A 72,089-nucleotide genomic window follows, 5' to 3' on the forward strand; every position below is an offset into this window, starting at 1 on the left:
ATCAAAAGAGCTTGATAGCACTAGAAAGAACATAGGTTTTCCTCCTTACTTATTGGTTAAATTTTTCCCATTTAGTTATCCCAAACGTATATTTTAGCATTTTCAGTTTAGTAAATTGCATTTTATAACTCAGTGAATCCTAGCCTATTTTATCCTTAATTTTGCTATCTTTTTGCATTAATGTCGCTGCACCTAACAGTTGTCCGGATAAGAACTAAAAATGCATGGGTTGTCCCTTCTAGTATAACCAACCTGTACGTACAAGGATACAATACTTCTGAGGAAAGGACACATGTACTGTTGGAGGAGGACATAAATGGTTGACGTGAGAAGAAAAATAAATGGGGGAGAGATTTTTCTTGACCATAATCTTCTTCATCCTACCTTGAAGCTTGCGGCTATGGCAGCTTAAGCCTCTCACGGGTGAGCCAACGTGAAAATTGATGCAGATTAGCTTCTGACAAGGAGACCTAAGTGCGAGACAAAAGGGAATAAAGAGATTCAGTTGAGTTGTCTAGGAATAGTATTCTCCATTCGATTTTTTCTTATTTCTTTCTAAATACTGGTGATTACTCTTTGTTTTCCATTTGTATCGAAGTACACATGAATTCTTGGTTAAATGTTATCTTATTCAATCTTGCTTTTATTGTTTAATCTTGGGGGTTGAATGTTTCTTAACACGAAAGTGTTATTGCAGTCACTGACATTGGAAAGTGTAGTGACAGTTCGAGCCAACAAGCATTTCAATTGGAGTTGAGTGAGGATTAGAGCAATTTAGTCCACTTGTTCTTAATAATGCCATGTTCCAATCATCGGAAGGTGGGGTTAATGTGCATGTTTAAGTCTCAAATTAAATAGAGGAGTGACGGTTGGTAAGGTATATATTGAAATTTCTTGCCTCGACAATCACCTATCCTTTTATAACTTGTGAGCACTTAGTATTCTGTTGAAGATTCATGTTGGGGATCCCAGTTTATCATTATCATATTTTATTTTATTATTTTCAAGTTGTTGCTCCGGCAACTATCCTCACAATTTATCTCGTTTCTATCTAGTTATTGCATCAGCATTAATAGAAAAAGGACAACCATCCCTGTGGGATCGATATCCGATAGACTCATATATGTCTACTATACTTGTATCGACAATATACGCTTGCACATTATTGATGTGACGTTAAACAGCCGATCAGAGCTCAAGCTGGTTGGGTATTTAGACAATGACTACGATGGTTTAGCTAATGATACGAATAGCACTTCAGAGCATTTTTTTCACTCTAGGCTCAAGAGTTTTTTGTTGGACCTCAAAGAAGCAACAAACAGTGGCACAACCAACAGCTAAAGTAGAGAACATTATAGCTGCTGCAGTTGTTAATCAATCCATTTGGCTAAAAAACTTTTGAGTGATTTGAATTTGACTCAAAGGGAAGCAACATATATCAAGGTTGATAATCATTCTGCTATTGCAATAGCAAAGAATCCGGTGTTTCATGGTAAAACAAAGCATTTCAAGATTAAATTTCACTTTGTAAGGGAAACTGAGCATGAAAGGAAGTCAATCTGATTTATTGCAGTTCAAAAGATCAGTTTACTGATATTTTAACTAAGCCCTTAGAACTACTAGGTTTGAGAGTTTGAGAAAGAACATTGGTGTCTACCGCATAGAGGCCAAGGAGGAGTGTTGAATGTTGGCCAGCATTACAGCGGCAAAGTCCTTTGGTGCACAACCATGCAGTTGAAACTTTTGTTAAAACAAACTAGTCTAGTTCAATTGCAATTTGTTTTGTTGATGTAAAAAAGGCTAGTTAGATGATTTGTTTATGTTTAGGTATGTATTTGGCTAATAAGTCAGCATGTTTATGTGTACAAGTAATGTTTTGTAAGTTTCAATGTTGTTAGTGGGATTTGTTATGTATTTGGTAATGTTTGTAACTTAAAATTTACAATTTCCTTTGAAATGGATGATAAGAAAAATATTTTCAGCTTCTTGTTTTTTCAGTCTCTCATTTTTCTTTGTTCTTTGTCTTTTATTGTTGATAACCTCAACAAATGCTCTTTTAAATCAATTCATTATTATTTAAATCGATTGTTTATTATTTGAATCAATTCATTGTGGTTTAAATCGATTCTTTTTGGATAAACTCGATTAAAAACCCAACACATAAGCTTAAGTAATTGTAGGTAAGTTAAAAATTACAATAGTGAAGTATTTAGAAAGTGATGTTTAGAGATGGAACTAAATGCAATCTATAATACCATGAGAAATTGAATGAAGAAGCTAGGATACATGTACGTAGTTAATAATTTGACGTGATAAGTGTAAAGGCAAGTATTAGTATAAATCTAACCGTGAGTAAGTAGAATAAGAGCATAAAGTAATCCTAAAGTAGACTAGGATTTAAAGACATAAATAAGCAACATACAAATAAATGTGATAATAATGGGAAGTATATGGATTGTGTTGTGGTAAATGAGAAAAGTGAGATAATTTTGGCAATAGTGGAAATGTTAAATATGTGGAATTATGATGGTGGCGTAACGAGCATGGAAATCTTATAGTGTTGAACTAAAGTATGACTAGTGGAGTTAAACTTGATGCTAGACTGGATCTGACCTTAGAGAATGCAAGTGGGATTGATACTCAATAGTAGAATCGATAAATTGAATTCAAGTGAAAGTGAAGCAAATACATGACATTGGATGTAAAGTTATGTGGTAAAACCGAGTAAGTAGAATGGATATGAACCTCGATCATGAATAGTTCCAAGGAACAAATAACATATATGTTTATAAATTAAAGATTGATGCCTAAGTATTTTTTATATACAGATATTATAATGAAATGAATTTTGTGATGCGTGTATAATAATCTAATATCTTGATGAGTTATTCAATTGAGATTAGGTATGTAAGTAGATACATCAAGGAGAAGAACATTATCATACAGTAGTATTTGAAGATTTGATAGAGAACAAAAAGGTATTATTAAGCTTCCAAATTACGTTATTAGTTTAGAGGACATGGTAGTGCACAATTTTAAAAGGTAAATGGAAAAGATGGGACAATATGAAAGGGATAGAGTAATAACCTCATTATAACGATGAATAAAATGAATTTAAGTGATGGCTATGATCAAATTAATTTTCTTAAATTGGAACAGAAACACAATATTGACAAAATCAAGTCGCATTAGGAGCCTGAAAAGTATCAAGGAATGAAGGTAGTAGGAGTAAACACCATTGTGTATTGGATGTAATAAGGAAGTCACCTTGGATTCAGAAGAAATTATGTGTAATCAATACCCTTATATGTTTTCAGGTAAATTTTGCGGATAGATTTTCTTAAAAGAGGGAAGAAATGTAATGATCCGATTTTTAAAGAGTGTCAGAAACTTCAATTTCAAGACCATGTTTCCTAAAACCGAGAGTGTTCAGATATTGAATTGAGATAAGTATGTGTAGCACCCATATCCCAACTTCGTCGCCAGATAGGGATACGGAACATTACCATACAGAACAAAACATTTAAATTTCAAAACAGAATCAATTATGCAACTTAATGTTAACATTTAATAACTTAATCTAATCATAGCAACAATACACCTGTGGGCCTTAAATCGAGCATAAGAGGCCCTAAAAATAACTTGTAAACAATCAGGGGTCAATTTGAAATAAAACAGAAAAAGTTGTAAAAATTTGAAAACAGGGGTCACAGCCGTGTGACCTAGTCAAAACCATGTGGAGATTCAAAGTTTGGACACACAGCCATGTACCAACCCGTGTCTCCGCCCATGTGGGTATTCGAAATAAGGCAACACAGTCGTACCGTGGACTATGTGCCAAACTATGTGTGCGTTCGATGATGGGTCACATGGCCATGTCGTAGGCCATGTGCCAAACCGTTACACACTGAGTTGAGACACACGGCTATGTCACGGACCATGTGAAACTTGCACCTAAAATCAATAATGGCACACAACTGTGTGACAGCCTATGTCCCAGGCCGTATGCAGCATAAGTTGCCCCTAAAACAAGCCATTTCAAAACCAAATCTTGCACACCAATACTACCAACATTAACATGTTTAAAACACACTTCAAAACATCACAAACATGCCAAATATCCACTCATCCTATACCTAACAAATATGCCATCAAAAGGCACCTCAAATCAGACATCAATTCAATTTATTCAAAACCACATTATACCCTAAACATACATCACCACACTCACACATCATTGAGCCATTTCAATCACATATGAATAAGTCATAATCCATATATTTACAATGCACTTAAAAGTGATTAAAAGACATAAACTTGCCTATGCATTTACAAGTCAAAGAAAAACATAAACACAAAAGGCACAACCATTTCAAGTTGTTCAAAACTCCTATTACATATAAGTCCTATACATGCCATTTATAACCATAGTCAAAATAATCAAAACTACCAAAGTGGTTGACGGATAGTGTGAGAGGGATTCGATAAGATTCCAACTGATCGAGCTTCCGATGATTTACAAAACAGAGAAAATAACTACATAAGCAACTAATTCTTAGTAAGTTCGTATAATAAGCTCAAACTTACCGAAACATAAAACTATAAATCATTCAACCATGCTTATTAATTCATGTAGACATTTTACTTTCCTATTCACAACAATCCACATAGTTAGTAGATAACTTAAAAATATAACATATATGAAACATAGCATATATTATGAACTGAATTTCATACATCTATCTTTCATCACTTGTTTAATTGGTTTCCTTTTCAATCCATTTGTACATACCAAAATTTTCATTTCATATGATCATTAACATAAATAATTTCATATGCATGTCTTTCCATTAAACTTTACTTACCCGTTGAAACATATAGAACAGAATCAAATACTTGAGAATGCTCACATAGAGTGTGTCTTTTCATGTAATTGTAACCTTTTCAATAGTGCTCACACGAACTATGGGTTGGGATGTTAGCTACACGATGCTGCTCACACAAGCTATACAGAATCCATAACAACTGTAGGATCTCAGTCGTCGTAGGACATCTTGGACCAGCACCTGAAACCATATAATCCCTAATGACATGTCATTTGTATCCTATGTATTCTCAAGGTTCAAACAGGACTATTAAACCATCAAATATCCAAAGCATCATAATATTACCAACTTAAATTATATCTAACATAACATTAAATAACATACAATCCAAACAATAATTAATAAGTTTATGAATCGTACGAACTTACCTCAATAACAATGTTTGTTATAGCAAAGTCGAAAACTAATCCGAAACTTTTGCTTTCCCTCAATTCAAGTCCTGTTGATCCTTTTCTTGATCTAAATAATAATTTCATTAAATTTAATAATTCAAGTAGCTTAACATCATTAATTCTAGCTTATAACCCATTTGAATGTAAAATTATGAAATTACCCCTAACATTTTAACTTTTATGTAATTTAGTCCCTAAACCCGAAACTTGCAATTTCATCATTTTAAATAAAATCCTATTAACCAAGTTTCCTAGAATATCATAATAGCCTAAAATTTCCATCATTTCACAATTTTACCATTGATTTTCACTATTTTCTCAAATAAGTTCTTAATTACAAAATCATCAAAATTACTTAACAAAATATGTCTATTTAACAATCAAGCTTAATAATCTATCTATTAAATTCACAAACAGTATAAAATCATTCATGGCAAGTCCCTAAATTTTTAACAACTTTACAAATTGACCTCCGGGTTAGCTAGATTAAGCTAAAACAAGTTCAAAAACATAAAAATTACTAAAAACGAATAGAAAAACCACTTACATGCAAGGTTATTGTGCTAGCCAAAACTTAAAGCTCAAAAATTGTTTTTTTCCTTCACAATTTCGGTGATGAATCAAAGAAAGAAGAAGATGACAGTAATTATTTTGTTTATGTTTATTTATTTGCTCATTTACACAATTACCCTTAAAACAAAAGCTTAAAAATTAACAAAACAATATCCTTAACTGTCCATTAGCTAACTATTTGGTATATTTATCAATTAAACCTATTAATTTAAGATTACTTATCCATGTGACCCTTTTAGCTAATAGAATTTCACTTTTGCATCTTTTACTATTTAATCCTTTTCACCTAATTTAACTATTTAAACGTTATAATTTCTTAACACAAATTTAATACAACCCTATACTAACTCGATTAACATTAATTAAATAATAAAAACTAACCCACTTATCGAATCATGGCCTCAAAACCACTATTTACGACACCACTAAAAATGAGTTGTTACAAGATGATATTATTGTTGATTATAAAATAGAATTATATATTAAATAATTTATTAAAAATAGTAAAATGACAAAATTTCAAGGTGTTTAAACTAGTGGAATTTGATTTAAGAATTGAGCAGGGCCTTAAGTAGTAATTGAGACAATGACATAATAGAAAATTAGCCATAAATAAAGTTGGATAAGTGGCCTAGCTTCATCTTAGTTAGTTTATTAGGATTAAACCATGGCCTTTCATCCTTTCTTTCTCAAGCCGCAGCTATGAAAGAAGAAGAAGAAATGGAGTTTCTCTCTTTCATGACCAAAATGTTTTCGGTAAGTAAGCTTTCCATTCAAAGTTTTATGAATTTTTAATCTAGAAAGCATGATATATCTAGCCCAAGTGTTAGCTTTTGCAATTGTGAAAGTTAGCTTAATTGACCATGGTAGAAAACTTAAAAGAATTGATGCATAAATTCTTGAAAATGTTATGGTTAAGCTTAGGCTAAGTGAAAACATGTTAGAAACTAGTGGGTAATATTAAAATTGAGTTTGATTAAGTGTTATCTATGGAAGTTATTGTTAAGTTATTAAAGACCTAATTGTAAGAGATGAGAACTTTGGGATTTCATAATATAAAATGATAGTTTGAGGTCCATAGAGAATAGTTACAAAGTCAGATTTTGATCCGATCAGGAGAATTGAAAGATACAAAAATTTTAGAACATTGAGAAAAGAGCACACAAGTGTTATAAGTGTAAGTTTTATAGTTATTAATGAGGAATTGACATTGTTTTATATCAAAATGGTTGAACATAGCTTACAATGGGATTGGAACAATGAGAGGCAAAGGCGAAAATGGGCGACAAGTAGCTAACTCTATTTGTTCTAACTTAATATGTTCTTATTTTATGACTTTAATTTATGTTCATTTCATTAATTTAATGGTAATATGAATACCAGTATAAGTTATCTCATATGTTTTTTGAATTTCAAATGATAGTATAAAAGTTAGGTGGTAACCTCAAGGCTTGATAAGAGAACAAGGTAAGTAACAATGCTTTATGCTTTGTTGAAATTAAGATGATTACTAAGTTGCTATATTTGGTCTAATGAAATGATACAAAGCAATTATATGAACTACAATGATGTTGAGATAAGCTTAATGACTTTGATAATATTCGATGAGATGATATGCATTTGTGGTTGTATATATATGAGATAGATATAAAGAATCAAACTTGAATTACAATGTTATGATGTTAGAAATTGAATTAAGCCATATATTTGTGTGAATTGAAATGTCCACTAATGGTAATTGATATTGAAAACTGTCCTATTAATGATATCGAATAGAGTTCGAGTATATTTGACATGCCATATGGTCTGTTATGTAGGTGGGAGACTTAGCGTTGAGCGCGTACTATTATTTGATAGTTCCCTCATACCTTAGGGTTGAGAATCTATTGCTAGTTCAAATACCCTGGGCGTACGAGCATATTTTGGTGTGTTGGTGGGTTGATTTGTGTATCCATTCTTGAGTTCAAATTGGTTCATATGGGATTAAATGTGAAAATAAAATGTGAATTATTTACATTTATGATATGTAAATAAAAGATTATATTGAGTATTGATTGGGATATATGAAACAAAATGCTTATTTTTATAATAGTATTATGTTTGAATTCAAATTATGCTAGCACCACTGAGCTTGGTACAGATGTGTTTGTCTTGTGTAGGTCCCCAAACAAGCTCTTGAGTAGATTCGAGGATTTGTGAAGCATCCAACTCAGCAACTTAGCTTGAACTATGTTTGTGCTTTTTGTTTATAAATTGTCAATCACATGTACCTAGATTGAGTCTTATATTTAGGTGACATTTTGGAACCTCTTGGTATACCTTAGTATATTTATTGGACCTATAAGTGTCTTAAAGTTAACCTTTAATGCTTAATTTTGATAGTTAGATGCATGTTTTAACCTGTTTGATGAGTTACTAAATCGTGCTAAGGTATGAAGTATTGGATGTTATGTTTTAAAGTTGTTTCAATGTGTTTTAGTATGTTAATTGTGTGTACATTGGTGTGGTATGGTATTGGTGTAAGTTAGGTGACATTTGGGAATAAATTTCATGCTTGGAAGGTTGTATTATAGGTAAATTGGTATTTTGGTCTCGAGACATTAGATCATGTCTTAAGACCCTAACAACGACACTAACCATTTTATGCATTTTTTAGTAATGGTCTTGAGACATGTTGAACATTTCTCGAGACGAGTGCTTCTTTTTCTTGAGACATTTAAACAACAAAACTAAGGATACAAAACAGGGGAGCTAGGTCTTAAAACCTAAGGACCAATGTCTCAAGACAAAGACCTTATTGTCTCAAGATAAGTAAACGCCGAAGCTAGGGGTTTGAAATAGGGGAAGCATGTCTCAAGATGTCTAGAGACACTATTGAATTTTGATAAATTGAGTTCAAATTCAATCTTACCTCTGTGTTTGACCCTATTTAATCCCAAAACACGTTAAATGAGATCATTTGACATTCATTAAATGTGTTTATGTATATAACGGAAGATTTATTGGATTTATTAGGTTTGAATGCTAAGTTATTTAGTGAAATAAATTGAGATAGTTTGAGTTGCTCCGACAATAAAATGTGACCTCTCACATTCAGGTCCGGAAACTAGGTTGAATTTGAAGTCTCACATGTTATGTTTTTACCACATGATTTTTCCAGTAATATCAACAATTTAATCACATCATTATATCAAAACAACTTAGTTCCATCATTAAACACATTTTAATAGTCAAGTCAACCAATCAAACATAATAAGCTATCATATACATAAATAATATCAAATTGAAGTTCCAATTATCCTTATCAATCATCATTAAGCAATTTAACTAACAAAATTAACAAATCGGTCTCTAAGCAATTATTTAAAAATTACAATATATTTAAAAATTAGAGAGCATAAACCAAAATCCAACTATTCCTCCATCACCTTAGCCTTCCCAACTTTTTATCACTTCTTTCACTTAAAAAACACAATCAAAACAACAAATCCAATTATATTAGTAAAATTAAACATCAAAGGTCCTAAAACAATTTATATGGATGCATTCGTTATAGTGAAAACACTTATCTTTTCTAAGAGCTCAACTAAAATCTTCCGATAATCTAATCTAATCTTAATAAATCTGATTTCTATTGATTTAATGCCTATCTATAATTAAATAAAATCTAATTCCTCACCATAATCTATCAAGAAGATACTAAAAAAAAGCCCTAATCTCCCCCCCCCACAAACTAATGAGATTGACATAAAAAAACAAGAAAAAAAAAAAGAAAAAGAGTGATCGAAATCTTGATTATGAAAATAACTAACTCCCCTTTATTTCAATTAATGGGCATTTAGCTTAAATGCCCTTGGAAAAAATTACAACATAAGCCTCTTTCACAATTCTAATTCTAAAATTTACTCTTAAGACATTAGATCACCTAATTTGACCTTTTTCATAAAAATAGTCCATAACACAAAATTCAAATTCTTTAATACCAATTTAATGAAATCTATTAATGGAAACTTACCAAATTATATACATTACATTATATTTGTTCTCAAAAAACATCTTCATTTGAATTCCTGCAACAACACAAATTTTGAATATTAAAATTTCGAGGTGCTACAACCAAAACCCAAGTGTCTCATATAGATGTATTGGAGTATTCAAGAGCAAAGCACAATAATTTGTATATTTTAGACACATAAAGAAGGATAGGTGATGAGGGGATTGACTCGTTCGGGAGAAGTCTCCAAAGTGTCGTTCGTCAGGTAGTCGACTAGGCCCTCAGCAATCATAGGTATTGTCCCGAGCCCGGGATGGTCTGGGTTTTGTCTCCTGACTCTACGGAGTGGGAGCACCTCAGTTGGTGGAGAGAATACATACATGAAAGACATGTAGATAGTTAATAGATGAAGTCGCGCAAGATGTGGATCGAACCACCAACCAAGGCATAACTAATTTCTTCAAGGAGACATGATACCACTTAAGGGCATCATCCGATGCAACTTGTAAAAGAGAAAGTTAATAAATCATAGTGTCTAGAGGAAGGCCACCTTATAACCCTCATCTCAACTCAAAGAGGAGGATATTATTATACCTCCATCCGCATCAAGACACTTGATAAGACAAAAGGACGCTTGAGTAGTAAGCCTGGCATCAACAAGCCAGGAGGTCACCTGTGAACTCACCCTTCTGGGATGACCACTCGGGTAACAGGTGGTCTAATATTCATTGGGAACATGAAGTTGGTCACCAAACGTCACGTGGGCTCGACTTCTTTATCCTATCAAGTCAAAATGGATGACAAAATCTGTCTTGTCACGGACATCCTCATCCGATCGAAGACATCACCCTACCCGCTCCATAATGATGGCTAGATAGTTAGTCCAATATGTTTATACCATCTTGCACGACACTTTCACCTATAAATACCTCTACGAATGATGAAGAAATGATCGAATCTTCAAGAGTATTAAGCCTACACTCTATCAACACCCCTTTAGCTTTCAACCTTTATACTCCATTCACCTTCATTCTCCCTAACTTCCAACTCTCCACCTTGACTAGGTGAATTGGCCTCCGTAGCAACCACCATTACCTCCTTTGTTGATACGGCCACGCCCCGAGCACACTCTTGGACTAGCTCACCAAGTGTGGTTTGTAATCCCTTGCAAGCTGACCTAGCTCGATTCTAGCTCAAGGGAGCTCGATTTAGCTCGACTCTAGCTCATTGAGCTCGTTTCTATCTTTTTAATTTATTCATTTTAGTTGTTGGAATAATTTCATGCTTTAATTAAGTTAGTTAATTTAGTTTCAGCTCATGAATATGTTTTAATTTGAACTTATTAATTTTGTGATTAATGTGTTTTATTTTAATACATGCTTTTATTATGTCTTAAGCTGAACATTTTAAATGCGGGTTTTAAATAGGTCTTAGTATAGTACATATTAAATAGGCGTTTAATTGTGTCTTAGTTTTAGACATCTTTAATACATGTTTTAATTCAGACCAATTAAATATGTCTAAGTTGTGTTTAATTTGTCTTGTAAGATTGTGTATGGACGGCACTAAAGGTGTTCACATTGGCTGCTGCTAGGGAGCTTCTTTTGGTTGTTCATATGGCACAATTATGAGCTGAACACAACCTCCCAAGAGTCATTTCGGGTTTAGCAAGGCATTAAGTGTTTTCACACTTGTTCCTCAGCTGAATAATCATGTTCACACCTTTATGGCCATCTAATTTCGTAAGTTCACATCATGGGAGCTATTCAAATTCGTTTGTTCACATTTGGAGGTTGATGGAGTTCAAGTGTTCACACATGGGGCTATTCGTGCGCCACAACTTCCTTAAAAATGGTTGCTGCATTTTTCGGCTTCCCAAGAAAGGAATAAACACATTCACATTACTGGAAGATTCCTTTTACCTTAGATGACCATTCGAGTTTGACCATTCACACTTAAGGGGCTGCTCATATTCAGTTTCACACCTAATGTCCATTGAAGCACTCAAGACATCATTTAACACCTTCAAAACCATTCTGCTGATCAAAGCAACTCATTAAAAGGCTGTTCACACCTTTGGACGAATTTATTCAACTTGTTCCAACTCCACATTTACTTCAATTTACTAAGTTGACTTGGGAAACATCATTGGACGTTTCGGGAAGCTTTAAGGAAACTTCAGCTCAATTAAGTTGATTAAAGCTGTCCATTTAGTTCCCTAAGTGTCTATTCGGCTAGACAAGTTATTTAGCTATAAATAGTTGCTTTGTAAACATTTTCGGGTTACACAATTTAGACCTTTTTATGAATGTTTATAACATTTGTGAGTTATTCAACTCTCTTATTTCGTTAAGACTCAAGCTGACTTATCTAGCATAGCTAGTGGCGTCTACCTTGTTTCTTTGAACTTATCACTCAACCCAAGTGTGGCGTTCACCCCATTGATACCTTTGGTTCCTATCTTCCTAGATAGCGGGTCAAGTTCCTATTTTAATCACCTATCCACCTTTAAGTGCCCTATAAGTCTCAGGTCAATACTCACCATAGTATTGGTTCATTCTTGACTCTTAAACTTTATTTCCATTCCACCATCAACTATCCACTTAATTATCTTGTTACTTGTCCACCGAAACTTCATCATCCATTTCCTTAACCATTTTCATTGTTTGTCGAATTCCATACTTAAACCTATTCTCTCCATCCAACTTACCCTCCTTTAAAATCACTTGTTTGTTTGTTAGACTGAAATTTATAACTTTCACCCTTTATACCTATTCGAAACCTTTGTTTAAAGCCTATTCTTAACCAATTTCAGCTTACTTCAATTGCAACGGAACTTCTCCATTTTACGATCAGGCACATCTACGACTCGAATCACATCTTCGAGGCGAGATCGTATCATTTGTACTCCTTCTTTGTCGTAACACGGTATCAATAGTAGGTAACCTTTAAGATTATACTTTATTAATTATGTGTTATTTCTTGCCTATCTAAGTTGGTTGTATTCGAAGCATAAATTTGGTTTGATTAATTGACTTTGATGAAATCATGTTTAGAGATATTCTTAGGGGGTTTGCATTTATGACACATTTCTTGTATGTAGGTCCTTGTCACGGGGCTTGACCTTTCGTCTCGCAAACCGTGCGGCCTTAGGCGATCTGTTTGCTCCAAACTTGCCTAAGTCAGCCTTTACGCCCAAAAGTGAGGATTCCTTTGAACTCCTCCAAGGCACCAATTTATATAGCGGAAGCGATTGTGCCAAAAGAAGCTACAAGAGAACAACAGAAAGCCAAAGAAAGAATGCACACAAAGTGTTTGAGTAAAAGCTCAAGAATTCTATTACTCTTAAGAATTCAAGTTACAATAGATGAATACAAATGAGGGGAGGCTCTCTATTTATAGTTGAGCTCCCCCAAAACCGACGGTCAAGATACATTTACATTGACGGACGAGATTCACTATATCCCTTGATTTTAGGGATTTACAAGATTTTCCATATCAAATCAAATCTAATCTTTACAAGATATGATTCACTCTATCTTCTAAGATTAGTTACCAAAATTAGCCTAAGGTTCCATATCTTTATCATCGGGCCAACCAGGCTTCAATCTGACAGGCTTCTTCAATAGTTCTCTGAATCGGGCCAGTTCTTGTGGGCTAAATGTTCCCCATCTAATCGATAGACCTCTATGGGGCGCTTCTTGTGCCATGGTCACGGGCTTTGCACTTTGGCCCGTGACACTTAGGAGGTACGTAGAAAGTTTAACAAATTTTATGATTTAAATTTATATTTGAAAATATTTTCTTTTTGCAAATAAAGATTTCTTAAAAATTCATTTGAGCAAGTAAATTATGACTTTGAGATTTCAATTTTAATTTTGCTTAGACAAAGAAATTTAATAAACTTGCACAGTTTTGAGTTTTCAATGTCTTTAAAAGTAAGTTTGTAAGACTTTAAGAGCTTAAATAACTTTTTATCTTGAGAAATTATGGACATTGAAGCCATTGAAACACACTTAAAATATGACATAAAACTTTAAAATGATAACATATTTTCTCATTGTGAGTCTAAAATTAAGGAAATTTAAGTTTTCAAAATTCAATTTTAAGATTTCTTTGTTACTAAAGTCATTTGATTACTTCAATAAGTTTAATTCATTATTTGAAAGTTGTAAAAACTGTCATGTTAGTTAAAATTATTTTTAAAATTTTTACCCACTTAACGGTTATTTTCAAAACAAAAATAATTTTAAAGATTTAAAGTTAATCCATGTGAATAGTAAACATTGTAGTGAAATTTAGGATTTTAAATAGTTCTAGGTTTGTATATAGGTGCACTATAATAATTTATTATAACTTAGTTAATTGTATTTCATTCTTACAATTTATATAATAAATGAAATCTAAATTTTCAAATTCATTTTGCCACCCATAACATTTATAATTTAGATTATTTATTTAAATATTACAAAGAAAGTAATCATATTCTCTAAAAAAGTATAGTTGTAATATACGATACAAACATCTTAAATTTCATTTTTAAATAAAATTTAATAATAAGTTACCAAATATAATAACAGGTTATAAAAATAAGTTGTTTTCTTTTTCTGATCAGATATGTTTTCTTTGGTGTACCCATGTGATTTAACATATTCATTTGGTAATTTTTCAGTTCCTTTTCAAATTAAGTATTTTTTTACATAGCTTTTTTTTCGTTTATTAGTTAATTTTGTAGTTGGGAAATTTTCTAAAAACCCATTTTTAAGAAAAAAAAATTGTAAATCTGTGATCGTAGACACTATTAGCTGCTGGTACCGTACTGTTGAAGGATGTGGATGACAAAGGAATTACATTTATCTCTCCCTATCATGCTTGCCGGTTACCTACCTCACCAAATTTCGCATTTATAAATCTACCTTAATGGCATATCAGTACCTTTGCTTGTGCCACGTCAGTTGGCAGGCACCATATCATTTTCATTTTCATTTTCAAGTTTCAACACTCAGGGGAAAGAAGATTACACTACCTGCTCCATTGATCCTAAACTAACTACAGCCTTTTCCTATTTACTCCACTCATCTTCAGTATTTGCACTGGGAAGGAAGCTCCTGTTTTTCAAACTCAAACTTTCTACTTCCATGCCAGTCTGGTAAAATAAAATTAATTAAACCTGCCATGGTCTACGCAAGAGCATAACTTCCTCCTCACCAATCAAAAGTTAACAAGCATAACTGGAAAATTTCAAGGTTCCTCCCTGCTTATGTGCAGAAAGCTAATACTAATTCTGATATATAAATGCACAAGGAGCTACTTAAGTACTTCTTGATTCCATCCTCTATGGATCATCAAATGATATTTGAGAGGCTTTACCTTGTAGCAGCTCGTGCACTCATGGACGAATGGTATGAGGTGCTCCTCTGTTTTCTGTAAGAAGTATAAACATCATCATATTGACTTGCCTCATTGGGATTAGCTGTTGCTCCGAGTCCTAACCTTCCCGAGCCACAGGATCCTGGTTTCTGTTCTGCGCTTCCGGTAGCATATGTTCCTGAATCTTGGTCTACCTGGAGATTTGGGGGAGGAGGGATGCAAGCTCCTCCCTTACGAATGGGAGGTTCTATCTCATACTCATTATCTTCATCTCTTGAATTAGATTTCAAGGACCCTTCAGAAGGGTTAACCTCTCCAATCTCTTTGAAAAACTTTGATACTCTCTCAAGAATTTCTGATGGTGATACATTGGATGGAGGTATAACTGTTGGTATATCCAAAGGACTCAAGGGAGAGTAAGGCACCCCACTCCCAATTTGCATTTTTCTAACCATTCCAGGAATAAGACCGGGTGGGAAAAGAGGGTAGGGGGACAACTTCTCACCAGTATTTGCAGATTGTTGGCTAGATGACTGAAGATTAGAATTTAACGGCACAGAGCCCGGAAAAGCCACAGTAGGGACTGAATTTGGAAGAAATTGCTGGTTTGCTAGCGCTGGTAGCAGGGTATGGGCCCCTTGTTTATCAGGGATCTCTTGGTCAAGCACAGTTGGAATAGAACTTTGTTTGTCAGGCTGCCACATAGAGACATTATTGTGTGTCGTCTCCTGCAATATTCCTGCACGGTAAAATTTTAGGAAACAAAAAATGAAAGAGGAATTGGAAACACATTAAATGACACATAACGTAAAGCCCAAGTCCTTTATTTAGATAGAAGAGGCAACCTGCAGGTGTTGAGGACTCCACTGAATCAAGAGATAACTCTTTTGGAGGCCCAGGAAAAGAATTAGCTGGTGGTACACTAATCATCTCATTCTCAAGTGCATATATGTCATCTTGATTGTAAACTTCCTTGGACGCCCAAAACTGCAAAATTTTCTGTAAACGTGACCGGTTTTCCTCGTTTTGAGGATTGTGGTATATTCTTGCTAGCATTGAACCTAGAACAGGTTTAAATGCAAGGGCTTCATTATCGAGGTCACGAGGGTTAACCCTTCTCTGCAAACTGCAAATATTGAAGAGAAATGTCAGAAGGATCTGAAGGAACAATCAAAGAATCAAGACCACAGCAACAACAAAAAGAGCAATCATGCGATGCTAGGGCCTAGGAAGCAACTATTACTTTAGGAGATAATACACTCCAGGTCCTGAAGTGATTGACAGATACAATAGAAGAATGTAAGCCTAGGTTCTAAAAAGGAAGGCTGATCTAAGTTGATTTCTTACAAAGTTGTATAGTATGTGACCTAGAATATCATGCAAGTCAAAAAATTATCAAACACTATATAGATGCATGTCTTAGATATCAAAAAGTGTATGTATGCATGTATGCATGTATGCATGTATGCATGTATGTATATTTTATTCATCGATTACAAAATTGATATTGATAGGGAGGATGATGTATGATTTTGAACCTTCTGAGTGCTGACTCAATCAATCTAATGCGATTGGATAACTAAAACACAACAAAATGTCTAATAAAATGAGAAGACAAATGCCCAATGTCTGAGAGGTAAGTACCACAAGGTCAGATAATCAAGTTTCAGGATCTATAGAGTAGTAATCTAGATCTAGAAGAATATCACAGTTCAACTATAATTCTTTTAATTCAATATCATATTAATACAAGTCAACATTTGAAAGGTACAAGAAAAAATAAAAGAAAAAGAATCTAATGCAATAACAAGAAAAGGAAGAAAGAGATAAACGGTACCAAGAGCATATGAGCAAAGGAAAAAAGAAGGAATAGTTGATAAAGCATAAATCACTTGCAAAATAGCCATTACATAATCTAAGAATCCATTGCAAACTAAACAGCAGCCATATGCCAAAGAGAAGTACCTGTCAAAAAGGATATCATTGGCAAGATAAATCACGTGCAATTGCCTCTCTGAATCATCCAAAGCAAATACCCTATCTCTAAGTGCCTCAGCCAAAGCCGGTGCAAATGGAGACCTCTGCATGAACCATATCTTGGCACTTTTGATTGACTCTTTGGTACCATTTAGATTGTTAAGAACATTAGTAAGCTCCATTGCAACATCAGAGGGCAGGGGACCAGAAAGGCCTTTGAAGGACTGACCATAATCTGGCCGGCCAAGACCAACAAAAGGCTGAGGATGCTGATAGTGATGCTGTTGATCATAAAATGGAGGAAAAGCAGGTTGGTGCATTTGAGGAGGAGCAGCAGCAGAAGCAGTGGTGCCCATTGGAGGCGCGTTCAGAGACGAAGGATTCATGACAGGATTAGGAGGAGGATGCATCATAGGTATGGAAGATGGTGGAAAGGAAGGGTAGGGTCCACTTTGGGGATGTGTAGATAGCCAAAGCTTGTACCTGTAGTAACCATTCCCCTCTCCACCAAAGAGAAAATTGTAATCAGGATTATCTTGCTGCTTTTCACGGATCATGGCTTCAAATTCAGGACCATTCTTAGTTGCATATTCCACAAGCTTGTCAATACGCTTTTGGAGATCAGGATCAGATGGGGGAGCAGCAAGGGGCGGAGGAGAATCATAAAGACCATGGAAAGGTGAAGAAACGAGATGAGGAGGCAAATGTGAAGGGAATGTAGGGGATGGTTGCTGTTGCTGCTGAAGATGAAGAAGTTGAGGGTGGAGTTGGGGTTGGTGTTGTACTTGCATATGGGGATGGTAAGGGAATTGAGAAGGATGTGGTGCTAGGAAAGGAGGAGCATGCACTGTTGCAGAGAACTGTTGATGTTGTGGAGGATACCCGAACTGCTGTTGAATATTGGCTGATTGTCGCTGCTGTTGGGAGTAAGCCATGGCATTGGCAGATGCAGCTGCATAATTGTGGGGTGGTCGATCCATAAGGTGGTTGTTGGAGGACAATGCAAATGGCTGTCACAGAAAAGAAGATATTTTTGGGCTTTAGAAATCCTGCTACAAGAAAAGGAAACTGGTTCCATGCATCATTATTTAGACGCATTTTGATTTTGGATTTTCTTTTAATATACAGCAGTTAACAAATTCCCCGCAGGAAAAAATGAAAGAAATGTCAATGGAAAAAAGAAACCGATTGCATAGATCTAATCAATATTACTTCTTGGAAGAAAGATATAAAATGACTATCAGAAACAAACAAACAGGGCAATCAGATAAACAAACAAAACACAATTTATATTTGGACAAATAAACAAAACCCATAGCTTAGAATTCAAGAATTACAACTGGAAATAAATATCAGAAACTTGGAAAGAAAAGGAAACGAACCTTTGAGATCTGAAAAGGGCGAGAGAGAGCTTAACTTAAGGGAAGCAAAGTGATATGCAAGAAAAAAACTGGGCTTTTTAATTCGGCTTTTGGTATGTATAGGAGAAACTCGAGCAATGAACTTCAAACAAGGCACCTGTTAGATTAGCACAAATTAGAATGAATGGTTTGGAGTTACAGGGAATAAAATAAAAAGGGAAGCGGAGTGAAAATAAAGTTTAACAGCCTTTCACACTTTTAACCCTCCCTAGATTTTTGTTTCTTTGTTCCACTAAATAACTACAACAGAATCATATAACAGATACAACTATAAGATAAAGGGATAAGAAAACTAGTAGTCGATTGAATTGCAATTCGCGAGTACCAAATACGAATCTGAAACAAAAACCCTAGTGGGCTTAAGAATTTTTCTACCCCAGCAGTCGGCAGTCCGTATTATTTGCTAAACCGGAACTCGAAAAGCAATCTTGTATGCTCAATACAACAATAATATTAACAATTGCAATAATTCAATGACGAACGACAGAAATAAGTTAAAATAGTTTACCTAGTTCTCGGTGGATAGAGTTGAGAGGCAGAGTACAGACTTAGATTCGAATTTCCAGTTGAGTCGATTCTCAGACCCTTTTTCCCCCTTAACTTTTAAAAAACAAGGTTTCTTACCTTAGAAAAAAACCTTTCGGAAAGAAAGGAAGTGGCAATGGCCGTTCCGTAATATCCATGGGCTCTTATGTTCCATATCCAACTGACCCGATCCACATCTCATATCCGTGTTTTTTAATTTGATTTGTCAAGAAAATAAATTAATACTAAATTATGTCACTTGAATCTTTACTTTATTGATATGAATATTATTATTATTATAGGATTAATATGGATATTATTATTAATGTAGGAGCACGTAGATTTAAGTGTGCTAAAACACATCGTAACGCATCACAACTCTAACAATCTCCACATTGACACGAATTCTCAACGAATAAGTTTTTCACCTCTTCTATAAATCCCCTTAAGGGTTAAACTTTAACAATGAACACCAACCAAGTCTAAGCACTACTCAAACTTGGTTATAGGAAGTGACTTAGTCATCATATCTGCAGGATTTTCATGAGTATTAATTTTACTCACAACAATATCACCACGAGCAATAATATCACGAACAAAATGACATCAAAAATCAATGTGTTTTGTTCTCTCATGAAACATTTAATCTTTTGTAAGGAAGATGGCACTCTGACTGTCACAAAATATTGTATTGATTTGAAGATCTTCATTGAGTTCACTAAATAGTCCCTTCAACCAAATAGCTTATTTACAAGCCTCAGTAATCGTCATGTACTCAGCTTTAGTGGTAGACAAAACGACTGTAGTTTGCAAATTGACTTTCTAACTAATTGCACAACCTCCAATTGTAAAGACATAACCTGTGAGAGATCTTCTTCTATCAAGGTCTTTAGTAAAATCAACATCAACATACCCAATGACTCCATCTCTAGTTCTTCCAAACTGTAAACAAACATCAGTAGTACCTCGTAAGCATCTTTAAATCCACTGAACTGCTTTTCAATGTTCTTTATCGGGATTCGCCATGTATCTACTAACTGCACTGACTGCATATGATGAATCTAGACGTGAACAAACCATAACATACATGAGAGATCTCACTGCACTAAAGTATGGAACATGTGACATGTACTCAATCTCATCATCTAATTGTGAAGACAAAGCCGATGAAAGTCTGAAATGGGCTACTAAAGGAGTACTAACAGGCTTAGCACTCTGCATATTAAACCTGCAAAAAACTTTCTCAATGTACCCCTTCTGACTTAAATACATCTCTGAGAATCTCCATACCAAGTATCTTCTTTGCTGGTCCCAAATCTTGCATCTCAAATTCTTCACTTAGTTGGGTTTTGACCTTTCTTATCTCTCATTTATCTTTTGCTGCTATCAACATGTCATCAACATAAATGAGTAGATACACAAAAGAATCATCATTGTTTTTCTTAAAGTAAACACAACGGTTAAAACTACTTTTTTTGAAATCATGAGAAGTCATAAATGAATCAAATCTCTTGTACCACTGTCTTGGTGCAAACATAGTCCTCTTTTTTTGAGACTATAAAACCCTCTAGTCGTTGCATATAAATATCCTCCTCAAGTTCTCCATGTAAAAAATATTATTTTTTACATCTAACTGCTCAAGCTCCAAATCATGCATGGCCACAATATCAAGTAAAGCTCGAATCGAACTATGTTTCACAACTGGGGGAACACATCTGTGAAGTCCACTCCTGAAATTTGATTATAACCCTTTGCAACAAGCCGTGTTTTATATCTAAGTTCTTCAACTCTTGGAGTCCCTTCTTTTTTTTTAAACACCAATTTACAACGAACAACATTTTTACCTTTAGGAAGTTTCATAAGATCTCAGTTTTGTTTTTGTAGAGTGATTCCATCTCCTCTTGCATAGCAAACATCCACTTTTCTGAGTCTTCACAGCTAACCACCTCAGAATAATTAGATGGCTCTTGGTTTGCATCTATATCTTCAACCACATTTAAAGCATAAGCAACTAGATCAGTCTCGGCATACTTCTTTGGAGGTTTAATTTCTCTTCTAGTTCTATTTTTGGCGATAGAGTATTGTGGTAAAGAAGCAACTCTATTCTAAATTTTTGTACTGGTTTGAGGAGTCGACTCTGTTGTATATTCTAGATTAATCTGATGCTCCACCTGCTTTTGATTTTCTTTATTGAAAGATTCTTTAAAAGATAAGTTAGGTAGCATAGCAATTTCATCAAAAACAACATCTCCACTAATCATAACTTTTCTATTTTTAGGACACCATAACTTATACCCTTTTACACCAGCTTTATAAACAAGAAAAACACATTTAATGGATCTCGATTCCAATTTTTCATTATCAAAATGAGCATACGCAGGACACACAAAGATCTTTAAATCAGAATAGTCAGCAGGATTACCAGACCATACCTTTTGTGGTGTCTTTTTCTCAATGGTAATGGATGGAGATCGGTTGATCAAAAAACATGCAGTAGAGGCTGCTTCGGCCCAAAACGACTTTGGTAAGTTGGCATTTGACAACATATATCGAACTTTCTCCATGATCATTCTATTCATTCGTTCTGCAATACTGTTTTTGCTGTGGAGTATGACGAACTGTCAAGTGTCTTATGATCCATTCTGACTTCACAGTTTATTAAACTTATCAGAATAGAACTCTAAGCCATTATCTGTGCAGAGGTATTTTATTTGTTTTCCCGTCTATTTTCCAATCATAGTTTTCCAAGACTTAAATGCGAAAAACACATCTCTTTTTTGAAAAAATCATCAATAAAAGTTAGCATATAATTAGCTCTACCTCTAGAAGGCACTCTGGATGGCCCCTACAGATCAGAATGAATATGCTCCAACGTTCCCTTTGTGTTATGGATTTCTCTGGTGAATCGAACTCTCTTTTGCTTCCTAAAACCGCAATGATCAAAAAACTTTAGTTTGCAAATTCCTTACCCATCAAGAAGTCATCTTTTGCTCAATTCTGTCATGCCATTCTCACTCATATGCTAGAGGCACATATGCCAAAGTTTAGTAATATCATCATCTGATAAGGAAGAGGAAGTGACAACTGCATCACCAGTAACAGTAAAACCCTACAGACATATAACTTGGTAGTTTTTCTCTGCCCTTTCATCACAACGAGGGAACCTTTGGAAATATTCAAAACCCCACTTTCAGTTGTGTATTTGTACCCTTTTGAATCAAAAGTACTCAACAAAATTAAATTTATCTTTAATTCTGGAACATGTCGTGCATCACTAAGTGTCTGACAACTCCATCAAACATCTTAACTTTAATTGTTCCAACACCTGCGATTTTACACGAAACATTATTTCCCATCAAAACAACACATTCATACACTGTTTCGTAAGTTGTAAACCAATCCCGATTGGGACTTATGTGGAAGGTGCAGCGCAAATCAAAAAACCATTCCTCGCTCACTTTAGAATTGTTGACAGAAGCGACTAGAAGTTCACCATCGCTGTAGTATTCTACAACATCAACTTTACCAGAATTTTTTGGTTGTTTTCCCTTTTGATTCGCAGCCTCTCTTTTGATCTTGTTCTGTAGCTTATAACACTCAGATTTAATGTGTCATTTCTTCTTACAGAAGTTACAAGTTTTACCTATGTTTGAAGACTTCGACCTGACCTTAGATTTACCGCGAGAATTCCGTTCCTGTGTTCTTCCACAATCATCATCAGCATTTTGATCTTGTCTCCCACGAACAATGAGACCATCTCCTTTAGAGTCGGGTTTAACCACAAGATGCTTCATCTTATCATACCAGGTCAAAGAATCATAAACCTCATCAATTGTGAGAGACTCGCGACTATATAAAATCGTGTCTTTAAAGGTTGAATAAGACGGGGGCAACGAACAAAGTAGAATCAACCCTAGATCTTCCTTATCATACTGAACCTCCATGACCTCCAAGTTTGAGAGAATTTCTTTAAACATTGTTAAGTGTTCGTGCACAAACGCACCTTCCTCCAAACGATGAGCATAAAGACGCTACTTCATATGTAACTTACTGGCTAGAGTTTTTGACATACATATTTGTTCCAGCCTCTTCCATTATGCAGCGGCGGTTTTCCCTTCATCACATCCTATAAAATTTCATTAGACAAATGCAGATGTAATTGTGTTAATGGCTTTCGATCCTTACACTTCTTCTCTTCATCCGTTAATGTCAAAAGCATCTTATCTATCCCTAGCAGGGCATCCTCTAGATCCATCTGCGCAAGAACTGCTTGCATTTTAATTTGCCACAACGCAAATTTGGTGTTGCGATCCAACAACGAAATTTTATACTTCAAAGACGCCATTACCATGATTGAGATGAACAACCCGGAAGCTCGGATACCAATTTGTAAAAAATAGAACACCAGTAATGAAAATATATCGCAAAGAAAAGAGAAATAAAATTAAAGAACACAGATTTTTACGTGGAAACCCTTTCAAGAAAAAAAACCACGGGCAAAGGAGAAGAAAATTCACTATGTCGTATTCAAATGATTACAAGAGGAGTTTCGACTACATCTATTTATAGGTTGAAAAAACCTAATTCTAATAAAATTAAAATATATTATGTTAATAAATGCTAAATTTATTATACTCATAAATACTAAATCTTCTAGAAATAAGATATATTTTGTTTGACTTGACTTGTAAACAATCTATTAAAAATTGGGTCACATAACTCTAGCAACATGATTATCGATGATTTTTTTAATTTCAAAATGTTACACCAATAAAATTAATAGAAATTTAATAGTGACAATAATTGGACTTTATTTTTAAATAAAAATAGATAGTTTAAAATTTTAAAATAAAGTAAGATTATAATATATTTTAATTTTAAATTTGTACTCCCTAATTTAACAAAAAAATCATATTAGTTTTTATAAAGAGAAGGTCATAAACTATTTTATATCACATGCCTTATTCCTTAATATTTTGCCCAATAAAAAGTAAAATTCTAATATTGATCTCTCTACATCATTAAAATTTAGGATTTAGTCCATATTAATTAATTTAACAAATATATATTACAAATTTAGTATACATTTAATAAATAATTAATAATTAACAATTTGTGTTATGTAATAAATACGTTTACAGGAAGTTGATATAAATAACAAAATTATAAATGATGGAAAAGGGTTTAAAATTTATTTTTTATAAAAAATAAATTGTGATAACTGATTCATATAATGTCAAATTATGATAAAGAAATAAAATACACTGGTTCGTACCTTATACTAGAAAACCTATCTCTAAACCCTTTCTTTCTTTTTTATCAGAGCCTCTAAACCCTTTCAGGCTTTCTGTTTGGTTCTCGTCCTATCCAGAACCCAATATTAATTTGCGTCAAAGGGTTCAAAGGGAAATGCAGAGGTGCTTGTTGTCTTCTCCTCCTACTAGTAATTGTGCAGCACTGCGTCTTCACCCGTCGTTGATGCCAAAGGTTCTTTTTCTATCTCTCATTCATTCTTTTTTCTTTTTCTGGATTACTGAAAATTGGGTCTTTCCTTTTCTTGTGTCTTAGTTTTTACCATATCATGCTCTTTTTTATCAGCAATAATATTTATGTGCTCTTAGCTGTTTGATTGTATTAACTGATTGTGCATTGGTGTTTCAGTTTCAGCTCAAGGTTGTTAAACTTATTTCTTCAATACCATCTCAACCTAGATTTAAGAAACTCAGACCCCCTTCAAGCCTCATGCCTAGCTATCCGAATTTCGCAACTCTTCATAGTGCCTCTACATTTGCTTTGCCGCCCAACCACATAACTTATACACTACCTCGGAATAGAAATGTAATCTCTACATGTGTGACTCCCCAGGCTATGCGATCAACCTCAGCTTTTGTGCCTCTTTCCAAAATGTTTTTTTCTCACTCCCCTCCAGTGGCAACTAAGAACGATGGTATGAGTGTTAGAGATGGAAAGAGCAGTGGCTTCAGCTTCAGACGGTTTCATAGGCATTGGAAGAAGCTAAAGGGAGTGGCTGCTCTCAACGGGGACAAGGCTGCACCTTTTGAGTCTCCTGCTTCAACTTCACTGCTTAACAGTGCTAAACTGGACTCTACTTCATATTCACCGGTTAACACTGCTAATCCAGACTCTACTTCTACTTCACTGGTTATCAATGCTAAGCCAGAATCTAAAGCTAGTCTGATAAAGAAAAAGCAGTCGAGAAGCAAGAACAAAAAGGAACAGGTTTCTAGCACTGTTGTTTCAGAGGAAACACCAGTGGCGAAAAGCTCTAAAACTTCTTCTCTAGTAGGGACTTCAAATATTAGCAAAAAAAATGGTCAGCGTCAGAAACAGACTTCAGAGGTTAGCAGTGATTAAATGCTAAATAGAATTTGGATATTTTGGGCTTTCAATATGCATACAAATTGTATACGCAGACGCGCATATATGCACTATTTTCATCTGCGTGTCTGTGCATGGTTTCAGATCTTGTAAACATTTTGCTAACAATGCATTCTTCCAGAAAGTTTCAACTGGCAACTTAATTGCCGAAGCTCCTGATGCTTCTGCTTCAACCAAGAAGCAATCCAAAAAGAATAGTACAGGCTCAGGCAGAAAAAGGCAGCCAGTGGCAGACGTTAATGAGCCAGTTCAGAAACAGGTGCAGAAAAATATATCTCAACGAGAAAAGCCGCTGAAGCAGCTATATCCTCCCGCTGCGAAGTCTGTTATGGTGGTTGAATCTGTCACAAAGGCGAAGGTTATACAGGGCTACCTTGGTGATATGTTTGAAGTCTTGCCTAGCTACGGTCATGTTAGGGACCTAGCTGCTCGGTCGGGATCTGTGCGACCTGATGATGACTTTAGCATGGTATGGGAGGTCCCTAGTGCTGCATGGACGCATCTTAAGAGCATCAAGGTTGCACTGAGTGGGTATGTAATCATGTCCCTTCCAAGCTTTTATAGTGAAAATTGTGAGTTTTTTTGGTCAGATGTCTTATGGTCTAATTTACAGATGTCCCACTAAATGAAAATACTTTCATGTTCCTCTCTATCACTTGCAATAAATTCTTTGAGATCATATGTTAAGTTTTATGACATACGTTTACCTATCCAGATGCATGATGTTGTTGAAAGAAGGTATTTGTTGTATTCCTTTCTATCGCTTTTAATGAATTCTTCAGATCAATCTTTTAATGAGAAATCTTATGATATTGTTTAAGTGATACAGACTTATGTTGTAATGTTATCATCCATGATTGTTACCAATTTGTTCAGTTGTATTTGTCAGTATATTTTTCAGTTTCTCATCTTCCTTTCCTTACTCAGAGCAGAAAATCTTGTTCTCGCATCAGACCCAGACCGCGAAGGAGAGGCTATTGCTTGGCACATCATAGAGATGTTGCAGCAGCAGGATGCTTTAGGTGAAAATGTTAGTGTAGCAAGAGTTGTCTTTCATGAGATAACTGAGGCATCCATCAAAAGTGCTCTGCAAATGCCACGGGAAATTGATGTAAACTTGGTACATGCTTATCTTGCTAGACGTGCTCTTGATTATCTGATAGGGTTTAACATTTCACCACTATTATGGAGGAAACTACCGGGTTGCCAGTCTGCTGGACGGGTGCAATCAGCTGCTTTGTCTCTTATTTGTGATAGAGAAACAGAGATTGATGAGTTTAAACCACTGGAGTATTGGACTATTGAGGTTCGCTTTGAAGAACCAAATTCTTTCCCTGCACTCTTAACTCATTTTAATTCCAAGAAGTTAGGTCAATTCTCAATCAGTTCAGATACAGAGGCAAAGGATGTTCAGCAGAAGATTAATATAGAAAATTTTAAGGTGATCAACTCTAAAAGAAATACAATGCGAAGAAACCCTCCTGCACCCTACATAACATCAACACTTCAGCAGGATGCTGCAAACAAATTAAACTTTCCTGCAACATATACAATGAAGGTTTGTAAGTTGTTGATTTTCTTTTTAGTTGTATAAAACCTGTGGAATTTTAGTTATCTTTATCATCTGCTCCCTTTGTGATTAAACTTGGTTTCATAGTCTTGGCCATTTGAAAGTGTCTCTAATTTTATACTTAATCTATTTTCCAATTTTTCCTCTTTTTATTGAAAACCTTTGCCTGAGTGGCAATGATATTTTCTTCTTTAAATACTGATTTGCTATTTTGGTTGGTGTTACTCTATATATAGTTGCTTGGAACTTTTTAGTAAACTATATGGTTGATTGAACTTTTATAAGTTGACATACTTTATTTGCTTTCTTTTTTACATGCTAAATAATATGTATGGCTTTTTACATCCTTTTCACTCTTAACTGTTTGCTTCTTCATCAAGCGCCTCAACATATAACTATCTGGTAGGCTTTTCAATATTTTTACTAGTTCTATTTTCACATAAACAATGCAGCTTGCTCAGAAGCTTTATGAAGGGATTCAATTGTCAGATGGTAAGGCAACTGGGTTGATAACATACAGCAGAACAGATGGGCTACATGTGAGTACATCTTTGGTCTCTATATTTCTTGCTCCAGTTATGCATTGCCTTTCATTTTTTTCCTTAAGTAAAATGGTCTTGAGTGTGCACATACCCTGCACTAGAGGTCTTCATGTGTCTTCCTCTTGCTTTGTAATGTCTTCGAGGAATCTTTTATTTTAATAAATAGTAATAGCAAATTAGAGGTTGATTGAGCTAGGCCGAGGAAGAGGAGATACCTGGTGTAAATTTAATTTGGACTCTTGGGAAGACCATAGTTAGAGATTTCTTGTCCTAAAAGGTCAGGAAAGATGGAAAACATTCTAGGTGTCTGAAAAAACACTCAAAGGAAAAAAAATTCTGTTATTTTTCTACTGCTTTAGTTTACAAATTTATATAGAGAGAAATAATCATTTTAAAGGAAATAAATCTTAATTCCTAAGAATCAGTAATTGATATCCTAATTTCCTAAGAATCGAATTGAGATTAGTTTCTATTTACAAGGGATTATAATGATTTCTATCCTTAATTATAGGGATTCCAATACCATCGATTTCTATCCTTATTCCAACACTCCCCTCAAGTCGGAGTGTAGATGTTAATCAAACCTAGCTTGCCACTAAGTTCTTCAAACATGTTTTTGTTCAAACTTTTAGTTAACATGTCCGCAACTTATTGTCTAGTAGGTAGGTAGGTGATGCATACTTCTCCGAGTGTACTTTTTCTTTTATAAAGTGACGATCTATTTCCACATGTTTGGTCCGATCATGATGCATAGGATTATGTGCTATCTTGACAATGACACTGTTGTCACAAAGACATCTTCATAGGTCCGGTATAAGGCACTTTTAGTTCTCCCATAAGTCTTTGTATCCAAACTCCTTAGCATATACCATGAGATAGTGCTCGATACTCGCCTCTGACTGCTGCTGCGTGCTACCACAGTTTTTTGCTCCTCCACGTGACGAGATTACCCCAAACATAACTACAATAGCCGCTTGTAGGCGTCTATCATTAATGTAACTCGCCTAGTTCAGATCGATGTAGACTTCACGCTTCTGTTGATGATCTTCTTGAAGTATGTGCCTTTACCAGAGTTCCTTTTAGATATCTTAGTATTCTATATGCGCTTCGGTGCTTCTCCTCGGGCATGCATATCTTGGCTAATAACACTCACATCAAGGCTATGTCTGGACGGGTGTGAGATAGGTAGATGAGCCTTCCTACTAGACGTTGATATCTCCCCCTGTCGATTTCTTCTCCATCTTCATTAGTTCCCAATTTGAGTTTAAACTCCATAGGAGTTTCGGCTGGTTTGCTGCCCATCAAACCAACTTCCGACAGTAGATCAAGAACATATTTCCTTTGGGAAATGAAGATACCTTTTTTCAACCTTGCTACCTCCATACCAAGAAATATTTAAGACAGTTCAAACTCTGTACCAAGGAATTCTTTCAATCTCAAAATTTCGCTCGAGTCATTTCCTGTTAATATTATATTGTCAACATAAACGATAAGGATGCAGCATTTACCCTCTTCCGAGTGCTTGTAGAACATGGTGTGGTTTGCCTGTCCTTGAATGTAATTTCTGCTAGTCATAGCTTTTGCAAATCGGCTGAACCACGCTCGTGGAGATTGTTTCAGCCCATACAAGGACTTCTTCAACTTACACACTTGATCCTTGTTTTCTTCAAACCCGTGGGAAATCCATGTACACCTCCTCATTTAATTCCCGTTGAGAAAATCATTTTTACATCCATTGAGTCAAGTGCCAATCAAGGTTGGCGAAAGAGATAGCAGGACCCGAACGGTGTTTAGCTTGGCAATCGTGCAAACGTCTCGTTGTAGTCGAGACCATAAGTTTGGGTGAATCCCTTAGCCACAAGTCGAGCTTTGTATCGGTCAATACGACCATCGGGTTTAAATTTCGTAGTGAAAATCCATTTGCACCCTACGGTTTTTTTCCTTTAGGCGATCCGAGACTTCCCATGTTTCATTGTTTTGAGAGCCTTCATTTCTTCCATCACGGCTTGTCTCCACTCGGTGATTCAAGAGCCTCTTCTATATTTTTGGAATTTTACAGAATCAACATTAGTCACAAAAGCTTTGTAAGACTTAGATAAATTTCCATAGGATACAAACCGAGAAATAGGATGTTGAGTGCAGCTCCTTGTACCCTTCGAATCGCAATTGGAAGATAGATGGATGGTGACGGAGGTGGGACTTCTTTGAACAGTCCTCGGTTGGAGATGTAATTGGCATCTTCAGACGGTTTCAGGAGAACGATTCCGTCGGGAGTAAACCTGTATTTGCTGTTTTCCTTGATCAAGTGGCTGTTGTACTTCGATGGAGGTATTGTCATTGGGAAGGACGGTGTTAAATTCTTGCTGCATAGGGGAAACAACTAAATCTGGGATAGGTTTGTTTGTGATAGTAGTAGTAGGATCAGGCGGTATAATGAGGAGAGTATTAAGGGTCTCATCTTCATTAAAAATCTCACCCTGAAGATGAGATGCTGCAAAGTATGGTTCATTTTCAAAGAAGGTAACATCCCGAGAGACAAACATTCGGCGCAATATTGGTGAGTAACACTTATAGCCTTTTTGTGTAGGGGAATATCCAATGAAGATGCAGGTGTGGGCTCGAGGATCAAGTTTGGATTGATTTGGTTGATGGTTATGGACAAAAGCTTTACAAATTAATATTTTGGTGGAAGATTAGGCACATGAAATAGAGGAAGGCCTTTAAAAGAGTATTTAGAGGTGTTTGAAAATTGAGGATCTTTGATGGCATTCGGTTTATGAGATAACAGCGGTGGAGGACGACTTCTCCCCACAAGTATTTTGGAACATTCATAGTGAACATTATGGCTCGAGCCACATCAAGGAGATGACGATTTTTCTCTCGAGATCCCGTTTTGTTGAGGAGTGTCAGGACAAGAGCTTTGGTGTATAATGCCTTGGTCAGAAAGGTATGGACTTAAGACAGAGTTGAAGTATTCTCTCCCATTGTCGGTACGGAGGGTATGTATGGTAGAGTTGAATTGGGTTCGAACCATTGAGTGAAAATTTTGGAATACTTTGGGTGTTTCGATTTTCTTTGAGTAGATAGATCCAATGACCTAGTATGATCATCAATGAATGTTATAAACCATCTAGCCCTGTAATATTTTTCACTCACTGGCTCCCCATAGGTCACTATGGATTAACGAAAAAGGTTGGGACCGAATATGTGGTTTTAATGGGTATGGCACACGGGTATGTTTAGATAATTGGCAAATTTCACACTTCAAGGAATTAATACTTTTATTTTGAAATAACAATGAAGATGTTTTTCAAATACACAAAGTTTGATGTCCTAACCTACGGTGCCATAACATAATAGTGTCCTCTTTGAAGTGGATAGAGCCAATCCCCTTGTATCTTGTTTTTATTCCAAATATATAGTCCATCATCAACTTTAGCAGTGCCAATCATCCTCCCCGATTTCTGTTCCTGTATCACACAACCAATTGCAGAAAATTCAACAAGAACATTTTCATCCTTAGTAAGTTTACTAATTGAAAGTAAATTACAGGACAAGTTTGGGACATGTAGGACTTTATCGAGAGAAAAACTCTCTATCATTTGTACTTCTCCTATTCCAGCCACAGGTGAGTAAGAACCATCAGCTATGCGGATTCGAGATTTGTTATGACAAGGAGTGTAGGTGTGAAACAACGTGGAGTTACCTGTCATGTGATCGGAGGCGCCCGAATCGAGTATCCAAGGAGATTGATTATTAGATTCAAAAGCAATGTTGAGGGCAGTACCTTGAATGGCTAGAGATCCATGAGTGGTGGGAGTACCAAGTATCTTATGGAGAGTCTCAAGCTGTGTTTTGGTTAAGCGAACATCAAAAACATCATCAGCAGTAGTGGAGGAATTAATTTCACCTTGAGTGATTCCCTGATTGATATTCTGAGTTATTTGTGATGTCTCAGTTTCAGAGAAAATTTCATTGATATCACCCATTGGAGGACTAAACCGAAGGAATTTTTAGGAAGGGAAATTAGAGAAAAAAATTAGGATCGAATGAATCCTAAAGCCCTGATGCCATGAAAAAACACTCAGAGGAAAAAAAATTCTGTTATTTTTCTACTGCTTTAGTTTACAGATTTATATAGAGAGAAATAATCATTTTAAAGGAAATAAATCCTAATTCCTAAGAATCAGTAATTGATATCCTAATTTCCTAAGAATCAGTAATTGAGATTAGTTTCTATTTACAAGGGATTATAACAGATTTCTATCCTTAATTATAGGGATTCCAATACCATCAGATTTCTATCCTTATTCCAACAGTGTCTTCTGCCATCTTGTTTTCCTTGAACAAGTCTTCATCGGTGGAGTTGCATCATCTTGGTTTACTTCAAGTGCCTTAAATGCATTTAATTGGTTGTTTAGGGCATACACTTTTGCTCTGGGCAAGACTGATGCCTTATATTTGGTTCATATTCTCATTCAATAGAGTACTCCCTCTTGCTATTAATTAGTTGATATGCTGCTTGTCATGTGTACTGTTATTCTGGTACTTGATCCATGCTACTGTGGTAGAACATTAACTGATACTGACGACCATGGTTTCAGTTGTATGGATATTTTGTTTATCTTGTTCTCTTCATTTACTTGTCTTTCCTAAGTCTATGTTAAATTTTCTGCGCTCCGATATGGTTGTTGATCTTTTGGGTTTATAATACTCTTTCTGTTTATTTTGTTAGATTTCTGATGAAGCTGTCAAGGACATTCGCTCCTTGGTTATGGAAAGGTGACTTTTTGTATCTGAATTGTTAGCTAAAAAATATTATCTTCTTTTACCTGCATGCTGATATCCTGTCAATATGCCTATGCTAACATTTTTGCCATGGCAGTTATTGTTGCATAACTATAATGTAACTTTAATTCTAATATATTTGTGTATCCTACATTCTTAGCTCTGGTTGCTTCTTGATTTTTATGATCAAAGTTTGTTATCTATATCTTCCTTTGAAGTTCTTAGTGCAGCAAAATAAGTTATTGCATTTTCCGTTGATAAACACCAATTTATTGTAGGCTGCATTGTAGCTTAAAGTCTCTGTTTAATATTGGCACATTTGCTCCTTTTAACTTGCTGATTGTAAAGAAAAACTTAAATTTCTGCAGATATGGGTCCCGTTTTACCCCAGAAAACGCATGTAAGTATTATAAGAAGGTCAAGAATGCTCAAGAAGCACATGAAGCAATTAGACCCACCAATATTCGGAGGTTACCATGTACGTGAACAGACTTTGTTTGTTCTATCTTGAGAATATGTTATATTTTACTTTGAACTGTACTACAGATATTTTATTTCTAGTGTGAAATCTCACTGCCAGTTATCAACTGAATTGTCCTTAATGCCAGCTATGCTTGTTGGAGCACTTGATGAAGATTCATTGAAGTTATACACTCTTATTTGGTCAAGAACAATGGCTTGTCAAATGGAACCTTCAATCCTAGAGCAGGTTGGAATGTAAATTCTCTTCTTATGTTTATATGATGATTTTTTGATTCATTAACTTCAATTAGAATAAGCTGGCTTGATTACTTACCATCTTTTGGTGGCCATTGTGCTTCTTAGCAGCTGCATTGATTTGTTCCTCAGGCAAAAATCTTCTTTTTCTTTTTTGCTTTAGTAATTGCATTTACTTGCATGCGGTTTATTTTCTCTTTCTTCTAAAAAAATGCAGACATGGATAGATTAGTATTTTTCTTTATCTGCATGGTTGTGGACCATTATACTATCATCTATATAACATTCACTGTCCTAAGCAGATACAACTTGAAACTGGGAATTGTGATGAGTCCATCATTTTCCGATCTTCATGCTCAAGAGTAGTGTTCCTTGGTTATCAGTCTGCTTATCAGGTATAATATACAGTTTTTCCTGTACATTTGTGCATACTGCATACATTTTCTGGCTGCTCCTTTCAGTGTGTAATGTGGATGAATGTGGGAGATCTTTGTGCTCAACACAGAAAATCTGAATGCTTTGTGGTCTGTTGATAGTTTAATCAAAGTTTGCTTGTTTCCATCTTTATTTGCAAGGTTGTCTACTTTTTGTGGGTCTATATTGTAAATGTACGGACAGTGGTAAATATTTTCCTTGGACATAAAATGGCATCAAATGTTATTTTATTTCCTTTTTACTATATTTACTATATTTTTGTTGCTTATAAGGTTTATGTATTATCTATTGATGTTTCTTAACTCTAATGGTAAAATCACTTATAACTGAGTAATGTTTTGATTGGCTATTGAGGTAGGCATGACTCAAATCAAAATCAAATGCCAAATCTTGTGGGATTTCTTAATTTTGCTTTATAACTATTACTAAAACTTCTTAATTAAAATGAAACATTTTCACTATTTTGTGCAAAATCCCCATTTTATACGAATTTTAGTTCATAATAAAAGGTAATTTATGGGGACAGAAACATGAAATTATCTAGGACTATATTTTTGGTTTACAGGCATAATTGCAATTTGTACATAGATATATAAGGTTACTTCACTGTAACTAGTATGTTACATCATTTTCATGTATGGTTTTAGTGTTATATTTGGTGTTTTGCCTTTTATTAGGGTTTAGGGGGTTGTTTAGTTATAAGTACCCATGTTAAGTTTTTCGAGGTGTCGGATTTACATTGCTATTTCAATTAATTATTGAAGTTTCACAATTTTGATCGAGATTTTAGATTATTTCTTTCGTGATTTGATTTGAGAATACTTGTTCTACATTGGAAATGCATGAGCACCATGAAGATTTACTTGTAACACATTTAACATGATTGGTAGCATGTCTCAAAAAATTGACTTTTTGTTTCCTTTTTCTATTTATGTTATTTTTATTTTCTAGGATGTGGAATCTGAAACAATCAGATTTAAGGATAATGAAGCCAGCCATAATGCTGTGGCTTTTGGCATTCTTAGTTCCTTGAAGGTACTCATTTTTCATTTTATTTATCGTTTATTTTGAATTATTTAATATTTTGATTTCCATGATGCTTGTTAGTCTTTCTATTTCTATTATATAATGTTCCTCAGTTGGCCTTGGCATGGTCCCTGACAGAATTTTAACTGCTTTTTCCTGTGGTCTCAGTGTAGTTTTTAGCAGTGTGGAATGAAATAATACATGGCAGTGCGTCATGCCCCCCCAAAAAAAAAAAAAAAAAAAACTCTTGAAGTTAATGTGCCTTTATAATTTTGAAAGTGTTGGTAATTTTTTGTGTTCCTTTTTCAGTTTGTGCCATCACTAACTAATCTGTTTTGCAGAAGGGGGATCAATTATCTATTGGTGAAGTAGAAATCAAGCAGCATCATACTCAGGCACCACCGCGGTATTCTGAAGGATCTTTGGTACATCTTCTCAACTTACTTCAAGTGCTTGCTAGCAATTTTCATACTCAGTTAATTACAATGTAATCATGCTTCAGCCATTGCACTGAAATATGATGTCTAGGTGCTATCATATAAAGTACACTAAGATACTTTCAGCTTTTGGACGAAGTATCCAAAATTATTTTTCAAATATTCTGTTCTTTCTTTCCTTCATATATGTTTCTTTGGCGTTGATGTAAAATATCTAAATATCATCCTATTCACCTCTTGCTGAGTGCATGCAACACGGGCTGAGGAAGGGAAACAGTTAATCAATTATGCTCACTTTTCTTCTTATGCAATGGGCCGGTCTTAACTTCCTAATGCTGCATTTTAAAGGTTAAGAAACTGGAGGAGCTTGGAATTGGTAGACCTTCGACATATGCCTCAACATTGAAAGTTTTACAGGTAAAAATGTAGAAATGGTCAATTTTTAAATTCACCCCAAAAGTGATTAAAATTAAAATGAAGCTTGAGGTTTTAATTTCAAAAATGTCAGATGCATGAACATTATGTAAACAAACTAAGCTGCCCAGTAATGCTCTTTTTAGAAGCTCTGGACTAATACCATGCATTCATGTGCATGCTGAGTAAGGTTTTTTTTTTTTTTGGGGGGCATTAACTCAGTTTAATTAGTGTGGTTACACAAAAAAGTTTCATTTAAACTGTAGAAAATTTAACCAAATTAGAATTGTTTAGATTGTCGTGAACATACTGGATTTAGTTTGAAAGACACGATTGATTTCTCTAAGATATGACATCAAGAATTTAAAAAAAAAAAACCAGGAGTTGGGAGATTTCAAATACGGCAAGAATGCTCCGCCCTTTGGCTAATTTAGTATTACCACCTCAAACGACAAAGCCAAAATATTCACTATACACGCCAGAAGTAAAGTTGTATCCCTTTAGAATGACATAATTAAGTGCTAAACTTCCCAAGCAAACTCAACCAAGAAAGTACTTTTCAAGAAAGCCATAAAAGATAAAATCTCATACCAATTTACTCTTTGGGTTGTCACTATGGCCTATTTCTGTAAAGAATGCTTATTTGAAAACCTGCTTGAAGTTATTACCTTGTATGGGAGTCTAGTAATTCCAGAAGGAGCTTATCCACTAAATTTTCAAGATCAAAAGAAATAATTGTTATATAGTTTGATTGTTCTTCTTTCATAATTTGATGCCATTGATTTTATGATATGTTGCAAATTTTCCCGCACTTTTCCTTGCAACTGTTGCAGTTTGTTGGTCTTATTTACCATCAACTTTCATGTTGACTAGGCATATTCTAACGTCACATTTCACGATTTGTTACATCAGGATAGAAGTTATGTGACAGTAAAAAGTCGTGTACTGTATCCTGAATTTCGCGGTCGCATGGTATGTTATCTCCTTCCTACTCTATTTGATTTTCTGTACTTAATATTTTAGCATAACTTAATATGTTAAATAATTTCTTGCACCGCGATAATAATAATGATAATAATGATAATAATAATAATATTAATAATAATAATAATTGTTTATTGCTGTTATCCTTCATTTGTCAGTATTGGGGTTTTATATTAAAGTTGGGTGTTCCACATATCGCCAACTGAAGTTAAGCTAGATGCTTAGCTTAGCATGCTGTCAGAGCCAGATTTCAATCCTAGGACCTGTGTTATGGCCCATCCTTAGGGTTGTTTTCCCTGAGATGGCCTTTGTTTAGCTATGCATGAGGGGAAGTATTAAGTTGTATTGTCTAACATCTACTAAGTATTGGATTTATCGTGGCCTTACATAAGTTTGAGCCCTCCATATATTAGCAAATGATTTTAGGGTTTGATGCAATAATAATGTAGATATTGGAATGCATAGGTAATTATTATTTCAAGTAAAATTGGCAATACACACTTCTTGCCTCAAGTAGTGATAAGTAGTTGGCCAAGTTGCCAACAAAATGGGAAATATGATTTCATAGCCGAAAGTGGAACCAGTTGAAGTGTATTATAATATATTGGTAATTTGTTTTGGGATTTTATTGAATTTAAAAAAATCTACCAGTTTCAAGTAATTAATATATGTAAACAAATTGGGATTCTAGATCTACTATTCTCTAATACTTCTGGGATGATGTCTAGGTCTCAGCATTTCTCTCTCACCATTTTTCTGAGGTCACTGATTACAGTTTTACAGCTGATATGGAGACAGAAGTAAGTGGCAAGCTGCTCAATTGTGGTAGCTTAAAAGTCTTGTCAGTTTGTTAGATTTGAAATATTTGGAATGTGGTTCTTTCTTTGTTACGGTGGTGTTATTAACCTGTTTCACTTGTATTTGCAGCTTGACAATGTTTCTGCAGGCTTAACTGAATGGAAAGGGCTCCTTAGGGACTACTGGACACGTTTCAGCTCATATTGTAGTCGTGCTGAAAACGTTCACATTCATCAGGTATTCCAAGGTTTTCTTATCCCATACCCAAGCTTCGCATGTATATATATATTTTTAATCTTACAATATATTGGTTTCAAGTTTTAGTTAAGTTAGTTTTAATTCAGGTGGAGAAGATGTTGGAAAAGACATTTGGGGATTTCTTGTTTGCTTCTCTCCCTAATAAAAGCAGGACATGTCCAAGGTATGTTATTCTGTCTTTTTTGCTTCCGTTGGCTTCAGTTATTAAATTTAAAAAGAAATATAAGATAGAAAAAAAGAAAAGAATATGAAGAATAGCAAAGAGTATTTAGTAAGATAAAGATGTTGCAAACCTCATTGGTGAAAAGTGTTTGATCAGGACCCTAAAACCTTTGATAATATCCCCAAGTGATTTGATAACATCGGTCTGATTGTTTAGGATAACTTGTTTAATATGATATGTACCATTATTTTTGGTCTTTTAGTAGAAGAGTAGAGAAAGTTGGTTATTTGAATGGAATTACACAATCCTATGGATGTGGAAAGGAGTGGATAGGGTTAGTCATACGTAAATCAGATGAAGGCATTTTAAGCATGTGCGAACAAAGAGCAGATTAAATCAATGCAATTTGCTCATCAAGTTCGGCTCACTTTAATTATCTTTGAACCTAACCTTTGTTCAAGTTCTTAAGCTTGATTTCAGCACTTGTTGATTAACTTAAAGGGAAATGCTCAGCAGTTATTGATCCTTCCACAATCTTTGCCAGCTGTTTTTCTTTCTTTCACCTATTTGCAGCTTATTGCTATAGTATGATATGGACCTTTGGAGAACCACACCTCAAAATCTAACTATTGAGGTTGAAGAGCCTAGGTCGATGTAAACCCTACTAGGAAATCCCTTACTTTCCTACATGGGATACAAGTCTCATGCCTTGCAATTGGCACATAATAATCCACCACGCTCCACAGCCCTGCGCCCATGTGGGCTAGCTTTGTGCTAGCTTAATCTAGCCCTGGGTGAACATTGTAATGCCGACATCATCACCCGTGCTGCACGATTGCAACTGGGAAATATGATGGTTGGCTCTGATTCCAATTCATACGAACCTTTTGGAGAACCACACCTTAAAAGCTAGCTATTGAGCTTGGAGAGCCTAGGTACATAAATCCCATTAGGAAACCCCGTACTTTCCTATATGGGATCCAAGTCCCATACCTTGAAATTGGCACATAACATAGTATTTTCCGATCTACCATGTGATATGTATTTATTTATTTATTTTTATGGCTCAATAAGGAGTTAAGTAGGGTGAGAAAAATTCGATTCAACTCGAAAAAAATCGAAAAAAAGTTCGAATTTTGAATTATTCGAATCGAATTAATCAAGTTAATCGAATAAACTCAATTTTTTTTTTCGAATTTTGAGTTCGAATCGAGTTGAATTTTTGAATTCGAATAAACTAAATATTAAACCATTTTACTTACCCCAAAAAATTTACTTCCTCTCAAACCCTCAAAACTTTTTTCCTTTTACTTTCTCCCCCAAACTTTTACTTCCTTCAGACTCCCCAGAACTTTTACTTCCCCTAAAACTTTTTTCCTTTTGCTTTCCCCCAAAACTTTCACTTCCTCCTAAACCCCAAATTTTTTTTCCAAATTTATATATAATATTTATATTATTGAATTGTTTAATCATGCTAAATCTTTATAAATTTTTGTTAAAATTAAATTATTGATGATGTCATAAAATATTTGTGTCAAAATTTTTGTTGGTATCAATTTCACATTTTATTTTAAAATAACTTTTAATAAAAATCACATTTTTACATTTAATATATTTTTAATTTAAAAATACATGGTGACAAGAATCGAAGATGATTGAAGCAACTAAGCAAACAAAGAAGCGAACTCGTATATAAAAGATTAATGAATAAATTATGAGAGGATTAAAGTTAATAACAAATTTGATTACGATGAGAAAATTTCATTACAGTGAGTGGCAATGGCTACAAGGATTCAAAGTCATTTTTCTAATTTAACTTGAACAAATATATTATATTCGATTCGATTCGAATTCCATCTCGCTTGATTCAATTCGAAAAAATTTCAAATCAAGTTAGATGATAAAATAAGATTCGTCAACTCGATTAGCTTGAAATTTTTTCATTCGATTCGATCAAACTCTCACCACTAGAGTAAGTACATTGTTGCAACCCATCTTGTTTCTTTAAACCTGATCCAAATAACCTCCAACTCTATATTGAAAAGTATGGGTCTAAACTTGATGAATTACCTAGTGAAATGGATATTGAAGATAATAGACTATTGTTAGTTCTTTTATTGTGCAGTTTTTTATCACTAAGGACATGCTTCGTTTATATGGGAGTTGCTAGCAGATGAAGCTTAGCTGCTGGAATAAAATCGCAATTGAGAAACCTAGGCCTTAATAAGAGATTCGAAACTAATGGCCTTTCCTAACATAGTTTGGCCCGCAAAGCATCCACAACATTACTCCCCTCCAGGAGAAAGAGCTTGTCCTCAGACTTGAAGTCGGAATAAACTTGGCAAAAAGTACATTCCTCAAGAGTGATTGACATTTTTCAGGTGCTCACACATCCATCGATCATTATTGGAGTCGAATCAAAGGTCATTTTATCAGATAAAACAATTGCTACTACCCATTATTCCTTCCCATATCATTTATTAGCACCATTGAATAAACCACTTCGAACTTGTAACCAACATTAACAGTTTTAAAAAGTAACCCAGCTAAGCTTTCTCTATCAGCAACTCCTATAAACCCAAACATGTCTTTAGTAATAAAAAATGCACATTTGTAAAAGAAATGACAATGGAGTCTCTATCTTCTCCAATATCCATTACACTAGGTAGTTGTTACGGTCCCGACTAATGGATCTTGTCACCGAACGATTCACAGGCAATCCGTCTGTCTTGTCAGGGCTCTTTCCCTGATTTTTACCTCTTCCTCACGAATGATCTATGTTGAACAAGTGGAGCTCGTCGAAGGGAATTCTAGACCTTAAGACTTGTTAGAGAATCTTAAATCTCGTAAAATTTCCTTAATCTGGCTTAATTTTATTGCTACCAATTGGCCTCTTAAATAGAGGTTACATAGGTTTACTTATTTGAATAAAAGACTTATAAGCTAAGAAAAATAAAGACTATAAGCAAGAAAGACTCCTAATATCTCTCTAAAATACTTTTAATTAAAAAAGATCTCTTAAAATACTCATGAATAAAATCTCCTAATAAAATATAATAAACTAAGCTAATAATAATTAATTGACATGCAACAGTAGTTCATCAAAGAGAGCCTGAAACCTTAGGAGTCCTTAGAGAGAGACCCAGATCTCTTTTGGGTTTTGATAAAAGTTCAACTTAGGTTTCATTATTTCATTTGTCTTTTGAACAAGGATCAGCATATTACATAAATTGGGAATCTACTCTAGAAAGGAAAAAAAATCAATTGAAATAAAATCTGAATGAAGAAACCTAAAGAAAGAAATCAACTGAAATCGAGAAACCTAAGTCTTAATTAGATAAGTGAAGCTAATGGTCTTTTTGAACATAGGTTTGACCACAAAAGCATTCAGAACATCCATGCATCATTTTAAATGGAAGGAAATACTCTAGTAGGACCTGTTTCTTGCTAATAAAGTTGATGTTTCTCTAGCTGCATAAATGGATGTAATTATTATTTAAAGAAGTTTATGTCCTAGGCTATTTGTTGCAGCATTTATTGTTTTTTGTATCCATGCATTCATTTTCCTCAGACCATTTGTCTTGTTAGTGTGAAACCTATCATATTATTATGTAAATTTAGTGATAATAGCGGGTATTATTGCAAATATCATATGCCCACTGCCCACTATTAAAGAAATACAGCAAATGGGTGAGATATGGGTTCCAACCAAAGCTTTTCCAAGCTCTATTTATTTAGAGCTAAAATGTCCTTTAAAGACCTAGCAAGGAATATTATGCCTTTTTTTGTTTTATTTTTGCATGTATAGCATATCAATTTGTTACAGTATTACTCACAATTATATATACCTTGAATATATATATTATATATTAATTAGTTCACCAGTCAAATAATGCTCACTGTATCTTATTCCTACCTTTTTCAGTTGCATGGGGGGAACGTTAATTTTCAAAGTAAGTAGGTTTGGTGCAGGCTATTTTATAGGGTGTAACCAACATCCAAAATGCAAGTAAGTGTGGAGCACTACGATAATTACTTGATTTTGATGCATACATGCATTACACTTACGAGTACATGCTTGCATGTGCCTTTTGGTAATTATTTGTTTACAATTAGTAAGAGCATTGTGATGATGTATTTTCTATTCACTATCATCTTTTGAGTTTTTGTAAATGATTGATTTTTATTTTTATTTTTATAGATATATTGCTAAGACATTATATGGTGATGAGGAGGAAGAAGAGAGCCCTCAAAAGAGCAACACTGTCGAGGAGCCAAAACTGTTAGGTCTTAATCCAGGGTCCAATGAGAAGGTTTGCATTTAATATTGGTCCTAGTATCAGTGAACAAGGATTTTTATTTTTATTTTCATTTGAATATTCTGTTACCATTTGTTATAACTAGACACTAAATTGTTTCTTCCATACTCATTTTTAATTCCCTCGCAGGTTTTGTTAAAGAATGGCCCTTATGGATACTATGTGCAGCTTGGAGAAGACAGGACTGGTTATTTACCTAAGCGGTCCTCTGTTTCTCATGTACGGTTATATCTATTTTGCTTTTTGCAGTGTTTCATACTTGTGGTGGTTTATATTTCCTGAAAGGAATCATCTCTCTTGTTGCTACAAAAGCACTCAGTTAATGAAATACCAGCTAACTAGAGTTTTATTTATTAATACCACCACCTTTATGCTGAGAAGTAAAACAATACTTTGAAAAGGTGAAATGGTGATGTGATCTAGCATGTGAAACTACACAGGACAAGCCAGTTGTACACGGGGGTCATTACATGGATTAATGCCTCTTGTTTAGCCTAATAGTGACCAGTAAATACTTTTTATGTTTTTTAGATTGTATTTGTAAGTACTGTTTGATATGTCACAACCTGGTTAAAAACAGATCTGCATCTTGTTTTTTCATTCAGATAAAGAATGTGGATACCATCACCCTCGAAGATGCTGTTGAGCTGCTGCGCTACCCTGTAACTTTGGTACTTAGCCATCTTTAAAGAGGGTTATGTTTTCTTTATGCTGCAGAATGTCCAACTTAAACTTTTGCACATCTTGGCAGGGAGAACACCCTAAGGATGGGCACCCTGTGATATTGAAGCTTGCAAAGGTTGGATTCTCGGTTCGCCATCGACGCACCACAGCTTCTGTTCCCAAGGTAAATGGTGATGGAAAATTATTTCTTAGTTCTTAATTTGTTTGCCATCGATAATTGGGCATGGAGGCTTCAAAAATAATGGTGCTTGATATGGTGTTATTAGCATAGGAGATGGATAAACATAATTCCAGTACTGGGGCACCAATTCTTGTAGAGACTCCCATGGAATGATTTGTGGGCGATGTAAACAAAGGATATGGAAATGGAATACCGAAACAAAAAAGAGTATCCCTTATATGTTGGCAGACAATGTTAAAACTGTTAGAAGTTGGAGTTAATGTATTCTAACACTAAAAAGCTAATTCCAATGTCATGGTTTGATTGGATATGATTGCAGAGTATGAAGCCGAAAGATGTCACCCTAGAGAAAGCGTTGGATCTTTTGTCAAGTAAAGATGTAAGAAGATCTGGGCGACCTAGGAACAAACCAAAGGTTGAAGAAGCTATAGAGAGCAGTAATGCTGTTAACTAGGGCAGCAGAAACTTAATTTTGGGATGAATAAAAGGTTTTTGGCTGCTTAGTTGCGACACAGGATCTCCCGCTTCATTTGACAGCAAGAGGAATGAATAGTCAATTAGCATAGATAGCAATTGTAATTTAGGTTGGAAGGGGGCCCGATTTTGTAGGGGTTGGCTTTCGTATAAATCGATATTAATATTTCCAAGTGATGAGTAGAACTGTCCATAGGTTGAGTTATTCACCTGTACTATAATATTTTTGGTAAGGTTTGGGTAAAATTATTAAACCAAAATAGGCTTTAGAAAAAAAAAGTCCATTTAAAATATAGGTTGAGTGTAAGTTTGAACATTCAAGTTTCTAAAATTCTAATATATTATGTTATTTTTATATACAATGTAATTTAGAGCACATACAAACATTGATATGTAGTATGATATCATAATGTAAACATTAATAAAAGGTTAGGATGTTATATACAAAATTTTAAAATGGAAATATACATAAAATTATTAAATATTATGTTCATAATAATATAATTTTATTTCCAAAAAAATAAAAATAAAATGTGGCTAGTTTTGTTATAAGTATAAGTGGAAATGTGTAAAATTTTAGTCTTATATTTCAGAGCTTGAACAAGTATAAATTATGTAAGCGTCGTAATTAAATTTAGTTGGCGCTTGAGCACTTTTGCCCTTTTTTGTACCCAAGGAAAATAAGAAAAAGCTATAATCTAAGGAAAAGCTATAATCTAATTGTTCTTGTGACAATTTAACAAATATGAAGTATTTGCATTATGATGTATTTGATTGAGTGATTTGTGACAATTTAAGTCGACATAACAAACTTGAAATTCAAATCTCTCAGTAAATTCTTAATATTTTTGTCCAAAACGAATTCTATTCATTTAATTATTCACCTACATCTGATTCTCATCCTTTAAACTACACAAAACTACTCAATTCATGGTATCAAAATTTTCGACATGTTTATGATAATTTTTACGAAATTCACTAAAACATAAGAAATCTTTAACGAAACTTCAAAATAAGTTTAGAAACCTTCTAATAATTTCAATACTAATTGTAAAACACTTTGAAACCATATTTTTACCCAAAATCCTGAAGTTGACCATTAATGACCCAATTTTCGAATTTTATTTAAAACATGCGATTATTGGCTAAAAACTCAGTTTTAAGACTAGATAACATTAAACACTAATAGAAAGATGAACGGTTACCTTCGATGATGAAAAACCGAGCATTTGATCAAAAATTCATGAAGCCCGAAAAACTTGAAAGCTAAACAATGGAAAATCTATGGTATTTTTGGCTGTTTTTCTTGAAATACGATGGAGGTTTTTGGCTTAGGTGATGATAAGAATCAAAAGGATGAAGGTTTAGCAAATAAAATTGAATGAGAGAACTTGGGAGAACAAGGGACAACAAACAAAGCAATGGGGAGAAACTAACATGAAAAACTGTAGGTGGGGGGTGATATTAGGTTGACTTTAAAATTTTGGTAAAACTGCTTCATAACACACATAATTTCGACCCTTTTACAAATCAGTCCTTATTTCAAAATTGAAAGCCTTTTCAGTATCTTTTTGCAAAAAATGATTTAAATTTCAAAATGTCATAGACAAAGACATTCTGAATACCATGCTAACGAAATTTCTGAGCTCACTAGAGCTAAAATCCCTAAAATACCCCTAAAACTCCTAGGCCCAATTTCGGAGTGTTTTAATTCTCGCCCTCTAAAAAGAAATTCATCCTCGAAATTTACTTGAGCTAAATAAATAAGGATATTGTTGTCTCATTGCATCTTTGGTTTCCCAAGTAGCCTCGTCTGTCTTGTGGTTGTGCCACAAAACTTTAACCAATGAAACCCTCTTGTTTCGCAAAACCTTCTCTTTGCGAGCTACAATCTCAATCGGTTCTTCCTCATAAGTTAGGTCGGTTTGAACCTCAATCTCTTCTACTGGCATAATATGCGACAAATTTGAATGATACTTCCGCAACATTGACACATGAAAAACATTGTGGATTCACTCAAGTTCTGGCAGCAACTTGAGTTGATAAGCTACCGAACCAATCCTCTCAACAACTTCATAAGGTCCACCATACCTTGGACTCAATTTACCTTCCTTCCAAATCTCAAAACCTTCATCCAAGGTTGAACTTTCAAGAACACTTTATCGCCAACTTGAAACTCGACATCTTGACATTTTAAATTTGCATAAGATTTGTACCTATAAGACGCTGCTTTTAACCTCTCGCAAATCAACTTTACCTTCTCTCTAGTCTTACGAACTAAATCTGGTCCAACAGCACGCTTATCATCCAATTCTATCCAACTCAAAGAAGTTCTACACTTCCTACAATACAACGCTTCAAATAGTGCCATACAAATACTCTCTTGAAAACTATTGTTGTAAGCGAACTCTGCCAAGGGAAAATATCGCTCCCAAATACCATTGAACTCAATCACACAACTTTGCAACATATCCTCCAAAACTTGAATTACTCTCTTTAACTAGCCATCAGTTTAAGGATGATAAGCCGTACTGAAACTAAGCTTTAACCCCAAAGCCTCTTGCAAACTCTTTCAAAATCTCGAGGTAAAACGCAGACCCCTATCTAAAATAATCGAAACTAGACCTTATGAAGACATACAATTTCAACAAGTACAACTCTGCCAACTTCTGCAAAGAATAATTGGTACACACAACTAAGAAATGTGCACTCTTCGAGAATTGACCAACATAACCCACACTGCGTTCTCTTCGACGGAGTCAAAGGTAAACCCGAAATGAAATCCATAGTAATCCTTTCCCACTTCCCTTCAGGAATCGCAACCAATTGTAACGAACCTGAAGGAAATTGATGCTCTGCCTTAACCATTTGACTAACCAAAGATCGAGACACAAAATCTATAACATCACGCTTCAAACCAGACCACCAATAAATCTCTCGAAGATCATGATACATTTTACTACTATCGGGATTCATAGTGTAAGGGCTACTATATGCATTAGTAAGAATCACTTGCCTCAAATCTACATCACTCGGCACACACAATCTATCTCAAAATTTCAAAATACCATCACTGTGAACATGAAAATTTCCCTTGACACCTTGCTCAACCAGTCGAACCCTCTTTAAAAAATCCCCATCTAATAGTTGCTTCTCTTTAATCTGTTGCGACAAAGTCGGCCTCACTTGAAGTTCAGCCATCAAATCTCTATCACTAGCTAAGCTCAAGCGAGCAAACATAGCTCTTAACTCCGTCATCGACTGTCTACTCAAATCGTCAACAACAACATTCGCATTGTCAGGATGATACTCTATAACACAATCATAACCTTTCAAAAGCTCAATCCAATGCCTTTGCCTTAAATTCAACTCCTTTTGGGTGATGAGATACTTAAGGCTCTTATGATCCATATAAATGACACTTCTCTCCATACAATTAATGACGCAACTGTTAAGCGCGAATACCCTAACAACTAATTCCAAATCATGAGTAGGCTCATGTGTTTTCAACTGCCTCGAAGCATAAGCCACCACTTTTCCCTCTTACTCAACACACAACCAAGTCTTGAATACAAAGTATCACTATAAGCCACAAAATCTTTTCCAAGCTCTGGTTGAATCAACATTGGTGCCTCAGTCAAAATTGCCTTAAGCTGTTAAAAAATTTCTACCTTTCATTAGTTCATTTAAAAACCATATCTTTCTGAAGTAGTTTCGTTAAGGGTGAAGCAATAAGAGAAAACCCTTCAACGAATCTACGATAATATCTAGCTAAACCTAAGAAATTTTAAACTTCAGTAACACTTCTAAGCGGTTTCCACTTTAAGATCGCCTCAATCTTCTTTAGATCCATTCGAATCCCTTTTGTTAACACAACATGGCCTAAAAACGCCACTTCTTTAAGACATAATTCGCACTTACTCAACTTCTCAAGTAACTACTTATCTCGTAGAATCTGCAAAACAATTCTTAGATGCGTGCCGTGATCCTTCTCAGAACGAGAATACACCAAAATATTATCTATGAAGACAACTGCAAATTGATCCAAGTACGAATAGAATACTCGGTTCATGAAATCCATGAATGTAGGAGGGGCATTAGTTAAACCGAATGGCATGACCAAAAACTCATAATGCCCATATGTAGTCCTAAAAGAAGTTTTTAATACATCAGATTCCTTCACCTTCAACCGATAATACCCATATCTAAGATCAATCTTCAAAACACTGTTGCACCTCAGAATTGATCAAACAAGTCATCAATTCGAGACAAAGGATACTTGTTCTTGATAGTCAACTTGTTGAATTACCTATAGTTAATACACATCCTCATCGAACCATCCTTCTTCACAAACAAAACTGGCGCACCCTACGAAGATACACTCGGTTGAATGAACCTTCTATCAAACAATTTTTGCAACTGAACTATCAACTCCTTGAGCTCCTTTGGTGCCATGCAATAGAGCACAATAGACACTGGTGTAGAACCAGGATAAAGCTCAATACCAAACTCAACTTTACGTTTTGGTGGCAAACCCAACAACTTTTCAAGAAACACGTTAGGAAAATCCTTAACAGTGCAAATATCCTAAACTCTCAACTCCTTACTAACTGAATTCATCACATAGGCTAAGTAAGCCTTACAACCTTTTCCCATCATCTCCTCAGCCTTTATAGCCGAAACCACATTAGGCATAAATCCTAGTCCCAACAACAACAATCTCTATTCCAACACTATTCTTCAAAGTAATTCTCTTTGTCTCAAAATCTACCTTAGCCTTATGCTTAGCCAACCAATCCATACCAATAACCACATAAAAACCATAGAACGACAGTTCAATAAGATCAACAAAGAAAAAATGGCATTGAATTATAATGGGACATTTATGATAAACTTTATTCACTATCACACTATTACCAAAAGAATTAATAACAATCATACCCAAATCAATAATCTCTACTAGAATCCCTAATTTACAAGACAATTCACTCAAGATATATGAATTTGTAGAACTAGAATCAACCAAAGAAAATAATAGAGTGGACTGCAAAATGAAAGTGCCTGCTAAAACATTAGTCGGATCCTGATCCTCTAGTTCCCTAACAGCATTAACTCGAGCTGGACCTCTAGACTCAACCTGTGAAGCAATAGTATGAGGAATAGTCCGCTGTTCGATCTCCTATGACCGCTACCACGACCACAGCCTCTAGCAAACACAGAAGCAAGTGCCGAACTTTGAGTTTTTCAAACCTCAACTCTATTCGGGCAATCCCTTAAAAATGTTCCTTTAAACCACACTTAAAATAACCACCTATCAACTTACGACACTCACCAAAATTCCTACATTAACAATGTGCACAAAGCGGCCATCCAAAACCACCCGTTGAACCACCAATACTAACCACAACACTACTCTACTGCTTAGACTAACTTGGTCGAGACCCATGTCTCGTACCCCTACGAGAACTATGATTGTCATGCCCTCTCTTAGGTAGTCGACCAGATGTACCATCGGAAGTCCTCTTACCAGATTCAGTAACCACATAATAAGGTGACTCAACTAAAGTCTCCTCAACTGCTTTAGCTCTCTCAACTAACTCATCAAACATCTCCATATTTTGAGCTACCAAAGAAGCCCGAGTCTCACGATTAAGCCCAAATCTAAAACTCTTACAAGGGTCCCTCTTAGAAAGAAACATCTCAGGAGCATATTGACTAAGTTGCATGAACTCTGCCTCATAGTCAACCACTAACAAATCACCTTGAAAAAGATCCAGAAATTTTCGCTTACGAGCCTCTTGTAAACTCAAAATTATATAGCGTTTTCTATATTTTTACCACATTTTTACTTAATTATTATGTTTATCTTGAGTGATTATTTTTGAAATAAGTGAATTTAACTTAATTAGTAATTTTAGACATGAATTTGTAAAGTATGTGAAATTATGCTTAATTACACGATTTTCATGCATATTTTATATTAATTCACATTAATTTATTAATGTATGTATTTTTCACTATGTATGTAGGCTATTGGAGACATGATTTAAATAAATAAAAGATGTTCATGCACAAAGTATCCATGTGAATGGCAAGACAATGCAATTTTGGGCATAGGGTTGACTACTTTACCCAATAAAGAAGGTGATAAAAGATGGACATGTCTACTAAGTTATTGGACTAAAAAAAACCATTCAACAAAGGGAATTAAAAGCCTAATTTCAGCACTTGATGTTTGCCGCCCAAAATGTGTTTTGGGATATTTAATGGAAGGTCTTTGCAGTTGGAAAATAATTAGAATTTAGCCCAACAACTTCCCTGTTGAGACCGTCCACTCTATAGCTATTTTTATCTTGAAATTTGAATTCAAATTGAGAAGACTTGGTCATCTTTTTTCCTTGAAGCATGGCTAGTCACATGAGAGAGGGAAGGAAGGAAATTTAAACCTATTTTTAGTAAACTCAAACCTTTACCTTCACCTATAAATACCTTGTCATTCCTCACTTTTCCGTCATCCCTCATTACTCTACATTCCTCTATCACTCTCAATAGTTTTCTCTCGATTCCTTTTTACTTTTTCCTTTGCATAGCCATCCATCCCCTCTCTCATCTTTAGCCTCAAAAACTTTGTCAAAAGCACTCTTTAGTCGGCTGTCTTTTAAACCCTTAGCAAAAGAAGCTTCAATCAGAACGGAGGAGCGCATCAGTTAGAATAGATCTGAAAGGCTATTGAACTGAGTGGAGTTTACTCTTTCCTATTGTCAATTATTTGAAACATGTTTGCTTTGTGTTTTATGCTTTTGACATCAACTATGAAGTTTTAATTCCTATATGCCAGGATGATTATATTAATTTAATGAGATTTATATAATTCATGTTAACATGTTTTGTGCCTCAATTGATTATGTTTTCAATTAATATCATGATGCATTTCATTCACATGTGATTAGGTGCATTCAAATTAGTTGAGCGATCGTAACCAAACGACAGCTAGTAGATGCATAATTGAAAAGTGCAATGCTTAATTTAGGTCATTAAAATCGAATAAGTTAAGTTTCATAATATCTTTGGTTAGCTCTATTATCTTGCATGGTTTTTAGATTTATGTAATTAAACTATTGTAAACATAAATGTTCCTGTGACCTTGCATAAATACTAAGAAACCCTTAGTCTAATATGATCAGTAACATGTATATTTAACTAAGTAAAAGACCCAAGAGGGCTTAACTTGGTTTCCAAACCTATAAGAGATCGAGTTTCCATAGAAGTAATTCTGAACATGTTAGCATGATGAAAGTAAGTTGATTTGATTAATATAACTATCCTAGCCCGTTTTATGTTGATTGTTTTTGTTGCTAAAGCCATTCATTCATACATTTAGGTAAATTCACACATTTAGGTAAATTGCATCTAGATTAGAATTGCATAGGGATCAATCTTTGCATCTAATTAATTTTACTTATTTTAATCACCACCATTCAAATTATTGAATTTTTACATAAAATTGTGAAGTTATAATTTTAAAAATATTTGGTTAAGATTATACAGTCCCTGTGGAGACGATAGCTCATTTTACTTACTTATTACTTGAACGACTACGTACACTTGTGTAAACACGTTACAATTTGTTACACCTCCATGTACTACTCACCCATAAACTTCTTCTAAAAGACCTCAAGATAATATCCCTAAGTCAAATGATCAACAGTAGTGCCTCTCTTAACCGTATTCCACCAACGATAATCCTCACCGTTGAGTAGCGACAAAACACAACCCAACTTCTCATTGTCAGAATAGGACATCTTCTCGAGGATCCTTTCAACTCCTTTCAACCAGTACTTAGCTATGGTCGGATCAGTACCTTTTACCCCAGAAAACTGTTTATAACCCAACGCTTGAAGATGTTCAAGCGGCAACCCCCGATTAACAGGCGTAGGATTGGCAGGTGCAGAAGTAGGGTTAGCACCAACAATAGGCTGAAACGCTCCAACATAGCTTCTATCAGAGGGCCTACACCCTCATCAAGTATGTTCACTCTACGCAGCGGTATAGGAGGTGCAGAGGATGTACCATCCTCTTAAGCACTAGCTCTCACATTAACACATCTAGATGGCATATATAATAACCTAACACATAAACAAACAAGAAAAGGTGTGAGTGGCGTGGGAAATGATCCAAGTCAGAATCCTGCAAGCAAAATTTAGGATTAAAGGCAATGTGTTCCCATTTCTACCCCACATGCAATTCAATCAGAGATATTTTAAACAAATTCACACATTTTTAGACAATTCAAACAAGCAGAAAATTCAGACACATGGATTTTTAGATCCATGGGTTACGAAACCCCAATTCAAATAACAATCACCTAAGTCAGAGTGTTAGTGAACCTAGGCTCTGATACAAAAAAATGTAACACCTTATACCTGACCCAATTGCCGAGTCTGAATATCAAGATGCTACACCACCATCTCACAAAACACACAGTACAACTGAACCCATTCTTAAAGAAACATATTCCATTTTAACATTTAGATGAGTTTTAAGTCAAATATACTCCTAATTATCATTAAGACTTGCTACAAACATTTTAATTAATCATATAATAACATTTGTACATACATGAGGGTCACTTAACAAAATTTTAAAACTGACTACGTAGGTATCGATACCAGAAATGCATTCTGTTTCTCGCTTAAAAATGAAACACCAGAAATTATCGATACCTTCCAATAAGTATTGGTAATTTTACCTCGAGTATCAATACTCATGATAAGATATCGATACTAAATTATAGTACTGACTTCCTACACAACAAAATATCATAGAGGTATCATTTTTGAAACTTGAATATCGATACCTCTACTCCAAATAGTAAAAATTCAGCATATCCAAGCATACAAACCATTCCAACACAAGTCTATTTAACATGCATCTTTTACCATATTAAAGAAATGTTAAAATGACTATAGTAACAGTTTCAAGCATTGAGAATAAGTCTGAGCAATAATCAACATATCATAATACAAATCTTTAAATCCTAGGAACAAATAAGCTTTGAAAACATCCAAAATATCGTGGCAAATACTAGCAAAAAGTCTACCACATTGCATTTATTTTACAAATCATAAACAAATAATAAATCACCTATGAAGTATTACTAGAGTCTCGCTTGGATCAATCCCTTGGAACCACATCGCTCACGTTGGAATGCTACTAATCTGTAATGGATTAAAAGAAATGGGTGAGCTTAACAAGCTCAGTGAATGCCCAAAACATCTACCTCGTGAACAATTCATGAAGCATTAACAAAACAACCGTATAGTACAAATTCAACAGGTCCAACTCTGGTGTCATGCTATACACACTTAGGCATTATTTATTAGTTCATTTACATGGCAATCACATTCACTTTTAAGAATATATCACATTACACATATAATCACATAACATTTGTATATATCACCAATAAAAATATTTATAGATAATTTGGCACTTGAGCTATGAAACGTAAAAGTGGGATCTATCACAACTCATCGGTTACGGATCTCCAACACACCAAGTGACTCATAGAGTCGAACATATCCCAAAAAGTGAAGCATATAGCTAACACTCTGCATCACACCAAACATGTCCTATTGAATAGAACTTAGCTCACATTTCCTTATCTCTCCAACATGTCCAAGGGCCTCAATGCCCAAATCACATAACACATATAGGTGAGTATTCACAATCCTATGGCATGCCAACTCTATCCAATGGTCTCTACGCCAAAATATCCGTTATTAAAAACATATTTTACTTATCGTTTTTACACTTTTTCATTGCATAATCACACTAAATTCACGATATGATCACTATCATATGGCACGTATATCATGCCCACAATCAACTCTTTCATAATAACCATCTTAAGCTTATATCACATGTCGTAATATCACAATTTAATCCACAATTTCACAACACATATTCACATATTAAATCAAGTGTATGAGAAATATTACACTTTGAATTTAGAGTAGGGGTTTAGGCTACTACTAAATTCTGAATTAACGCATTGAATCGTGTCCACAAGGAGCTATTTTAAACACTCACCAATACATTTTTGCCGAAATGTTGAAAACTCAAACTAGCATTTCTTTAGCTCGTAGACGGTTCTAATGAATCCAAAGCTTCAACACAATAATTCACACAATAATAAAATCAACAATTAGCTAAGGACTCACCTCAAGAAATAAAAAACACAAGCCTAAGCTAAATTCTCAAGTAACTGAAACCTTCGACATAACAAACTTGAAATTCAAATAACTTAGTCAATTCATAATCTTTTTGTCTAAAATAAATTCCATTCATCTAATTATTCACCTAAAACTGATTCTCAACCTTTAAACTATACAAAACTACTCAATTCATGGTATCAAAATTTTCGACATGTTTATGACAATTTTCATGAAATTCACTAAAACTTAAGAAATCTTTAACTAAACTTCAAAAGTAAGTTTAGAAACCTTCTAATCATGTCAAAAGTAATTGAAAAACACTCTAAAATCAAGTTTTACACAAAATCTTGAAATTCACCATTAACGACCCAATTTTTGGCTTTTATTTAAAACATACAATTCATTGGCTAAAAACTCAATTTTAAAGACTATGTAACATTAAAAACTAATAAAAAGATGAACGATTACCTTCGATGATGAAAAACTAAACATTTGATCAAAAACCTGAGAAACCCATAAGCTAAGCAATGGAGAGATCTATGGTGTTTTTGGGTATCTTTCTTGAAATACTACGGATTTTTTTTAGCTTAGGTGATGATAGAAATCAGAAGGATGAAAGTTTAACAAATAAAATTGAAGGGGAGAAGTTGGGAGAATAAGGGACAACAAACAAAGCAATGGGGGAAACTAATGTGAAAAACTGTAGGTGGGGTTGATATTTGGTTGACTTTAAAATTTTGGTAAAACTACTTCCTAAACAGAAAAAATTTTGACCCTTTTACAAATCAGTCCTTATTTCAAAATTGAAAGCCTTTTCAGTATCTTTTTCAGAAATTGATTTAATTTTCAAAATGCCATAGAGAAAAACAATTTTGAATACCATGCTAACGAAATTCTCGAGCTCACTAGAGCTAAAAACCCTAAAATATCCCTAAAACTCTTAGGTCCAATTTTAAGGTGTTACAAATGATGTGGATGAGGATAAACATATGCCAATGTTGATTCAAGAGGTTGATGAAATCCAATAGAGGTAGAATGTTCCAAAAGAAAGGACTCAAACTTGAATTTTCCAAGGAGAAGGAACCCATAATATGCTATGAATGCAAGAAACTGGGACATATCAAGTTCGGTTGTCCCCAATGGAAGAAAATGGGGTCAAGAAAATAAAATATCAATGCTCATGTTTCTACTTGGAGCGATGGGGATTCATCTAATAATGAAGATCAAGAAGTAGCCAATATTTTCCTTTTGGCCATTGGTGAAATAAAGGTAAATTATAACTCATCTAATTTAATTTGCTATTCCTTTGATGAGTTAAAAGATCCCTATGATGAACTACGCTTGGAGTTTGAAACTATGATTTCAAAATATAAGAAAACTATTTCAAAATTAAAAGATGAAAATAGTTCACTCTCCAAGCCAATCATGAACTTGAAAGTAAAATTCAAGATATGCGAGCAATTATAAATAATTTTGAGAAAAAGAACCAAAAATTGCATAATTTGCTTGCAAAAGTTTAGGATGATCATCAAAAGCAACTTGAGTTGCTTGAAAAAGAAAAAAATCTTTATATAAGCAAGTTTCTCCAAAAAGTTTTACAAAGGGAGAAAGTTCAAAAGGAAACTTTGTTAACTCAAGCTTTAATTTCTATAAACATAGAGGTTCCTTAACGTTTTATAAAGGCAAAATTGTTAAGAGTATATGGGTCCCTAAAGGGCTTATTATTACTCAAGACAAAGATATTCATTCAAAATGGGTGAGCATATTGTTAAGAGTATAAGGGTCCCTAAAGGGATTATTGTTAGTAGGACATGGTAGCATGAGGATATTGCATAAACTAGCCAAAATTGACTTAGTACGAGGATTGCCTAAAATTGATTTTAATTTATATAAAGTTTGTGATGCATGTGTTAAAGGCGAGCATAAGAGATTTTCTTTTAAAGCTATCAATGATATATCTACTAGTAAAGTTCTTCAATTAATTCGCATTGATCTTTTTGGACCAATTAGGATTACAAGCTTTGGTGGAAAACAATATGCTTTTGGGCTTGTTGATGTCCATTTCTAGATTTACTGGGTTCTTTACTTAAGTACTAAAGATGAAGCTTTAGAGAAATTTATCACATTTTCAAAAATTAATTAAAATGAAAAAGGTTACTCTAACACTAGTGTTAGAAGTGACCATGGAACCGTATTTCAAAATCTTGGTTTTGAAAATTTTGTCAACTCAAATTGAATTAGGCATAATTTTTTTAGCACCTAGAATCCCTTAACAAAATGGAGTTGTTGAGAGGAAAAATAGAAGTTTAGAAGAAATGGCTAGAACCATGATTTGTAAAAACAATTTACCAAAATATTTTTGGGCGGAAGACACTAACACCGCTTGCTATATTGTTAATAAAGTACTGATTACGCTTATTGTGAAGAAAACTCCGTATGAACTTTTCAAAAACAAAAAGCCTAACATTAGCTATTTTCATAATGGCAAGGACAATCATGGTAAATTTGATGCAAAAAAGTGGTGAAGGAATTTTTCTTGGTCTTTCTTTCAATACTAAATCTTTTTGAGTGTTTAACAAAAGAATATTTGCAGTTTAAGAGTTTATACATGTTTTTTATGACTATAACCTTCCTCGTAGAAAGAATGCTTGTATTGATGATGATGATGCAATTTTTTTTAATAATGATGATAAAGTGGATCATCAAGTGAGAAGATATGAGAACAAACACAAGATGCTCTAAAGGAGCTTACAATAGAGGAGAGGGAAGTCACTCATCCAAGAGAGTTCAACTATGGGAAGGATGGTAAGATTTTGGGAGATCCATCCAAAGGGGTAAGCACTAGATATTATCTTAGAAATACATGTAATTATTCTGCATTTATTTCATGCATTGTGCCTAAAAATATCTAAGATGCATTAAATGATGAATATTGGCTATGCAAGATGAATTAAATCAATTTGAGAGAAGCAATATATGAAACCTTGTAGAAAGGCCATGTGATAAATCTACTAGAGGTATTAATTGATTTTTTGGGAATAAGCTAGATAAGAGTTGTAATATAATAAGGAACAAGGCTAGGCTCGTTGCTCAAGGTTACACTCAAGAGGAAGGAATAGACTATGATAAAACTTATGCTCCCGTAGCTAGAATGGAAGCCATTAGAATGCTCTTAGCTTTTGGATAATTTAATGGTTTTAAATTATATCAAATGGATATGAAAATTGCTTTTCTAAATGGTTTTATAAATGAAGAAGTGTATGTTGAACAACCACCCGTTTTTGAAGAACTAAAATTTCCAATCAATGTTTTTAAATTATCAAAAGTTTTATATGGTTTGAAACAAGCTCCAATAGCTTGGTATGAAATATTATCAAATTTTCTTATTGAAAAATGTTTTTGTAAAGGGAAGATTGATACAACACATTTTATCAAAAGAAAAGATAAGGATTTGTTAGTAGTTCAAATATATGTTGATATTATTTTTGGAGGTACTAATGATCTTCTTTGTCAATAATTTTCCAAGCTAATGCAAGGTGAATTTGAGATGAGCATAATTGGAGAACTAAATTTCTTTTTGGGACTCCAAATCAAGTAAAGGAAGGATGGCATCTTCATTAATCAAGCTAAGTACATAAAGAAAATGCTCAAGAAGTTTGGGATGGACACTCTCAAACCACAAGCTACACCCATGAGCCCTTCAACAAGGATTGACAAAAATGAGGAAGGTAAATGTGTAAATTTAAAGTTATATAAGTCTATGATTGGTTCTTTGCTTTATCTTATCACAAGTAGACTCGAGATTATGTTTAGTGTTTGCTTGTGTGTTAGATATCAATCATGTCCTAAAGAATCACATTTACAAGCCCTTAAGAAGATATTTAGATACTTTAGAGACACTCCTAAGTTAGGTATTTGGTATCCTAGAGCTCATTCTTTAGCTTGCATGCATTCTTGGATGCAGATTTTGGAGGTTGGAAAGTAAATGGGAAAAACACCTTCGATACTTGTCAATTCCAAGGCAACATGCTTGTAACATGGTTTTCAAGGAAATAAAATATTGTTGCATTGTCCAATACCAAAGAAAAATATATTTCCCCTGGTAGTTGTTGTGCTCAAGTTTTATGGATGAAACAACAACTTAAAGACTATAGAATTGATATAGATACCATTCCTATCAAGTGTGACAATACTAGTACTATTTGTCTCACTAAAAATCCTGTTCAACATTCTAGTTCTAAGCACATTGAAATTAGACATCATTTCATTGGAGATTATGCCCAAAGAGGTGATATTGTTCTAGAGTATGTAGACATTTTGCATCAATTACTTGACATTTTTTCGAAACCAATAGATAAAAAAAGATTTTGGTCACCTAGGAGAGAACTAGGCATTACTACCTTGCCTTAGTTTTGTGTTCAAATGATTTTTATGCACATAGTTTTTTTCAAAACATTTTATGACTTGAAATTGTTTGAAAAATCATGAAAAAATTATTTAAATGGTTTACATATGCAGTTATTTAGGGGGAGTTGATTTTGCATGATTTGTCTATTTTTTGATTCATTTGGTCTAGTTTACATGATTGTTGAATGCCTTTGACTATGCTAAATTAAAATTTTTTGAATGATTAATATTCAATTTTTGTATGCCTTACAATACTGTATGTTTCGTATGCATCATACTCAAATTTGACATGTTTAAGCATATGAAATTATTCGAATTTGATAAAAAGTCATTCTAAGTTGGGAATGATTTTCTGCACTTTAGAAAATAGAATGGGCATTTTCTATCGATACCATAAAAAATTATCAATACCCATTTTAAAATTATCTATCCGGTCGGGGGTTTTAGATACTGCACTCTGTTTATAAACATAAAAAATTTCCCTCCAAGTTTTTCTTCACCCGTTTTTCATACCTTCAAACCCTAACTTTCAAAAAAATTTCAAATCCATCATTTGTTCTTCGAAATCCCTAAACAAAAACAAATTTCATTATCATTTTCATCAAGGATTACACAAGGTTGCTCAAGGATTTGACAATTTTAAAACACATTTTGAGGTAATTCTTTTTTGTTATTTTGAAATTTCATTATATGTTTTGTTAAATTGTTATTTTGGAATTGAGTTTTGGGATGTTTTAAAACCTATTTATTGTGTTTTTCTGCAGGGGTTTATAATTGACCGCCTTTGGATGTACTAACGTCCAGTGTGTGAATACTGTAATAAAATAGAGAGTTATGAGGCGGTATCCACAAGTATACGGGTTGAGTTGTAATATAGATTTTACAACAAAATAGGCGAGTACTCCGAGGATCTTACCCAAGGGAGGCGAGTACTAAATCAATCTTAACCTAAACAATGAAAGATCTAATTAATACTTTAAGTCAGTTATAGTACAAGAGTAAAATAAGAAGTATTTTTATGGTTTGTAAAATAATGATATAAAATATCATAAAAATAACTTAAAACTGCAAGAGATAGAGATAAATAAAGTAAATCGAATTCAACCAACGAGTCGCTACCCTAGCAAGATCTTCCGATCTTCCATTAACATAATGAGTCAATAAGAACTACTTATCTTCCGACCTCACAGTCTAAACTGGCTTGGGGTGAAGGTGTTCACGAATGGGCAATACCAATTTTGGGTTAATTCCCACTTTGATGACTTTCCAGGGTTGTCAGACCTAGGGTTTGTTTCACGTTCTTCCTTTTCCAAATAGTTGATCTGTTGAGTAACCCTATAAAATAGTTAAGAGGTCATGCCTCCACTTGCTAATCCCCCATAGAAAGATCAGTTCCTCATGGATTTCATAAACAACATGGAAAGAATGGAAAAAATAAATATAGGGAATGGATTGAAATAGAAAGTTAAGAAAGCCTGATTGATATTGATGAATAGTGCGAATCCACCAGAGTTGATCTCGATTACAATCAGATCTCTTGAAGAAAGAAAATAACTAAAACTATGAAAACCTTAGAAAGAACGAAAAAAAGTCTAAATTTGACAGAAGAAACTAGTTTAATGCTTCGGTGTCCTTAACATGTGCTATAAAGGACTATTTGTAATCTTCAAGTGGTTGTCGTCCTTAACCTTAGGTGAGCTGACGTTCCTGAGCTTAAAGTTCGATTGTGTAGACTAGAATGCCCTTATTTTGTGTTTTATTCTTGTTACAGAGTCGATGTCGTGACATAGGTCACGACACATAAGGACCTATGTCACGACATAGCAACAAATATGTTCTTCTATAGCCATCTTTAGGGGTATGTAGTGAGACCCTCAGCCTGTGTCGCGACATTGAAGGCAGTTTCTCACTTTCTCTATCTGCTCTCCATGTTATGACATAGCGTTCAGTATTAACTCGAAATGTCTTCTAATGGTCTCCTACACACTCACGAAGTATGTTAGCTCTCCTTTAGGCCTCATTTGGCCAGCAAGTTTAAGAAAATACTTAATGTGCACATTTTATTGAATGTAAATAAAAGTAAAGGAACTTAATTAAAAAATAATGAAAATGCTTGTATTTAAGCTCCATTAATGTGAAAACTAGTTTAATCCGCTACACTGAATCACGACAGATCAAACTCCTCCACACTTAAGTCATTGCTTGTCCTCAATCAACATAAACAAAGATGAAAAAAATAAAAATGACGACCCTTGAGCATGTAACACCCTATACCCGGCCTGGTCGCGAAGCCCGAATATTAGAACGCCACACCACCGTCTCATATCATACTTATAGTAAACTATCACATTGTTAAGAAATCATCATCTTTATCAATGATATTATAAATTTTTAGTCAAACATACATCAATCATCATTAGAATGAGCCAAACATACTTTAAATAATCTTGTAATAATAATTAAACATGCATAAGGTCCATTTAGTAAAGTCGCAAAACTGTCAACTTTGGTATCGATACTGAAGGTGAGGTATCGATAATTCTCTCAAGTGGTATCGATACCGCCTGGAAAATTGGTACATAAACCTTTTACTGTTTCTAGCCTAAAAATCCAAACCTCAAAAATTATCAGTACCTTTTCCAAAGTATTGATATTTCTACCCTGAGTATCGGTACTCGTGATAGGGTATCGATACCAATTTACGATTCTAACTTCCCGCACATATCAAAATCATAGAGCTATCATTTTTACAACATGAATATCAATACCTCTGCTTTAGACCAGAAAAATGTAACATACATAGGCATATAAGTCATTTTAACTTGTACAAATTCATCATGCTATCATATCATCATCAACTAAAAATCAAAACAACCGTAATACTAGTATCAAACATCAAAAATTAAGTCCGAGCTATAATCAATATAATACGAAGTGAATCTAAAAAAATTAGGAGCATATAGTCTATGGAAGCATCCAAAACATCATGGCAAATATTAGTAAAAGTCTACCACATTTTCTTATTCCCAAAATGTAAACAAATAACGATAACACCTACAAAAAAACAGAAATGGACTTTCTTGGATTACCCTTTGGAACCATACTGCTCACACCGGCACTTAACTATTCTACAAGGGTTTTAAGAAAAGAGTGGGTGAACTTAACAAGCTTAATGAATTCTCAGAATAACTACAATGTATACACAATATCAGAGGTTAAATAAGAGCATACTACAACACGTTCAAAATGATATTCTAATCAAGTCAAAATATCATATTCACATTTCATTAAATCATAAAACTAACATATATTCCTACATACAATTACTCTCAAATCACTTATATATAATTCATTTAACAATAATTCATCAAGGCTCAACAATGAATACATGTTTTAATAACTTGGGTTTGAATGTTATTTGATGAATTTGGCATGTATATGTTATTTGAATTGATTTACTTTTGGTACTTTTGATGCCTTGTTAGAATGTGTTAAAATGGATAAGTTTTGATGCTTGTTTTAATGGCCAATATGCTATGTGATGGAATAGTTTCAAAACGGTCAAGATAGGTTATGTTTTGGAAAGGTATTGGTCTTAATGTGCATGATGGAAATGTGGTATGTTTACATGTTTTGGTAAAATATGAATGAATGCATATGTGGTGCCTTGTATGGCATATTGGTTGTATGAATTTAGTCTTTTGAATTGGCCATTTCATGCAGGTTTTGGTAAGGTTTTGAAGCTTTGAAGGGGTGCACAAAATGCTTGTAGGTACATGTTAGGGCCGGTGAGGGAAATAACTTGGTTTGTACCAATATCAAGTCCACACGACCTGAGACACGGGCGTGTGACTCAGTCGTGTGTGACACATGGCCATGCGACACGACCGTGTGTCCCCTGTAGGTTTTAAGGTTTACAAGTCAAGCAGTTACACGGCCTGACACATAGGCGTGTGGCTTGGCCGTGTGACCCAACTTCAAAAGTTTCATGGGCACGGAGTACTACATGGCTAGAGAAACAGGCGTTTGTCTCAGCTGTGTGAGTCAAACGGCCGTGTGACCTTTGTGGTTCAAATTTTCTAACTTTTTCTTGAACTTTTCAATTGATTCCAATTTAGTCCCAAATTATTTCTAATGTATTTTTAGGGCCTCAAGGGCTCGATTAAGGGATGATAAGCATGCGAATGAATGATTATTGCTATGATTATATTAATGTTTGGAAATGTATGTTTTTATGTTACGGTTTGACGGTAATGCTCCGTAACCCTATTTCAGTGACGAATATAGGTTAGGGGTGTTACATTCAATGGTATCAGAACTACGATTTGGTCAATTATTGGGTTGAATGTAGTATGTATGGAGTCTAGAAATAAAGGCCATTATATAACTTGTGATAGTGTGATAACTCATGACTCAAAATGAATTATGTTTTCGTATAGATAAAGATGCCTTCCAATCGAGCTATTTCTAATGATTTTGAAAGCAATATTCAAGTCTCTGAATAAAAGTTTGATAATGATGAGAAAAATCTATAAAGGTTAGAGTAGAGATTCATTATGTTTATGTTAATGATGAATGTTATGTGATGTATATTCTTGAGAGTTAATTGTGTGGCATTACTATCTCCACCCCCTCGTTCTTAAAATATTATATTACGGCATAAGCGAGAAGCTAAAGAGTTTAGTGATTGAATGGGAAATAATATGGTCAGAGCTGAGAATTGGTTAGCAAGTAAAGAAGAAGTTATTCACTGGTAATGAAATTTATCAGGGATGGTAACTAAAGAATCGATTAATCGAGATTTGTTCTGAATTGATTTCTTTAGTGGAATGGGATATTGTGGGATCATCGATGAATTTAGTAGTTAGTGGGATAGTGTTTGAACTTCAAATATATCTCAATACAGTTATTATGGCTGAGTATCTTACAATGATCTGCTTTGGGTATTCTATATGTTCTTTTATCCTCAGAGATATATGCAACTATGTATCTTCAGATGTGATTCTTAGCATATGAGAATGCTGGCTAAACATAATGTTAGAAGGAGGTATTGTTAGTCTGATTAATTAATGATTGGCATTGCTCTATTTTTCTTTGACATTCTATTCCATGTTCGGTAGAAGATTCGATGATAAGACTCATATGATGCTATTTTTCTACTTTTACTGGTTGTTGCTCTATTTTATTTTTATGCAATTTATGTTGTCTTTGTCACAACTGGTTCCAGTGCATATGAGTGATATTATTTTTCTGGATTTTCTTTGGAATGTCACCAATCTCTTTAACAACATGGTTTTCTATAGAATAGCTTGGTATGGACAAGTAAGTGAGGAAGGCTTACAAATTTCTTATTCTGATAAGATAGAAAGGGATTGTATTTTTAGAAATTTAGTGGAGTTCTATATCTTGGATTTCTTTATCTCGGCTATCTTATTATTCTTATTTTTTAATCTATCAAACATGGTTCATTTGTAAGGGATATTCATTGGTCAAAGGTAATTACATCTATTACAATTATAATTCCTGGTTGAATCATGGGAGCATGGTGATATAGGTCTCATATTTATCGAGGTTGTGTTGCTACACTGGTTGTTACTGGAACCACATTTAGTATTTCTCTTTTGTTTTGGAGTGCACTATTTATGTTTGAAGTATTGTTTTGTCTATACGGTTGTAACGTCGGTCTTATTATAGCACTGTGGTTTTAATTCATCTGATGGTTGTGGTTTTAATTCAAAGTTAATAATTGAAATAGTTTCATTATATATCCGATTTCTAGCTTTTGTGAAGGGGATAGGTAACATAAAAAGTATAGACATGGAAGATCGAGCTTAACCTCTCATATTAGTTCTCATTACTCAAGTAATCTCAGATTATGTCAACAAGTCAAAATGGGACGTCATATTTTGTCTGAGTTATTACAGTTTGTGGTGATCTTATTTTGTGGGAATTACGATAGACTGTATATTTGGATTATCTTGACAATAAGAAGAAAGAATTATTTTGAAATGTTATTATTCGATTGATACGATCGACTCAATTATTTTAGTCAGAACGAATTGTTTATTTGAAAAGTTGGACGGGTTGTATATATTCGAGTTCATCTCTAGTTTCGGGAATAAATTTTACGAAGCCACAGGTAAATAGATGGAAAGTCAGAATGGGAAATTTATATTTTTGAAGACATGATACATAAACATATCAACTAGGTCAGTGATAATCGAGAAATGTCATTATGGATAAAAATAATCTTGATAGTAACAACTATCACACTTGTATTTAAATGAGACTGTTTGAAGCTTTGGAAGAAATGGAACATTTATCAGTTGAAAGTTACAGATGCAGATGAATCTGAAACATCTGTTAAAGTCTGTTATAAAAATTATGAACTTTAGCTAAACGCTATGAATTGTCTAATGTGCTTGAAATCTGATAATATGGGTATTTCGATAATGTTTTCATAGATGATTGCTAGAAATTTCTCGGCAGTTGTTCTACTAATGATAAATTTATAACAGGAGAGCATCATAGCTGTTCAATTAAGTCAAGGTATAGTATCAAGTTTTGATATGTGTTCTGATTGGAGAATAGTTATGATTTATTTTGTTTATGGCGTACCATTGAAAAGGTGAAAAAAAGACTCGACTTGAGAGCTATTGTCAGGTGAGAAATTTCAAGGACAAAATTTTCGTAAGGGGGAGAGTTGTAATAGCTTGTTCTTCAGTGGTGTCAGAAATAGTGGTTTCGGGGCCACAAATTTGACAAGTAAGTTTGTAAATATTATTATTTATTATTAAGAGTCAAATATGGTATTAAAATAAATTTTGAATCGACAATTTATGCTATTCGAATGAACAATTAGGTTCAAGTGGTAATACCCTAAAGTCAAGCAGGTTTAGAAAATAAGGTATCGGGACCTCGTTTCTATAAACTGAGCAGTAAATATTTTTATAAATATTTACGGAGTGTTATTAAGGTTGTATTAAAGTTCCGTTAAGAAATTTTAATGATTAGATAGTTAATTAATTGAAAAGGATTAAATTGCAAAAGATGCAAAGGTTGAATTCTATTAATTAAAGGTGTCTAATAGCTATGAAAAGGTGAGCTGTTGGACTTAGTTGGTAGTTATACCAATTGAAATTCTGGTGGACGATTTTGGGTAATTAAAAGCTTGAAATTTGGTTGATTTTTAAATGGACAAACTTGTAATTTCATAATTAATTGAAATTAAAAGAAAAAAAGGCTTAAATATCATCATCTTTTTGGTTTCTTCTCTTACACAACTGAATATCCATGGAATATTAAGCTAGGTTTCGGCCAAGGTGATTTCTTTATGCATGGTAAGTAATTCTTTCCTGCTTTTCATGGATTTGATGTTTTTGTTATCGTATTAGCCTAATTTAGCTAATCCAGGGGTCAATTTGTAAAGTTGTTGAATGTTTAGAATTGTACCATGGATGAATTTGAGATTTTTTTGAAAGTTTATGGTAGGATCTTAAGCTTGATTGCTAGATAAGACTATTTTGTAAAGTAATTTTTGGTAATTTTAATGTTTAAGGACCAAAATATGAAATTAGTAAAAGTACAGGGGCTTGATGTGAAATAACAACAAATATGGATTGTACTGAGGTCCCAAGAAATTAAGTTAAGCTTGAAATTCTATAAAAATGGTTAATTTGCATGTTTTAGGCTCAATGAGTAAATTGGATAAAAATGAAAAGTTGGGGGTAATTTTGTAAAAATGTCAGAAATGACTAAATTGCATAAAATGACTTGGTTTGCTGTCTAAATTAATGAAATGAATTAAATTATTAATTTAGATCAAGAACAAGTGGAAAGTCAAGGAGAAGAGAAAATTACCAAATAATTCTTGTACTTACACTGTGTTTGGTTCAGTGTAATAGGTAATCCATTACGCCCCGATTACGCGCCTATTACATTACGCCCCTATTCCGGTGTTTGGTTCGCTGTAATAGATATTACGCGTGTAATACAATCCCGACCTAATCCCCAAATTCCCTGCTTTTCTATTCCCTTCCCAAATCCCAGATTACCTATTACGTCCGGCTTCCCTTCCCAACTCTCTGTTTTACCCTCCCTCCCTACCCGAAATCGACCTCCACCCTCTCATTTTTCTGTCCCCATCATTTCTCCTCCCATTTCCCATTGCTTCATTTTTCCTCTCGGAGCACGTTTGGTTGTTGAATCTTACCGACGGCTGGGGTTCCTCTCCCTCGGAAATCCTTAACTCTCGACTAAAATCGCAAGGTAAGGATAATGGGTAATATATTTTATTTTTCTTTTGTTTACTATGCTTTTGAGGTAGAGTATGTTTAGGTCTTAACAGTTCTCTATTTATGTTGATCGGAATTATTTGGGGTTAGCTTAAAATCACTACAAAGTTAAATGTCTCCATCTCTGCAAGTCCCCCAATATATATATTTTTGCGAAAAATTTTGAACTTGGGAGAAGATATCTAATTCTTATAGATTGGTTTAGTTTTCTATATGGAATGGACATTGTTATCAGTTAATCCTAGCTGCTTGATGAATCTTTCTTCTTCTTTGACTTCTCTTAATCTGTTTGGGTGTCGTATGCAATGGAACTTCTCTTAATCTATCTCGAATACAACTAAATAAAAATTCATATTTTTTCAACCATTCTTCTGAAAATTTATTTTGTTTGTTTTGCAAGATCTTTGAAGTGTAATGTTTTTTTCGGGTTTGATTAAATGGAGAAAACAAGGATGATGATTATGGAGAGGAAGAAGATTCGAGTATGTATTACTTGATCTTGAAGTCGTTAGTAGGCGATTGACATCCTCCAAATGCACCTTATACTCTTTCTGTAAGTTCTAAATTTTTGTATGTTACAAATTTGTTAAGGTTTTTTTTTTGGCAGTTATGTGGAAATTAGAATTTATAACTGAATGAGTATTTAGGAAGTTTAGTCTTGAATACATATGACAGATACAAATATTTTAAAAAAAACTAAGAACCCGAGAAGAAAGCTTTGCCTTTGGTTTTTGTTGCTCGATGTTCATTTTATATTTGTTAATTCATGAAACGAAAGCTCTCATATTTTTACTGGTCAGCTTATGAGGATTAGGGAATTTTAATGTGTTGATAGAGATCTTCATCTAGATATATAATACTAGCTATCCGTGTGATTGCTTTAACTATGGAGAACTTAATCTAGATAAACCTTGTTTAGATTATGTATGTACTTGCTTTGTACTTGTTGGATTTAATAAACATTAGATTCAAGAATCGCATTTCAACATATATGGTGTTATACATTTATATAAAATTTGGCAAGTTTATAATTTGTATTATATAAAATTTCTTACATTTGCGTATTCATTTAGTTTGCAATATGATTAATCTTAATAAAATCAACCTATATATGTTTTTGTTCTTTGATTGGAGCTCTGCATAGATGAATACTGGATTTGATTTTGGTGTGTAATTGTAAGCTTCTAATTATTTGTTTAGCGATATTCTTGCTGGAAATATTGCTTACTTGATTTCTTGGTATTTTCTTTGTCGATTTTGAACAAGGTTTGATTGTTGTTTTAACCCTTTTTCTTTGATTTATCATATTGTGATGATCAGATTGTTATGAATGTCGAGGTGCGGATACGATGAATCCAATATTAATCATAGACAAAAAGTGAAGTGGTGAGTTGTTAACTTTGCAAATCTTGCTATATTATTTAAATCAAGGTTAGTGTCGATGTGGATCATGCGTGACATGGATTTACCAAAATTTTCTATGTTTTTCTCTATATTTGGAGGACCATTCCTCCACACTAGTGTCTGAATATGTTATGTATACATAAAGAAACTGAAAAGTCCGAATATGAAGAAACAATTGGGACTTGCTTTGTTTTCTCTGAAGATGGTGAGCAATATTTCCTGTTATACTTACTTTGAGCTAAACCGGGACTTGGTTAACTTACTCCATCCTATTCTCTCTTTGTTATCATCTTCTTGCCCCTTGCATAGTGGAATAGCAAGTTACTTGTACAATCCAGGCATTCTTGTCGTGTTATTATTATTTTTCTATGTCGTATTGCATTTAAGGTGTTATATAGTTTGTGACACGATAAATCCATGATAGATTTTGGCCTGTTCGTGCATACATGTTGTGTTCCATGAGTTGAACTTCATCAGTAACATAGGCGCCTCTTGGTTTATTCATTTCTCAAACATTTTGCATTGCATGAATTAATAACTTGTGTGTGAAATTATGATTTACTGAAGCTTCACATGTAGTACATGAAGAGACAGTCCATCGAGGCAAATCTCTTCTCGGAAAATATATACTAGATCCAAATCAAGCTCAGAAAGCAAGTAAAACCGATCGCTCGACTTGAGAAGATTCTCAAGTTCGATTGTTACTCGACGAGGATGTTCAAGTCGAAACAAATTCTCAAAATAATTCAATTTTGTAAACTAGCAAACTCAAAATTTGTAGTTAAATGTTGATCCTTAACTTTGAAAGTAATTTAATGAAATTTTGAAAGTAATTTAATGAAATTCAAGCTTAGTTATGCTCTGAGGAAGAGTCCATATTTTTAAGCGGTGGATCTTGTATATAAACTATTTCAGCAGATTGCGAATTATAATGCAGCAAATGTAACTCTTTAGTAATGAAGGTGTGATTGATCCGAATTATTTTAAATTGTATAAATTCATATAAGAAAATTTATTATAAAGAATTTTATGAAATTATATATTATTATTAAATTATATGTAATAATAATTATTTTAAATTATACAAATTCATATAAGATAATTTATTAGTTATAATTATTTTAAATTTTATTAAATCATATATTTTAATTAAAATATATTTAATATTAATTATTTCAAATTATCTTTTATAGTATCATATATTATGATTTGAGTAAATTCATATAAGAATATTAATTATTAAGAATTTTATTAAATTATATATTTTAATTATAATATATTTAATAATAATTATGTTATTTTATATTTTATAGTATCATATATTATGATTTGAGTAAATTTATATAAGAATATTGATTATTAAGAATTTTATTAAATTATATATTTTAATTATAATATATTTAATAATAATTATGTTTAAATATGATTAAATTATTTATTATTGATATTAATAATCTTATTAAAATTTAAATAACAATAACAATAATCATTTACCAAAACAAATTTATGGTAAGGGTATTCTAGTCATTTTAGTTTTTTCCATTATGCTATTACACCTCTATTCCATTCAACCAAACACAAGATTACTATTACGCCTGTATTCCATTACATTCAACCAAACAATTGATTTGCTATTACGCCTCTATTCCATTACGCCTCTAATCTATTACGCCTCTAATCCATTACGCCTCTATTCCAATACAGCGAACCAAACGTGCTCTTAGTCATTGCCGCAATTTAGCTAGGTAAGTTCATATGTTTAAATAACATTTTAATGTTATTTTGATATATATGTTATAGTGCTATTTATCATGTAAATGAACGATGGAAATCCAACATCGTTTCGATGATTATCGACCCTGTTTGAACCTTAGGAATATATAGGATACAAATGACATATAATTAGGGTTACCATGTTTCCAGTGTTGGTTTTGAATGTCCTACCGATGGCTAAGGTCCTGCATTTACTGCAAATGCTTGTCAGCTTCTATGAGCGGCATTGTGTAGCTTACATTTCAACCATCAGCTTGTGTGAGCAGACACATTTTATGACTCGAGTGAGCAACGATGTAAAAGAAAAGGTAAAGGAAAAGGAATAGTTTCGACCATATGTTTAGCATACTTTGTGTGAGCTTTCTCGCGTATTCAATATTATTCTAAGTGGTTCAGCGGGCATGAAAAAGAAAAGGATGGTAAGTGTTCAAATGAATTATGTCATGAATCTACGAAAAAGATTGAAATAGAAATGTTCAATGCAAGTATACTTATGTTTATAAAAATGATGATTTCAAGTGAATTATGTTTTAATGTACTAACATGTGTTGTTGGCGATACTTAGGCTTGTGCAAAGCTGATGGTTAGATTATATCGTGCTTAATCTAAATGATATACATTGAAATGGTAAGTGTCCAAATGGAAATATAATTATGCTCATGAAAAGGTGGTATGAATCAAAAGATATATTTTCTTATGAAATGGTTTATCATGTAGTTGATCCCAAAAGAGTTATGTATAAATGCACTAACTTATGTATTGATGATGATGTTTAGGCTTGTGTCAAGCTAGTGGCTATGGTTAATGTCTATACTTATGCCTTATATTATGCAAATGAAATGGGTAAAAAAAGGTAATAAAACGGTAATTTTATAATTGAGATGTAATATGACGAAATGAAAGGATTGATGAGTTAAATAACGTACTCATGCGTTAGAAATCTACTTATGCTATGGATGAATTTATCTATCTCATGGATAAATACACTAATTCATGAATTGATAGTTATTTAAGCTTATGCTAAGTAAATGTAATGGTAAGTAAGCAAATGAAATGGTTCATAGTCTCATGAAAAGGTTAATGATAGTGTAATATATCTTATAAAATCCTATTATGATAGGAAAGAAAATTACATATGATGTTGGTGGACTTACTCATTTGTGAGTTGATGGTTATATAGTTTGATAAATCTTGTGGCATTGATATAGGTTTATATTTACCCCATAAAGTTTCATTATTGAAATGGGATATTATGTTTAAAGTTTATACAAGCTTACTAAGCATTCATTGCTTACGTAATTACTTCCCTTTACTTTACAGATTATCGGAAGCTTGATCGGTCTGGATGCTCGTCAGAGATCTATCACACTTTCCAGCGATTATATCGGTAGTTTTGATGTGTTGGTCAAGGTTATAATGGTATGTATAGGTGGATTTATGTTTGAATGTTATTTGATGAATTTTGCATATATACGTTATTTGAATTGATGTACTTTTGGTACTTTTGATGCCTTGTTGGAATGTGTTAAAATGGCTAAGTTTTGATGAATGTTTTAATGGCCAATATGCTGTGTGATGGAATACTTGAAAAATGGTCATGATAGGTTTTGTTTTGGAAAGGTATTGGACTTGATGTACAGGATGGAAATGTGGTATGTTTACATGTTTAGGTAAAATATGAATGAAAGCATTTGTGGTGCCTTGTATGGCATATTGGTTGTATGGATTTGGTCTTTTGAATTAGTCATTTCATGCATGTTTTGGTAAGGTTTTGAAGCTTTAAAGGGGTGCACAAAATGCTTGTAGGTACATGTTAGGGCTGGTGAGGGAAATGACTTGGTTTGTGCCAATATCATGTCCACACGGCCTAAGACACAGGGGTGTGACTCAGCCGTATGTGGCATACGATGATGCGACATGGTCGTGTATCCCCTGTAGGTTTCAAGGTTTACAAGTCAAGCAGTTACACGGCCTGTCACATGGGTGTGTGGCTTGGTAGTGTGACCCAACTTTAAAAGTAACACGGGCACGGAGACGGGCTGGGACACGATCATGTGTCTCTATTTTGAGTGCTACACGGCCTGAGACACGGGCATATGTCTCAGCCGTGTGAGTCACACGGCTTGGCCACACAGTCGTGTGATCTCTGCGGTTCAAATTTTCTAACTTTTTCCTAAACTTTCCTTTTGATTCAAATTTAGTCCCAAATTATTTCTAATGTAGTTTTAAGCCTCGATGGCTCGATTATGGGACGATAAGCATGTAAATGAATGATTTATGCTATCATTATATTAATGTTTGGAAATGTATGGTTTTACGTAACAGTTTGACGGTAATGCTCTATAAGCCTATTTTGACGATGGATACGGGTTAGGGGTGTTACCTTAATCGCCCAAAATGCTTTATACTCAAGTTCAACAGGTAAATGACATGGCTTACCGTAATCAAGTGTAAAAGGTTACATCCCTTGTGGTGCTTTAAATGTTGTTCGGTATGACCATAGAGCTTCATCCAATCTAATAGACTAGTCCTTTTAAGATGGATTCACCACTTTTTCCAAAATTTTTTGAATTTCTTTATCAGAAATTTCAACTTTTCCATTCGTTTGAGGGTGATATGCCGTGGAAATGCTAAATTTCACCCAATACCTGCTCAAGGTAATTGCCA

At 34.0% G+C, this 72,089-nt stretch overlaps 2 protein-coding genes across 3 annotated transcripts; one reads left to right on the forward strand and one right to left on the reverse strand.

Moving 5' to 3' along the window:
- Nucleotides 1-15,021: 15,021 nt before the first annotated feature.
- LOC105773382 (uncharacterized) lies at nt 15,022-19,288 on the reverse strand. 2 transcript variants are annotated; one of them, XM_012595206.2, is made up of 5 exons: nt 19,122-19,288; nt 18,575-18,710; nt 17,181-18,202; nt 16,061-16,341; nt 15,022-15,954 (listed from the first exon to the last, which is right to left on the reverse strand). In XM_012595206.2, the coding sequence occupies exons 3-5, from the start codon at nt 18,170-18,172 to the stop codon at nt 15,212-15,214; spliced, it is 2,016 nt and encodes a 671-aa protein (XP_012450660.1). In that variant the 5' UTR covers nt 18,173-18,202; nt 18,575-18,710; nt 19,122-19,288; the 3' UTR covers nt 15,022-15,211. The 2 variants fall into 2 exon arrangements, with proteins under 2 accessions (XP_012450660.1, XP_012450669.1); XM_012595215.2 differs by lacking the exon at nt 18,575-18,710 and having other exon boundaries at nt 19,122-19,279.
- Nucleotides 19,289-23,285: 3,997 nt separating this feature from the next.
- On the forward strand, nt 23,286-43,681 carry LOC105773277 (uncharacterized). The gene is made up of 23 exons (XM_012595025.2): nt 23,286-23,293; nt 24,391-24,625; nt 24,800-25,498; nt 25,659-26,068; nt 26,465-27,095; nt 27,560-27,646; nt 32,385-32,431; nt 32,806-32,915; nt 33,046-33,146; nt 33,457-33,549; nt 34,541-34,624; nt 34,957-35,040; nt 35,401-35,469; nt 36,379-36,438; nt 37,179-37,250; nt 37,378-37,485; nt 37,593-37,669; nt 41,595-41,678; nt 41,871-41,982; nt 42,118-42,207; nt 42,594-42,659; nt 42,740-42,835; nt 43,173-43,681. Exons 1-23 carry the CDS (start codon nt 23,286-23,288, stop codon nt 43,305-43,307), a joined length of 3,558 nt encoding a protein of 1,185 aa, XP_012450479.2. The 3' UTR covers nt 43,308-43,681.
- The last annotated feature ends 28,408 nt before the right edge of the window (nt 43,682-72,089 follow it).

This window comes from Gossypium raimondii, chromosome 6, assembly GCF_025698545.1.
Source record: "Gossypium raimondii isolate GPD5lz chromosome 6, ASM2569854v1, whole genome shotgun sequence".
NCBI classification, from domain to species: domain Eukaryota; kingdom Viridiplantae; phylum Streptophyta; class Magnoliopsida; order Malvales; family Malvaceae; genus Gossypium; species Gossypium raimondii.

What these genes read in the sequence shown, in the direction of transcription:
- LOC105773382 (XM_012595206.2), bottom strand. Translation starts at nt 18,172, where the DNA reads ATGGATCGACCACCCCACAATTATGCAGCTGCATCTGCCAATGCCATG. An exon ending in AATGATATCCTTTTTGACAG is followed by an intron (nt 16,342 to 17,180) that starts GTACTTCTCTTT and finishes CAATATTTGCAG; the next exon opens with TTTGCAGAGAAGGGTTAACC. An exon ending in GGAGTCCTCAACACCTGCAG is followed by an intron (nt 15,955 to 16,060) that starts GTTGCCTCTTCT and finishes TTTACCGTGCAG; the next exon opens with GAATATTGCAGGAGACGACA.
- LOC105773277 (XM_012595025.2), top strand. An exon ending in CTGCAACATATACAATGAAG is followed by an intron (nt 27,096 to 27,559) that starts GTTTGTAAGTTG and finishes TAAACAATGCAG; the next exon opens with CTTGCTCAGAAGCTTTATGA. An exon ending in AAAACGTTCACATTCATCAG is followed by an intron (nt 37,486 to 37,592) that starts GTATTCCAAGGT and finishes GTTTTAATTCAG; the next exon opens with GTGGAGAAGATGTTGGAAAA.